Genomic DNA, 69748 nt, shown 5'->3' on the forward strand with positions numbered 1-69748 from the left:
TGCTTGAGGAGGTGCATGGAAATTTCTAGAAATCGAGCACCTCTGAGTTCTTATCTTTCACCTGTGTGCGCACTGTCAGCCAGAAGCACATAGTATTTCCGAATAGGCTGTCGAGTTCACTCCCTCTCTTGGTGCCCCCGCCCACCGACCTCCCCGACCTCCATCTCTGCAAATCCTCCCTAGATCACTGACACAGTGACAACGCTGGAGGGAGAGAGAGGGAGATTGAGGGAACACGTCCAATGGAGGTAGGAAGGCCAACACCCCTCCTCCTGCTCCGTACTGGTGTACAGCTCCAGGGGTAAACTCCGGGCACCCTTTTCCGAGCAGGCTCGGTGATTCGCTGGGACCAGCCAGCCACAGGAGGCATCACACCGCTCCCTGTCCTATCTTAACCCCCAGCAGCGCACATGATCCAGCTTCACTCTGTGACAAACACTGACCTGGGAGTGTTTGATGGGGACAGTGTAGAGGGAGCTTTACTCTGTATCTAACCCCGTGCTGTACCTTCCTGGGAGTGTTTGATGGGGACAGTGTAGAGGGAGCTTTACTCTGTATCTAACTCCGTGCTGTACCTTCCTGGGAGTGTTTGATGGGGACAGTGTAGAGGGAGCTTTACTCTGTATCTAACCCCGTGTTGTACCTGTCCTGGGAGTGTTTGATGGGGGCAGTGTAGAGGGAGCTTCACTCCGTATCTAACCCCATGCTGTACCTGTCCTGGGAGTGTTTGATGGGGACAGTGTAGAGGGGGCTTTACTCTGTATCTAACCCCGTGCTGTACCTGTCCTGGGAGTGTTTGGTGGGGACAGTGTAGAAGTCGTTTTTTCCTTGGAGCATTAGATCTTAGGAAGAGGAGGAGGCCATTCAGCCCCTCGAGCCTGTTCCTCCTTTCAGTAAAATCCTGGCTGATCTGTGACCTAACTCCACACACCCTTCTTTGCCCCATATCAATTAATCTCTTTGGATAACAAAAGTCTATCAATCTCTCAGATATAAAATTAACAATTGATCTATTGCCATTTGGGGAAGAGAATTCCAAACTTCCCCCACCCTTTGTGTGTAGAAATGTTTCCTCATTTCACTCCTGAAATGTCGGCCTCTCATTTTTAGACTCTGCCCCCAAATCCCAGACTCCCCCCAACCAGCAGAAATAGTTTCTCTCTATCGACCCCTTAATATCTTCAAAACTTTGATCAAATCCCCCCTTAACCCTCTAAATTCCGAGTTTGTGTAACCTCTCCTTTTAACCTAAGACCTCAAGCCAAGTGCTGTGATATGGGGCTGTGTGGTACCACCGGTGTGCACTCTAAGGTCCACAGTGGAACCAGCCATGTCAGACGCAGCCTGTGAGAGGCCCCATGCTGGGAGGGGTGCTGCCATTGATGGGCCATGCGTGTGTCATGCGTGTGCCAGAGCATTAGAAGGGTGCTTTAAAGGGCCAGGCACCAACTTGAGTCGAGGTGATTTTGTTCCCGTTGAGGCAAAGGGAGGTGCGGTGGTTTTAGTGCTTGCAAGTATTTTGGGGATTTGCTGTAAATATTCGGGGAGACAACACCATCTGGGGACCCACTAACTCTGGACACGGCATGCGGGACTGCCTCTGGGTCTGCAACAAGACAGAGGATCCGAGCAAAAGCGTCAAGGGGGAATCCAACCATCGCCCCTTGATGCTCAATGGCCTCACCATCGCTGAATCCCCCACTATCAACATCCTGGGGCGCATACCATTGACCAGAAACTGAACTGGACTAGCCATATAAATGCTGTGGCTACAAGAGCAGGTCAGAGACTGGGAATCCAATGGCTGGTAACTCACCTCCTGATTCCCCAAAACATGTCCATAGTCTACGAGGCACACGTCAGGAGTGTGATGGAATACTCTCCACTTGCCCTGGATGAGTGCATCTCCCACAACATTCAAGAAGCTCAACACCATCCAGGACAAAGCAGCCCCTCTTGATTGGCACCACATCCACAAACATTCACTCCCTCCACCACCAAAGCACAGTAGCTGCAGCGTGTGTACCATCTACAAGATGCACTGAAGCAACTCACCAAGGCTCCTTCTACAGCACCTTCCAAACCCACGACCTCTACTGCTAGAAGGACAAGGGCAACAGACAGATGGGAAGACCACCTCCTGGAAGTTCCCCTCCAAGCCACTCACCATCCTGACTTGGAAACATATTAGCCGTTCCTTCACTGTCGCTGGGTCATAATCCTGGATCCCTCCCTAACAGCACTGTGGGTGTACCTACACCACATGGACTGCAGAGGTTCAAGAAGGCAGCTCACCACTACCTTCTCAAGGGCTTGGTTAACAAATGCAGGCCTTGCCAATGGTGCCCACATCCTTTGAAAGAATCTTAAAAAACTGTTTGCTTGAGGGCAGAGTGTGTCAACAACTGGAAGCCACAACAGGGTAGTCACATGTGATCTGCACTTACATTCTCTTCCTCTTTGTACCAGGAAGAAGAGATAAGGTTTTGAGACACTGTTTCAGATCCATGACTTTTCTCTGTATGCAGTTTCTCACAGCAATGTGGGCCTTTGACCATCTCCATTCAACCAAAAACCAACGCTAGTTCAACACAAAACTCCAACATGAATTGCTGTTGTGATCTGGAAGGCGCTGCCTGAAAGGGGGCAGGAAGCAGATTCAACAAGAGCTTCCAAAAGGGGGAGTTGGATAAATACTGGAAGGGGGAAAATTTGCAGGGCTGTGGGGGAAAGAGCAGTGGGGGAGAGAGTGGGGGCTAGTTGGATAGATCCTTCGAAGAGCCAGCACAGGCCCGATGGGCCGAATGGCTGACTCCGAGCCAGCAGGTGTCTAAGAAAAACCATAAAGGTGGGGCTCCTGTGGTTTAATCAGGCATCAAAACACTTAAAATGCCCATGTGATTATCATATAATCTGAGCCCAATCGTCTGTCTATTTTAAATGATGTTGTTTGAGGGATAACTTTTGGCCCCAGGACACCAGAGCAGAACTCACCCCTGCTCTTCTTCCAAATAGTGGCCGTGGGATTGTTTACATGGACCTGAAAGGGCAGGTAGAGGCCTATTCAATCTATTGCCTGAAAAGCAGCACTTCGAATGGTGCAGCACTCCCTCAGCACTGACCCTCTGACGGTGCAGCACTCCCTCAGTACTGACCCTCTGTCAGTGCAGCACTCCCTCAGCAGTGACCCTCTGTCAGCGCAGCACTCCCTCAGCAGTGACCCTCTGTCAGCGCAGCACTCCCTCAGCAGTGACCCTCTGTCAGCGCAGCACTCCCTCAGCAGTGACCCTCTGTCAGCGCAGCACTCCCTCAGCAGTGACCCTCTGTCAGCGCAGCACTCCCTCAGCAGTGACCATCTGTCAGTGCAGCACTCCCTCAGTACTGGCACTGCAAGTATCAATCTGGATTATGGAGCTCTTGTCTCTGGAGTGGGACTTGAACACATGACTTCCTGAATCATAGGCTTGAGGCACCCACAGAGCCACAGTGAACACACAGCGGTGGTTCTATAGGTCAAATAGATCACTGAACGGAGGCACTAGCTGCTGCTATATCTACCTAGAGAGCAGAGAAAGACACACAGCCTGAGTTTGTGCGCATCTGTGCAGACTGGACAGAATCCAGACCCAACGAAACTAATTTTATCATTTTAAAAGTGAGATAAAGCCACAGATTGTTCAGATACGTACTCATCACAGTCACACACTTTCAAACACATTTGGTTATTTCTGAACAAGATTTTCAGGTATATATATCTAATTGCGCAGGTTTTAGAGTTTGTGAGAGTTGGGGCATGTGTACGTATGTGTATATGAGTGCATACATCAGAGAGTGTGTGTGTAAAGACGTGTCTGAGGGTGAGTGTGTGTGTGTAAAGACATGTGTTTGAGGGTGAGTGTGTGAAGAGTGTGTGTGTGTAAAGGCATGTGTTTGAGGGTGTGTGTGTGTAAAGGCATGTGTTTGAGGGTGAGTGTGTGGATACTGAGTGTGTAAAGGCATGTGTTTGAGGGTGAGTGTGTGAGTGTGTAAAGGCATGTGTTTGAGGGTGAGTGTGTGAAGAGTGTGTGTGTGTAAAGGCATGTGTTTGAGGGTGTGTGTGTGTAAAGGCATGTGTTTGAGGGTGAGTGTGTGGATAGTGAGTGTGTAAAGGCATGTGTTTGAGGGTGAGTGTGTGTGTGTAAAGGCATGTGTTTGAGGGTGAGTGTGAGTGTGTAAAGGCATGTGTTTGAGGGTGAGTGTGTGAAGAGTGTGTGTGTGTAAAGGCATGTGTTTGAGGGTGAGTGTGTGGAGAGTGTGTGTGTAAAGGCATGTGTTTGAGGGTGAGTGTGTGGAGAGTGTGTGTGTAAAGGCATGTGTTTGAGGGTGAGTGTGTGGAGAGTGTGTGTGTAAAGGCATGTGTTTGAGGGTGAGTGTGTGTGTGTAAAGGCATGTGTTTGACGGTGAGTGTGTGGAGAGTGTGTGTGTGTAAAGGCATGTGTTTGACGGTGAGTGTGTGGAGAGTGTGTGTGTGTAAAGGCATGTGTTTGAGGGTGAGTGTGTGTGTGTAAAGGCATGTGTTTGAGGGTGAGTGTGTGTGTAAAGTCATGTGTTTGAGGGTGAGTGTGTGGAGAGTGTGTGTGTAAAGGCATGTGTTTGAGGGTGAGTGTGTGGAGAGTGTGTGTGTAAAGGCATGTGTTTGAGGGTGAGTGTGTGTGTGTAAAGGCATGTGTTTGACGGTGAGTGTGTGGAGAGTGTGTGTGTGTAAAGGCATGTGTTTGACGGTGAGTGTGTGTGTGTGTAAAGGCATGTGTTTGAGGGTGAGTGTGTGTGTAAAGGCATGTGTTTGAGGGTGAGTGTGTGGAGAGTGTGTGTTTAAAGGCATGTGTTTGAGGGTGAGTGTGTGGAGAGTGTGTGTGTAAAGGCATGTGTTTGAGGGTGAGTGTGTGGAGAGTGTGTGTGTAAAGGCATGTGTTTGAGGGTGAGTGTGTGGAGAGTGTGTGTTTAAAGGCATGTGTTTGAGGGTGAGTGTGTGGAGAGTGTGTGTGTAAAGGCATGTGTTTGAGGGTGAGTGTGTGGAGAGTGTGTGTGTAAAGGCATGTGTTTGAAGGTGAGTGTATGTGTGTAAAGGCATGTGTTTGAGGGTGAGTGTGTGGAGAGTGAGTGTGTAAAGGCATGTGTTTGAGGGTGAGTGTGTGGAGAGTGTGTGTGTAAAGGCAAGTGTTTGAGGGTGAGTGTGTGGAGAGTGTGTGTAAAGGCATGTGTTTGAGGGTGATTGTGTGTGACTTGTCTTCATTTGATCATGGGATGTGGGCATTACTGGCCAAGCCAGCATTTATTGCTAGTCTTTAATCGCCGCTGAATCTTCTTGAAATGCTGAAGTTCATGTGGTGTAGGCACACTCACTGTCCTGTTAGGATGGGAGTGCCACTCTGTGCGTGTGAGAGTGTCTGTGTGCGTGTGAGAGTGTGTGAATATGAGCCAGTGTGAGAGTGCGTCAGTGTTTGCGAAAGAGTGTGTGTTGGTATGTGTGTGAGAGTGTGAGGGTGTGTGTGGGAGTGATTTGACAGTATGTATGTCAATCTGTGTGTGTGAGAGTGTGTGCGTGTGAGTCAATCAGTGTGAGAGTCCATGTGTGAGTGTTTGTGAGGGATTCTGTCAATGTTACCATTATAAAACCCTACTTAAATAACAGGAACAGCTGATGCAATTTTTCACCCTGTAGTTCCATCCTACTTCCACTAGTGGGAGCGTTTGACAGTAGTGTAGAGGGAGCTTTACTCTGTATCTAACCCCGTGCTGTACCTGTCCTGGGAGTGTTTGATGGCGACAGTGTAGATTGAGCTTTACTCTGTATCTAACCCCGTGCTGTATGTGTCCTGGGAGTGTTTGATGGGGACAGTGTAGAAGGAGCTTTACTCTGTATCTACCCCTGTTCTGTACCTTTCCTGGGAGTGTTTGATGGGGACAGTGTAGAAGGAGCTTTACTCTGTATCTAACGCTGTGCTGTACCTGTCCTGGGAGTGTTTGAATGGGACAGTGTAGAGGGGTCTTTACTCTGTATCTACCCCTGTTCTGTACCTTTCCTGGGAGTGTTTGATGGGGACAGTGTAGAGGGATCTTTACTCTGTATCTAACCACGTGCCTTACATGTCCTGGGAATGTTTGATGGGGACAGTGTAGAGGGGTCTTTACTCTGTATCTAACCCCGTGCTGCACCTGTCCTGGGAGTGTTTGATGGGGACAGTGTAGATTGAGCTTTACTCTGTATCTAAGCCCATGCTGTACCTGTCCTGGGAGTGTTTGAATGGGACCGAGTAGAGGGGTCTTTACTCTGTATCTAACCCTGTGCTGTACCTGTCCTGGGAGTGTTTGATGGGGACAGTGTAGAGGGAGCTTTACTCTGTATCTAACCCCGTGCTGTACCTGTCCTGGGAGTGTTTGATGGGGACAGTGTAGAGGGAGCTTTACTCTGTATCTAACCCCGTGCTGTACCTGTCCTGAGTGTGTTTGATGGGGACAGTGTAGAGGGGCCATTACTCCGAATCTAACCCCGTGCTGTACCTGTCCTGGGAGTGTTTGATGGGGACAGTGTAGAGGGAGCATTACTTTGTATCTAACCCCGTGCTGTACCTGCCCTGGGATGGTTTGATGGGGACAGTGTAGAGGGAGCATTACTTTGTATCTAACCCCGTGCTGTACCTGCCCTGGGATGGTTTGACGGGGACAGTGTAGAGGGAGCATTACTTTGTATCTAACCCCGTGCTGTACCTGCCCTGGGATGGTTTGATCGTGACAGTGTAGAGGGAGCTTTACTCTGTATCTAACCCTGTGCTGTACCTGCCCTGGGAGTGTTTGATGGTGACAGTGTAGAGGGAGCTTTACTCTGTATCTAACCCCTGGTCCTGGGAGTACTTGCCCTGGAAGTTTCTAATGGAAACTTGGAAATATATCGGCTGTTCCTTCACTGTCACTGGGTCAAAATCCTGTAACTCCCTCCCTAACAGTACTGTGGGCGTACCTACACCACATGGACTGCAGCAGTTCAAGGAGGCAGCTCACCAGCATCTTCTCAAGGGGCAATTAGGGATGGGCAATAAATGCTGGCCCAGCCAGTGAAGCTCACATCCTATGAATGAGTAAAAAAAAACATTACATTACTCTGGGTTTCATGTCACATGTCGACAGAATTCCTTCTCTCATGGGCAATGGTCAGGGGTTTCGGCATTACTAGTCCAGTCGACATTCCCACTCTGCCACCTTCCTGTGGCAACCAGTCATTTCATCTACCGCAGAATGACTACAGAACAGAAGGAGGCCATTTGGCCCATCATGTCCATGCTGGCTCTCCGGGTGAGCAATTCACCTTGTGTCACTCCCTGCCACCCCCCCTCCCCAACATAACCCTGTCCATTCTTCCTTTTCAGATAATAACTGAAATCGCTCTTGACTGCCTCAAATGAATCTGCCCCCATCACACCCTCAGGCAGTGCATTCCACACTTGCTGCATAAATCCTTTTTCTCATGTCACCATTGCCTCTTTTGCGAATTAATTTAATTAGTTAATCGAACCAATTTAATTGCCATAAACCCAAGCCCTCTTGTTCTTGACCGTTCTACCAATGGGAACTGTTTCTCCCTACCCACGCTCATGATTATTAACACCTCTATCAAATCTCTTCTCAATCTTGTCCTCTCCACGGAGAACAGTTCTACCTTCTCCAATGTATCCACATAGCTGAAGTTCCTCATCCCTGGAACCGTTCTCGTGAATCTTTTCTGCCTCCTCTGTAATGCCTTCACATCCTTCCTAAAGTGTGGTGCCCAGAGCTGGACACAGTGCTCTGGTTGAGGACGAATGTGTGTTGTATACAAGTTTAACATAACCTCCCCGCTGTTGTACTCTCTGCACCTGTCGAGGTTCATCCTGAGCAGTTCTGTGACACAGGACTCTGTGCTCTACGGGCTGTTCCCAGGGACACACACCGAGACAAACATCAACTGCAGCTGGAGGATCATCAACTCGGTGAAAGACGCTCTTTGGTCTGCCCGAAACTTGTTGGTTTTCCAGCGCGAAGAGTTGTCCCCGACCGAGTGTTGCAGACTGGCACATTCCAAGGTCCAGGACTACGTGCTGAGGGACACAGTTAAGCTTGGGGCAGCTGCCACAAAGGCGCAATGGGGAAGGGTCGCTGCCTAAGACCTTTCTGACACAGTGCACTGGGGGGCTGGGAACTGTAAAGAGCCCCTCAAGCTGTACAGATTAAAATGAATGTCTGCCAATTATTGAAATATTCATTGCTTGTTCTGATACACCTTGTGATTCATGTTGTAAAAGTTGAACCTGACTGTATTTTTGTAATGGTGATTTGAAATGGTTCGAAATGTTTTTGAAGATTTATGAATAAAGTATATTTTTGCAAAAAAAAAGTACTCTCTGCACCTATTAATAAAGAACCAGAATATTGTATCCTTTATTAACCTTTCTCTCACCCCATCCTGCCACCCATTTCCTCTCCCCCCCCACCCACGATAGGGAGGACGGGGGCCGGAAGGGGAGGACGTGGGGTGGGAGGACGTGGGAGGGAGGGGGAGGACGTTGGGGGGAGGACGAGGACGTTGGGGGGAGGACGTGGGGGGGGAGGACGTGGGGGGAGGGGAAGGGGGAGGACGTTGGGGGGGAGGACGGAAGGGGGAGGACGTGGGGGGGAGGGGGAGGGGGAGGACGTTGGGGGGAGGACGTTGGGGGGAGGGGGTGGGGGGGGAGGACGTGGGGGGAGGGGGAGGGGGAGGACGTGGGGGGGAGGACGTGGGGGGGAGGGGGAGGGGGAGGACGTTGGGGGAGGGGGAGGGGGAGGACGTGGGGGGGAGGACGTCGGTGGGAGGGGGAGGACGTTGGGGGAGGGGGTGGGGGGGAGGACGTGGGGGGAGGGGGGAGGGGGAGGACGTGGGGGGGAGGACGTGGGGGGAGGGGGAGGGGGAGGACGTTGGGGGAGGGGGTGGGGGGGGAGGACGTGGGGGGAGGGGGAGGGGGAGGACGTGGGGGGGAGGACGTGGGGGGGAGGACGTCGGTGGGAGGGGGAGGACGTGAGGGGGGAGGGGGAGGACATTGGGGGGAGGGGGGTGGGGGGAGGGGGAGGGGGAGGACGTTTGGGGGAGGACGTGGGGGGAGGGGGAGGGGGAGGACGTTTGGGGGAGGACGTGGGGGGAGGGGGAGGGGGAGGACGTTGGGGGGAGGACGTGGGGGGAGGGGGAGGGGGAGGACGTTGGGGGGAGGACGTGGGGGGAGGGGGAGGGGGAGGACGTTGGGGGGAGGACGTGGGGGGAGGGGGAGGGGGAGGACGTTGGGGGGAGGGGGTGCGGGGAGGGGGAGGGGGAGGACATTGGGGGGAGGGGGTGGGGGGAGGGGGAGGGGGAGGACGTTGGGGGGAGGACGTGGGGGGAGGGGGAGGGGGAGGACGTTGGGGGGAGGACGTGGGGGGAGGGGGAGGGGGAGGACGTTGGGGGGAGGACGTGGGGGGAGGGGGTGGGGGAGGACGTTTGGGGGAGGACGTTTGGGGGAGGACGTTGGGGGAGGACGTTGGGGGGAGGGGGAGGGGGAGGACGTTGGGGGGAGGACGTGGGGGGAGGGGGAGGGGGAGGACATTGGGGGGAGGGGGTGGGGGGAGGGGGAGGGGGAGGACGTTGGGGGGAGGACGTGGGGGGAGGGGGTGGGGGAGGGGGAGGACGTTGGGGGAGGACGTGAGGGGGGAGGGGGAGGACGTTGGGGGGAGGGGGTGGGGGGAGGGGGAGGGGGAGGACGTTGGGGGGGGAGGACGTCGGTGGGAGGGGGGAGGACGTGAGGGGGGAGGGGGAGGACGTGAGGGGGGAGGGGGAGGACGTGGGTGAGAGGACGTCGGTGGGAGGGGGAGGACATGGGGGGGGTGGATGTGGGGGGGAGAGGGAGGACGTTGGGGGAGGACGTGAGGGGGGAGGGGGAGGACGTTGGGGGGAGGGGGTGGGGGGAGGGGGAGGGGGAGGACGTTGGGGGGGGGAGGACGTCGGTGGGAGGGGGGAGGACGTGAGGGGGGAGGGGGAGGACGTTGGGGGGAGGGGGAGGACGTGGGTGAGAGGACGTCGGTGGGAGGGGGAGGACATGGGGGGGGTGGATGTGGGGGGGAGAGGGAGGACGTTGGGGGGAGGACGGGGAGAGGGATCGGCCCCGGGGGGGGGGGGGGGCGGAGTCGGAGCGCGCAGGGGCGGGGTTAGCCCGGGGGGCGGGGGCGGGGCGCGGCGCGCGGGGGCGGGGTTAGAGCTCGCGGGGCTAAGATGGCGGCGCCCGGGCGGCGGTGAAGCGGCGGGTGAGATCCGGTCCAAACACAAAGAGGGAGAAAACCCGCCCGAGGTGGGGGGTGGGGGGGGGGACCCGCGGGTGAAGATCCTCAGCCTGGGCCTCGGGTGCGGACAGAACCGGAGGTAAATCCCGCCGGGGGAGGTGGGGGGGCGAATCAAGGCGCAGGTTCGGCCTCGGGAGACTAGGCCCCGGATCAGCCTCCATTTATTAAACTTACACCTGGTTCAGAAACAAAAATTACAATGAACAGTTACTGAAACTCTGACACCCACGATACTCTCTGTAAACATTCACCTGGGAGATTAAACCCCTCGGCCTGGCTCCTGGGTCAAAGATGTTACCTCTTTGGGCTGACATTTCTTGGGCCAACCCCCCCCACCCCCGCGTCCCTTCCAATCTCCCCCCAACCGTCCCCAGGGCTGGTGGATTCTCAGCTCAACACACGTGTCACTAGGCCAGAAATCCCCTGCTTCCAATGTTCTTTCACTCTGGGGTCCTGCATTTAAATCTCTCGCTCTCTCTCTTCCTCTTGGCTTGGCTATCTCAGAAGTTCAACTCATAATCAATATGGGGACTGGTTTTGTGGGGGGATGATGATCAGTGTGGGACTGGTTTTGGGGGATGGTGATAAGTGTGGAACTGGTATTGGGTGGGTGATGGTGATCAGTTTGGGACTGGTTTTGTGGTGGGATGGTGATCAGTGTGGGACAGGTTTTGGGGAGGTTGGTGATCAGTGTGGGACTGGTTTTGAGTGGGGGATTGGTGCTCAGTGTGGGACTGGTTTTGGGGGGTTGGTGATCAATATGGGACTGGTTTTGTGGTGGGATGGTGATCAGTGTGGGACTGGTTTTGGGGGATGGTGATCAGTGTGCGACTGGTTTTGGGGGATGGTGATCAGTGTGCGACTGGTTTTGGAGGATGGTGATCAGTGTGCGACTGGTTTTGGGGGATGGTGATCGGTGTGCGACTGGTTTTGGTGGGGGTGGGTTGGTGATCATTGTGGGACTGGTTTTGCAGGGGTTGGTGATCAGTGTGCGACTGGTTTTGGGGGATGGTGTTCAGTGTGGCACTGGTTTTGGGGGAGGGTTGGTGATCAGTGTGGGACTGGTTCCTGTTGTGGGGGATGATCATACTGGGCGCTGGGGTCACTGGTCACTCTGGGTCTGTGCGGTGAGGGGCACTAGCCCCTCTGGTACTGGTCCGGGGAATAGCGGTCACTCTGGGACTTCTTCCAAGGAGAGGGGGTGCAGTGGTCACTCTGGGACTGGGTCCTGAGGGTCACTGGTCACTCTGGGTCTCGGTGCTGGGCAGCACTGGTCACTCTGGGACTGGGTCCTGGGGGGGCACTGGTCACTCTGGGTGCTGAGGGGCATTGGTCACTCTGGGACTGGGTGCTGGGGGGCACTGGTCACTTTGGGTCTCGGTGCTGAAGGGCACTGATCACTATGGGCCTGGGTCCTGGGTGGCACTGGTCACTCTGAGACTGGGTGCTGGGTGGCACTGGTCACTCTGAGACTGGGTGCTGGGTGGCACTGGTCACTCTGAGACTGGGTGCTGGGCGGCACTGGTCACTCTGAGACTGGGTGCTGGGCGGCACTGGTCACTCTGGGACTGGGTGCTGGGGGGCACTGGTCACTCTGGGTGCTGGGGGGCACTGGTCACCCTGGGTCTCGGTGCTAGGGGGCACTGGTCACTCTGGGTCTTGATGCTGGGCGGCACTGGTCACTCTAGGTACTGGGGAGCACTGGTCACTCTGGGTGCTGGGCAGCACTGGTCACTCTGGGTGCTGGGGGGCACTGGTCACTCTGGGACTGGGTGCTGGGTGGGGGGCACTGGTCACTCTGGGTGCTGGGGGGCACTGGTCACTTTGGGTCTGGGTGCTGGGGGGTGCTGGGGGGCACTGGTCACTCTGGGTGCTGGGAGGCACTGGGTGCTGGGGGGCACTGGACACCCTGGGTCTCGGTGCTGAGGGGCACTGGTCACTCTGGGTCTCGGTGCTGGGCGGCTCTGGTCACTCTGGGTGCTGGGGGGCACTGGTCACTCTGGGACTGGGTGCTGGGTGGGGGGCACTGGTGACTCTGGGTGCTGGGGGGGCACTGGTGACTCTGGGTGCTGGGGGGGTCACTGGTCACTCTGGGTCTGGGTGCTGGGGGGGCACTGGTCACTCTGGGTCTGGGTCCTGGGGGGGCACTGGTCACTCTGGGTCTGGGTGCGCTGATTGCCTGAGCCTGCGATCGGGACACGCCTGCCCTCCTCTCCTGATGCTGTGATTGTTTGTTGACCTCTCTCCCCCCCACAACCCCTTCCCACAGAACCCCCAACCCCTTGGAAAGATGCGTCTCACCACTGCCCTGTGGATCAGCCATGGCAAGGTTGCCCGTCGGATGGGCCTCGGGCCCCAATCCCGCATCAATATGTTACGGAACCTCGTGACTGCGTTAGTCCGGCACGAGAGGATTGAAACCACACTGGCACGAGCTGACGAGATGAAACCCTACGCTGAGAAGGTAACAAATCCCTCCCCTTGTTCATCTCCAGATGCCCTGCGGTGTGCACAGACTTCAGCTGCTCTCCTCCCCTCCCAACAACGACACGGTATTCCTCTAGTACCTTGAATTAGTAAAACATCCCAAAAAGCTTCACCGGAGCGATTATCAAACAAAATTTAACCCCGAGTCACAGAAGGAGATATTAGGGACAGGTGACAAAAAAGCTCGGTCAAAGAGGGAGGCTTTTGAGGAACATCTTAAGGAGGAGGAAGAGAGAGAAATGGGGTGTTGCGACGATGGAGAGGTTTAGGGAGGGAATTCCAGAGCTCAGGGCCCCAGGCAGCTGAAGGCATGGCCGCCAAAGGTGGAGCGATGGGAATCGGGGGATGGTCAAGAGGCCGGAATTGGAGGAGAGCAGAGATCTCGGAGGGTTGTAGGGGCTGGGGGAGGTTACAGAGATAGGGAGGATTGTAGGGGCTGGAGGAGGTTACAGAGATGTGGAGGGTTGTAGGCACTGGAGGAGGTTACAGAGATAGGGAGGGTTGTAGGGGCTGGAAGAGGTTACAGAGATATGGAGGGTTGTAGGCACTGGAGGAGGTTACAGAGATAGGGAGGGTTGTAGGGGCTGGAAGAGGTTACAGAGATATGGAGGGTTGTAGGCACTGGAGGAGGTTACAGAGATAGGGAGGAGTGTAGGGGCTGGAGGAGATTACAGAGATAGGGAGGCTTGTAGGGGCTGGAGGAGGTTACAGAGATATGGAGGGTTGTAGGCACTGGAGGAGGTTACAGAGATAGGGAGGGTTGTAGGGGCTGGAGGAGGTTACAGAGATAGGGAGGGTTGTAGGGGCTGCAGGAAGTTACAGAGATAGGGAGGATTATAGAGGCTGGAGGAGGTTACAGAGATAGGGAGGGTTGTAGGGGCTGGAGGAAGTTACAGAGATAGGGAGGGTTATAGGGGCTGGAGGAGGTTACAGAGATAGGGAGTGTTGTAGAGGCTGGAGGAGGTTACTGAGATAGGGAGTGTTGTAGGGGCTGGAGGAGGTTACAGAGATCAGAGATAGGGAGGGTTGTAGGGGCTGGAAGGGGTTACAGAGATAGGGAGGGTTGTACGCACTGGAGGAGGTTACAGAGATAGGGAGGGCTGTAGGGGTTGGAGGAGGTTACAGATAGGGAGGGTTGTAGGGGCTGGAGGAGGTTACAGAAATAGGGTTGTGGGGGCTGGAGGAGGTAACAGAGATAGGGATGTAGGGGCTGGAGGAGGTTATAGAGATAGGGAGGGTTGTACGCACTGGAGGAGGTTACAGAGATGAGGGTTGTAGAGGCTGGAGGAGGTTACAGAGATAGGGAGAGTTGTAGGCACTGGAGGAGGTTACAGAGATAGGGAGGGTTGTAGGTATGCAGGAGGTTACAGAGATAGGGAAGGTTGTAGAGGCTGGAGGAGGTACAGAGATAGGGAGAGTTGTAAGGGCTGGAGGAGGTTATAGAGATAGGGAGGGTTGTAGGGGCTGGAGGAGGTTACAGAGATAGGGAGGGTTGTAGGGGCTGGAGGAGCTTACAGAGATAGGGAGGGTTGTCAGGGCTGGAGGAGGTTACAGAAATAGGGAGGGCTGTAGGGGCTGCAGGAGGTTACAGAGAACTCAGGCGTGTAGCATTATGAGTGTCTTATTTAAAGTAGGGTAAATAAAGGTTTCCAGTGGCAGGAGGGTCGGTAACCAGAGGGACTCAGATTGAAGAGAATCGGGAAAAGAACCAGAGAGGGAGATGAGCAGAATTTTATTTTGACACAGCGAGTTGTTGTGATCTGGAAGGCGCTGCCTGAAAGGGCGGTGGAAGCAGATTCAATAGGAACTTTCAAAAGTGGGTATTGGAGAAATACTCCAAGGGGAAATATTTCCAGGGATATGGGGAGAGCGCAGGAGTGGGTGGCGCCGTGAGACTAATTAGCGACCTCTTTCAGAGCCAATAGAGGCACGATGGGCTGAATGGCCTCCTCCTGTGCTGAGTGAGTTAATGACTTTAATAAATCACCCCCTCAACCTTCCCTGTTCAAAGGAGAACAGTCCCCGATTCTCCAGTCTCTCCACGTGAACTGAAGGTGCTTCGAGGCGATTGAAGTCGAGGCCATTGCGCCTGAGAGCGGAGGAAATTAGTCAAGCGCTTCGAAATGGGGGGAGTGCAAGAGAGCGGGATCAGTTCTGGGATTGCTGTGGGGCAGAGCGAGGGTGGGGCTGATGGGCTGAGTGGCCTCTTTCTGCGAGGGAGAGAGAGAGAGGGAGTTTGCGAATGTCAACTGACCTCCCGTTTTGCTTTCTAGCTGGTGGACTATGCGAAGCGGGGTGACACGGATGACAGAGCCATGAAGATGGCTGACTTCTGGCTGACGGTCAGTATCGCCCTCGCGCGGGAGCTTCCTGCGCGCAAAATGGCTGCCGTGCTTTCCTCGATGGTGACGGTGACGAGCCTTCACCGAAACGCAGCCGCCAGGGTGGATTATCCCTGCCGGCTCCGTTCGAGAGGCCGTGAGGGGGTGTGACGCCGCACCTGGAGGGTCAGCCGCACGCCACTCCATTTACCCAGGCAGAGCGCGTTCCGAAGGCTGGGTTGTGACGGGTTTCAGCCGGAGGACGCTCTCTCTCCACCCTGTCCCACAGCCACGTGCAGGAGCACGGGGCAGCCCCAGGCTGCTGACCACCCGGGGTAAGTTCCACGCACCGTGGGAAATTCGAAAGCCCCGTGCGTGTCAGTGGCTGGGCCGTCCCCGCTCTTGATTCAGACTTGGATTGAAGCAAGCGGGACTTTGAGCGGAGTCAGGATTCCCTGAAGCAGCCTCACAAGTCGACGAAGGATTTTTCCGTGGTCACTGGGGCTGACAGTTTGTGCACAGCAAGCTCCCGCAAACAGCAATGGGACCATAAAGCCCGATTGTCTGTTTTCTTATTTAGTGAGATGGTGATAGGTGTGGGACACTGGGTGGATGGGGCGTTGGGGGTGGGGGGGGGGGGGGGGGGGTGGGATCTTGCTCTGCTGCTCTTCCAAATACTGCCTGTGGGATTGTTTATTTCCACTGAGGCAGCAGCTTGGGACTTAGTTTAAGGCCACATATTGAAGACTGGCCCTCTCGACAGCGCAGTGCCCCCACCCCCACCCCGGTCTTGCCCTCCGACAGCGCAGTGCCCCCACCCCCACCCCGGTCTTGCCCTCCGACAGCGCAGTGCCCCCACCCCCACCCCGGTCTTGCCCTCCGACAGCGCAGTGCCCCCAGCCCCACCCCAGTCTTACCCTCTCGACAGCACAGTGCCCCCACCCCCACCCCGGTTTTACCCTCTCGACAGCGCAGTGCCCCCACCCCCACCCCGGTCTTGCCCTCCGACAGCGCAGTGCCCCCAGCCCCACCCCAGTCTTACCCTCTCGACAGCACAGTGCCCCCACCCCCACCCCCACCCCCACCCCCACCCCGGTTTTACCCTCTCGACAGCGCAGTGCCCCCACCCCCACCCCGGTCTTGCCCTCCGACAGCGCAGTGCCCCCAGCCCCACCCCCACCCCGGTCTTACCCTCCGACAGCACAGTGCCCCCACCCCCACCCCGGTCTTGCCCTCCGACAGCGCAGTGTCCCCACCCCCACCCCGGTCTTACCCTCTCGACAGCGCAGTGCCCCAGCCCCACCCCCCACCCCGGTCTTACCCTCCGACAGCACAGTGCCCCCACCCCCACCCCGGTCTTGCCCTCCGACAGCACAGTGTCCCCACCCCCACCCCAGTCTTACCCTCCGACAGCGCAGTGCCCCCAGCCCCACCCCCACCCCGGTCTTACCCTCCGACAGCGCAGTGCCCCCAGCCCCACCCCCACCCTGGTCTTACCCTCCGACAGCGCAGTGCCCCCAGCCCCACCCCCACCCCGGTCTTACCCTCCGACAGCACAGTGCCCCCACCCCCACCCCGGTCTTGCCCTCCGACAGCGCAGTGTCCCCACCCCCACCCCGGTCTTACCCTCTCGACAGCGCAGTGTCCCCAGCCCCACCCCCACCCCGGTCTTACCCTCCGACAGCACAGTGCCCCCACCCCACCCCGGTCTTGCCCTCCGACAGCACAGTGTCCCCACCCCCACCCCAGTCTTACCCTCCGACAGCGCAGTGCCCCCAGCCCCACCCCCACCCTGGTCTTACCCTCCGACAGCACAGTGCCCCCACCCCCACCCCAGTCTTACCCTTTCGACAGTGTGGCCCCTCCCCCGGCTCTTGCCCTCCGGCAGTGCGCCCCCCCCCCCCCGGGCTCTTGCCCTCCGACAGTGTGGCATTCACTGCATCGTCTCGGTTTGCAGGACTCGAGTCTCGAGCGGGATTTGAAACCACGACTTTCTGACTCCGGTGCGAGAGCAAGAGAGAGAGGGAGAGCGAGTCAGAGAGCGAGCATTGAACACACTGAACCATGACTGACACTGCGAAGGAAGTCTTTATTTTAGGCCAGTGTGTGGGGTGAGGTGTGTGCTGAGTGGCGTGTTCCTGGGAATAAACCTGTCTCTATCCTCCCGTCAGGAAAAAGATCTCATCCCGAAGCTGTTCCAGGTCCTGGCTCCGCGATTCCAGGACCACCAGGGGAGTTACGTTCGGATGGTGCAGATCCCGACCCGTGAGAAGGACAGCGCCAAAATGGCGGCCATCGAGTACAGACGCAACCCTCTGCCGCCCCTCATCGCCGGGCGCCCGGGAGCCAACGAGAAGACCCTGGTCAATCAGCTGCTGAAGGGCTACAGGGAGGAGGTGGCGCGGAAGGGGACCTCGGGCACAGGCGAATCCCAGGCCTCCAGTGCGGCCTAGCTGGGACAGAAGGCAAGGCAATGGATTGCAGTCGCTTCCCTGCACCCAGCCCTTCCCCTCCCGGGGACCATCAACCATTTCAGGCTGCCCGGGGACATATCTGGGATTGCATTCCCATTGCACTTGATCTTCTGGGTATCGCTGACAACCTCGGGCATGAACCTGGGCACGACTCTTGGTCACTCAGAGATCTGGCTCACTTATAAAAACTGTATAATATTAAACCCGCAATGTGTGATTCTCTCTCTCTCGTGTCTCCTGGGATCCTTCGGTCTGATCTTGCCCTCCTGTAATTGTCGCACTTTATCCGGTCAGACACTCTGGCAGCCTTAACCCCCTTCACATTTAAAATTAGCCCTGTAATTTATTTGAATTTTCCTGGATATATTTGTCGGCCCATACTGAGCTAGCCATCCTTACCATGTTTTTCATTCTTTCACAGAATGTGGGCATCACTGGCTGGGCCAGCATTTATTGCCCATCCCTAATTGTCCCCTTGAGGAGGTGGTGGTGAGCTGCCTCCTTGAACCGCTGCAGTCCCTGTGGTGTAGGTACATCCACAGTGCTGTTAGGGAGGGAGTTCCAGGATTTTGACCCAATGACAGTGAAGGAATGGCCGATATATTTCCAAGTCAGGATGGTGAGTGACTTGGAGGGGAACTTCCAGGTGGTGGTCTTCCCATCCGTCTGCTGCCCTTGTCCTTCTAGGTGGGAGAGATCGTAGTTTGGAAGGTGCTGTTGAAGGAGTCTTGATGAGTTGCTGCAGTGCTCCTTGTGGATGGTACACACACTGCTGCTACTGTGCGTCAGTGGGGGAGGAAGTGAATGTTGATGGGGTGCCAATTAAGCGGGGCTGCTTTGACGGTGTCGAGCTTCTTGAGTGTTGTAGGCGCTGCACTCATCCAGGCAAGTGGGGAGTATTCCATCACACTCCTGACTTGTGCCTTGTAGATGGTGGACAGGCTTTGGGAAGTTAGGAGTTGAGTTAATCGCCACAGGATTCCCAGCCTCTGACCTGCTCTTGTAGCCACAGTATTGAAATAGCTGGTCTTCTTCAGTTTCTGGTCAATGGTAGCCCCCAGGATGCTGATAGTGGGAGATTCAATGATGGTAATGCCATTGAATGTCAAGGAGGGATGATCAGATTCTCTCTTGTTGAAGATGGCACTTGTGTGGTGTAAATGTTACTTGCCACTTGTCAGCCCAAGCCTGGATATTGTCCAGGTCTTGCTGCATTTATACATGGACTACTTCAGTATCTGAGGAGTCACGAATGGTGCTGAACATTGCACAATCATAGCCAACATCCCCACTTCTGACCTTATGATGGAAGGAAGGTCATTGATGGAGCAGCTAAAGATGGTTGGGTCGAGGACACTACCCTGGGGAACTCCTGTGGTGATGTCCTGGAGCTGAGGTGACTGACCTCCAACAACCACAACCACCTTCCTTTGTGCTAGGCATGAATCCAACCAGCGGAGAGTTTTCCCCCTGATTCCCATCGACTCCAGTTTTGCTAGGGCCTTCCTGAGTCAAATGCTGCCTTGATGTCAAGGTCAGTCACTCTCCCACCTCACCACCAGTTCGAGAAGCATTGCAAATCACACAGGGCAGAAGAGGTCCTTCGGCTCGAGTCTGCACCAACACGTGACAAACACCTGACCTACCTACCTAATCCCATTTACCAGCACTTGGCCCATAGCCTTGAATATTATAATGTGCCAAGTGTTCATCTAAGTACTTTTTAAAAGATGTGATGTAACCCACCTCCACTACCCTCCCAGTGAATTCCAGTCCGTCACCACCCTCTGGGTAAAAAGGTTTTTCCTCACATCCCCCCTAAACCTCCTGCCCCTCACCTTGAACTTATGCCCCCTTGTGACTGACCCTTCAACTAAGGGGAACAGCTGCACCCTATCCATCCTGTCCATGCCCCTCACAATCTTGTACACCTCGATCAGGTCGCCCTTCAGTCTTCTCTGCTCCAACGAAAACAACCCAAGTCTATCCAACTTCTCATCATAACTTAAAATGTTTCATAACAAAAACTGAATTACCTGGAAAAACTCAGCAGGTCTGGCAGCATCAGTGGAGAAGAAAAGAGTTGACGTTTTGAGTCCTCATGACCCTTCAACAAAACTGAGTGAATCTTAGGAAAGGGGTGAAATATAAGCTGGTTTAAGGTTGGGGGGGAGAGAAGTGGGGGGGTGGTGTGGTTGTAGGGACAAGCAAGCAGTGATAGGAGCAGATAATCAAAAGATGTCACAGACAAAAGAACACAGGTGTTGAAGGTAGTGATATTATCTAAACAAATGTGCTAATGAAGAATGGATGGTAGGGCACTCAAGGTACAGCTCTAGTGGGGGTGGGGTGGAAAGGCTAGCAGGGCATAAAACATTTAAAAATAATGGAAATAGGTGGGAAAAGAAAAATCTACATTAATTATTGGAAAAAACAAAAGGTAGGGGGAAGAAACAGAAAGGGGTTGGGGATGGAGGAGGGAGGTCAAGATCTAAAGTTGTTGAATTCAATATTCAGTCTGGAAGGCTGTAAAGTGCCTAGTCGGAAGATGAGGTGCTGTTCCTCCAGTTTGTGTTGGGCTTCACTGGAACAATGCAGCAAGCCAAGGACAGACATGTGGGCAAGAGAGCAGGGTGGAGTGTTAAAATGGCAAGCAACAGGGAGGTTTGGGTCATTCTTGTGGACAGACCGCAGGTGTTCTGCAAAGCGGTCGTCCAGTCTGCGTTTGGCCTCTCCAATGTAGAGGAGACCACATTGGGAGCAACGAATACAGTAGACAAAGTTGGGGGAAATGCAAGTGATATGCTGCTTCCCTTGAATGGAATATTTGGGCCCTTGGATGGTGAGGAGAGAGGAAGTGAAGGGGCAGGTGTTGCGTCTTTTGCGTGGGCATGGAGAGGTGCCATAGGTGGGGGTTGAGGAGTAGGGGTTAATGGAGGAGTTGGCCAGGGTGTCCCGGAGGGAACGATCCCTACGAAATGCCGCCGGGGGAGTGAAGGGAAGATGTGTTTGGTGGTGGCATCATGCTGGAGTTGGCGGAAATGGCGGAGGATGATCCTTTGAATGCGGAGGCTGGTGGGGTGATAAGTGAGGACAAGGGGGACCCTATCATGTTTCTGGGAAGGAGGAGAAGGCGTGAGGGTGGATGCGCGGGAGATGGGCCGGACACGGTTGAGGGCCCTGTCAACAACCGTGGGTGGAAAACCTGGGTTAAGAAAGAAGGAGGACGTGTCAGAGGAACTGATTTTGAAGGTAGCATCATCAGAACAGATGCGACGGAGGCAAAGAAGCTGAGAGAATGGGATGGAGTCCTTACAGGAAGCGGGGTGTGAGGAGCTGTAGTCGAGGTAGCTGTGGGAGTCGGTAGGCTTGTAATGGATATTGGTGGACAGTCTATCACCAGAGATTGAGACAGAGAGGTCAAGGAAGGGAAGGGAAGTGTCAGAGATGGACGGGAAAATGATGGAGGGGTGGAGATTGGAAGCAAAATTAATACATTTTTCCAAGTCCCGACGAGAGCATGAAGCAGCACCGAAGTAATCATCGATGTACCGGAGAAAGTGTTGTGGAAGGGGGCCGGAGTAGGACTGGAACAAGGAATGTTCCACATACCCCATAAAGAGACAGACATAGCTGGGGCCCATGTGGGTACCCATAGCCACACCTTTTATTTGGAGGAAGTGAGAGGAGTTGAAGGAGAAATTGTTCAGCGTGAGAACAAGTTCAGCCAGATGGAGGAGAGTAGTGGTGGATGGGGATTGTTTGGGCCTCTGTTCGAGGAAGAAACTAAGGGCCCTCAGACCATCCTGGTGGGGGATGGAGGTGTAGAGGGATTGGATGTCCATGGTGAAGAGGAAGCGGTTGGGGCCAGGGAACTGGAAATTGTTGATGTGACGTAAGGTGTTAGAGGAATGAATGTAGGTGGGAAGGGACTGGACAAGGGGAGAGAGAAGGGAGTCAAGATAAAAAATGAGTTCCGTGGGGCAGGAGCAAGCTGATACGATCGGTCTACCGGGACAGTTCTGTTTGTGGATTTTGGGTAGGAGGTAGAAGCGGGCTGTCCGAGGTTGGGCGACTGTCAGGTTGGAAGCTGTGGGAGGAAGATCCCCAGAGGAGATGAGGTCAGTGACATTCCTGGAAACAATGGCTTGATGTTCAGTGGTGGGTCAACTCTTCTTCTCCGCCGATGCTGCTAGACCTGCTGAGTTTTTCCAGGTAATTCTGTTTTTGTTTTGGATTTCCAGCATCCACAGTTTTTTGTTTTTATATTGAAATGTTTCATCCCAGGCAACATCCTGGTGAATCTCCTCTGCACCCCCTGCAGCGCAATCACATCCTTCCTATAATATGGCGACCAGAACTGCACACAGTACTCCAGCTGTGGCCTCACTAAGGTTCTATACAACTCCAACATGACCTCCCTACTTCTGTCATCTATGCCTCGATTGATAAAGGCAAGTGTCCCATATGCCTTTTTCACCACCCCACTAACATGCCCCTCTGCCTTCAGAGATCTATGGACACACACGCCAAGTTCCCTTTGTTCCTCAGAACTTCCTAGTGCCATGCCGTTCATTGAATACTTCCTTGTCAAATTACTCCTTCCAGAGTGTATCACCTCACACTTTTCAGGGTTAAATTCCATCTGCCACTTATCTGCCCATTTGACTATCCCGTTGCTATAGCTCAGCTTGGGAGAGATTAATTTCCCCAAGATTGGTTCAGCCCATAGAATCCAGAGTCAGGAGGTCATGACCTGACATCTGGCTTGAGAACTTTAAAACAATAATAAAGTTCATATGGGGATCGTTGGCAAGGCCGACGTTTTAATGTCCAGCCTTAGCGGCCCCGGAGAAAGTGGTGGTGAGCTGCCTTCTTGAACTGCTGGTGGTGGTTTAATCCGTCTCAGGACTCCACATCAGAGGGCAGTTAAGAGGCGACCATGTTGGTGTCGGACAAGTCAAATATGCTGTGGGATCTTGCTGTGTGCAAAGTGGCTGTCACTGAATAATTGCATGCAGCTTTGCTGCAGGTTTCAGAGAGGGGTTGTAGATGCGTACATGTGGCTCATTCTCATCCTGCTCCCTCCCCACCCCCGGAGCCATCGCCGCATTGTCCACGTTTGGCGGCAACGAGACTGTTGGCTCAGGACAGGATGGCTCTCAGTCGCGAGGCCTACTGCAGTTCAATTGCCACCCTGCACAGTCTACCCACCTGGTAAAGGAAGCGGGAACAATGGGAGTTTTGTAGGAGCCTGTCTGAAGCAGGGACGCTTAGACCAGGGGAGAGAGCCATGGCGATGGTCTTTGTGACACTGATCCCACTGCCTCCCCACACCCACCCCCAACCGTCTGACCTCTCCTCTTATCCCTGTGTCTTCCTCGAATTCAAGTATTGAGCCAGCTTTCTCTCAAGGATGCAGTAAACCCTGCCTCAGGCAAAGCGTGCAGAATTCCTCTGAGGCTTGCTCTTAATATACCAGCTCTCGCTGCGACCATTTCAAAATCGGTCACAGTTCAGCTGATAGCATCCCTGAGGAAGCAGGGGAGGAGGCTATTCGGCCCCTCACCTGCTGTTCAATCAGATCTCGGCTGATCTACACCTCAGCTCGGTTCCAACTGAACCCTTCAACATCCCCAGCCCCTTTTTCTTTGTGCAGTGGGGTGGGGGGGGGGGGGGGGGGGGGGGGTTGCGGTGAGGGGTGGGGGGGTGTGGGGTGTGGGGTGGGGGGGGGGGGTGGGTGGAAGAGAGTTCCAGATTTCCACTCCCCGTTGTGTGAAGGAGTGCTTCGTGATATCACCCCCTGAACAGTCTGGCTCGAATTTTAACGTTCTGCCCCCTTGTTCTGGACTCGTTCCACCCCCACCAGAGGAGATAGTTTCTCTCTATCGACCCTATCGAATCCTTTGATCATCTTCAACCGCTCGGTTAGTAAACTCAAGCGAACAGGAGCCAAGTTGATGCGATCAAGGGGAGGGGAGAACATTGAAGGTGGGAGTTCCTCAGACTGGAAAAGACAAAGTGTGGTGTATTTTTGCAATTTATTTTATTGATTCATAACATGAGCTGGTACAGAAAGGTCAGGCCTTGGACGCGGAGCAGAGAATTATTCAGCACCATATTAACTCGGAGGGCTCTCCCATGCCAAGTGATGACCTCAGTTTGCAGCGATGGTGTCCTGGATCCAGGACACGTAATTGCAGACCTTGGTGTAGACTCCGGGGTAGCCTCTGTCCGCACAGCCGTACCCCCAGGACACGATGCCCTGGAGCACTCCATTACACACGACGGGACCACCGGAGTCTCCCTGTGGAAGAACAGCACATCAAATCCATCAGCAGCTCCGCATGGTGAGGTCAGCGCTTAAAGACAGTTCGAAACCCGCGTACTTACCGCAAACATTCAACCACGCCGAATATTGGCCAACCTCACATGGCACAGCTTCCCCCGGTTCACTTTGCTTTTGTATAGAGCCTGTATCATAGTAAAACATCCCCAAGAAGCTTCACAGCTACGTTAATCAGACAACATTTGACATGGAGACCCGAAAGGAAATATCAGGGATGGGTGATCAAAAGCTCGGTCAAAAAGGCTGGAGCGTATTAAAGAAGGAGAGAGAGAGAGAGAGAGAGAGCACGTGAACAAGAGAGAGACAGAGAGAGGTGGAGAGGTTCAGGGAGGGAATTCTACACCTTAGGGCCCCAGGCAGCTGAAGGCAGGGCCACCAATGGTGGAGCGATGGGAATCGGGGAATGGTGAAGAGGCCGGAATTGGAGGAGCGCAGAGATCTCGGAGGGTTATAGGGGCTGGAGGAGGTTACAGAGATAGGGAGGGTTGTAGGGACTGGAGGAGGTTACAGCGACAGGGAGGGTTGTAGAGGCCAGAGGATGTTGCAGAGATAGGGAGGCTTGTAGAGGCCAGAAGAGGTTGCAGAGATAGGGAGGGTTGTAGGGGCCAGAGGAGGTTACAGAGATAGGGAGGGTTGTAGAGGCCAGAAGAGGTTGCAGAGATAGGGAGGGTTGTAGAGGCCAGAGGAGGTTGCAGAGAAAGGAAACGTTGTAGGGGCTGGAGGAGGTTACAGAGATAGAGAGGGTTGTAGAGGCCAGAAGAGGTTGCAGAGATAGGGAGGGTTGTAGAGGCCAGAGGAGGTTGCAGAGATAGGAAAAGTTGTAGGGGCTGGAGGAGGTTACAGAGATAGGGAGGGTTGTAGGGGCTGGAGGAGGTTACAGAGATAGGGAGGGTTGTAGGGGCTGGAGGAGGTTACAGAGATAGGGGGTGTTGTAGGGGATGGAGGAGGTTACAGAGATAGGGAGGGTTGTAGGGGCTGGAGGAGGGTACAGAGATAGGGAGGGTTGTAGGGGCTGGAGGAGGGTACAGAGATAGGGAGGGAGTAGCACAAAGTTACTGTCTGGCACTGGAATGCAGACATGGATACCTGTAGGGGTAGCATATCCAATTAGCACAGTTGTGCTGTTGGATGGAGTAACAAGACCCTCGATCAGCTCATCCAAGTTTCACTCAACGTACCACCAAGTGTTGTGAATGGTTTTGGGGTGGGGTGGGGGTGGGGGGGGGAGGGGTGGGGGGGAAAGAGAGTGGGTGTTGGTTTGGAATTCAATCTGCTCATTGCACTGACCAACATCCCGAGACATCGCCACCTATTGAGAGCACCAGGCAGCTGGCCACCTGCCCCTCCTGGGGCCAGAGGGTGAGTCCGGGGTTACGTCCCGCCTGTAATCACAGACAGGGCTGGTACAAGAGTATTCGGTGCCCTCGGTGAACCTTCAGCCTTGCACACACCCCCACCTCAGCACCTCACCACGCCCCCACCCAAACCCACATCGACAGTTACCTATCCAAAATGAATTCTGTGCAATAAAAATTCCTCACTTATAATTCTCGATTTGTGACCTGAAAAGGGAGATTATTATGACGTTGACTTTCATTGTTTTAATGTTCATCATTTCACCTGATGCAGACATTGACAGACATTCATCCCCGCTCCCCCCCCCCATCCTTAATTGCCCCCTTTAACTGAGTGTCTCGCTCGCCCATTTCAGAGGGGCAGTTAAGAGACAACCACATGGCTGTGGGCCTGGATTCACATGTAGGCCAGACTGGGTAAGGAGGGCAGAGTTTACCTGTCCCGCACACCACCCCCCCCGCCCCCCCCACACACACAGAGGGCATTATTGAGCCAGGGTGGGTTTCTACGACAATTGATGAGTGGGCTCAACTAAACTATGTTCTTTCATGTTATTTACTGCTCCGCAGTTCTGGAATGGTCAGGCTGGTGTGGAAGCCTGTAAACACTTCGCAGAATTGAAGGATACAATTGGAAATTTTGGGACAGCCGGATGTGTAAATACATGGAAACCTACATCGATGTCAGTGTGTCTGTCGATCTAAACCATTCGTTCAAACGGCTAAAGCCTGTTTGTTTACTTATGTAGCTTCACTGATGTTCATTCAGTTGTTTGCCACCCCTCCACACCCCATCCCCCCCCGCTCCACACCCCATCCCCCGCCCTCCCCTCACCCCACAAGACAATAAGACATTGGAGCAGAAATTAGGCCATTCGGCCCATCGAGTCTGCTCCGCTATTCAGTCATGGCTGATAAGTGTCTCAACTCCATTGTCCCGCCTTCTCCCCGTAACCTTTGATCCCCTTACCAATCAAGAACCTATCTATCTCAGTCTTAAATACAATCATGACCCGGCCTCCACAGCCCTAGTGTCCAAAAATCTCTCGAGCTCAAGTGTTGAATAGACTCAACGACTGAGCACCCACCGCTCTCTGGTGGGGAGGAGAGAATTCCAAAGTTCTCAAACCCTCCAATTGAAGAAATTTCTCCTCATTTCAGTCCACTTCTCCGGAGACTGTGCCCACTCCCGAATTTGAGATTCTCCGGCCGGGGGTGTGGTTTGAGGGAACTGGGGTGGGGGTGTGTGCGGAGGGCAAACAGCCTCTCAGCATCGACCCTGCCTCACCCCCTGAAAATTTTCTGTGTATCAATGAGCTCAGATCTCATTCTCCTAAACCCAAGGCAGTATAGGCCCATACAACACTGGCATGAACCCTTAAGACCATAAGACATAGGAGCAGAAATTAGGCCATTCAGCCCATCGAGTCTGCTCCGCCATTCAATCATGGCTGATAAGTTTCTCAACCCCCTTCTCCCGCTTTCTCCCTGTAACCTTTGATATGCTTACCTATCAAGACCCTATCTATCTCGGTCTTAAATACACTCGATGACCTGGCCTCCACAGCCTTCTATAGCAACGATTTCCATAGATTCACCACTCTCAGGCTAAAGAAATTTCTCCTCATCTCTGTTCTAAAAGGTCTTCCCTTTACTCTTGAGGCTGTGCCCTCGGGTCCTAGTCTCTCCTACTAATGGAAACATCTTCCCCACATCCACTCTATCCAGGCCTTTCAGTATTCTGTAAGTTTCAATCAGATCCCCCCTCATCCTTTTAAACTCCATTGAGTATAGACCCAGAGATCTCAAACGTTCCTCATATGTTAAGCCTTTCATTCCTGGGATCGTTCTCGTGAACCACCTCTGGACCCTCTCCAGGGCCAGCACATCCTTCCTGCCCTCCCCCCAACATAAAATGTTGCCACTCTGGGTGACCCCAGACTTGGCTCTGTGGCTGACCGGGCCCTGAATGCGCAGCACGTGGTTCAGGAGGGAGGGCCATTCGGTCCATCCTGTGCATGCTGGCTCTCCCAGCGAGCAATCCAGTTGAGCCCCGCTCTTACCGCCTTTACCACCCTCCCCCCCATGATAGGGAGCGGGGGTTCCCCTGGGCTGTCCTGTATTGTCCAAGGGCCCGTACCTGGCAAGAATCCTTCCCGCCATCCAGATAACCGATGCATATCATGTTGTTGGTGATCATCCCCGTGTAGGAACGTTCACAAGCGGCATTGCTGAGAACTGGCGCATCCAGGCACTGCAGCTGGTCCCCGCTGACCACTAAATCAGAATGAAAGGTCAGAGGTTAGAGGGCGTGCGAACTGATCCACCACCCATGTGGGGGGTCAAAACATTCGACGCTGCCCATTCTCACTTCCAACGTCCGATCGCGCGTTTCCATAACAACCTCGCTGGACCAACGTTAGCACACCCCACCCCCACCTCACCACCCCATCCCGACCGAGAGCAGATGAACGTCAGAGCTTTTGTGGGATCTTTCTGTGCACAGCCAAGCAGCTGCGGCATTTAGCTGGAGGTCGACATGCGCTGGGTGTCAGGGTAATGGGTCGGGTGAAGGCACGAGGCGCTCGAGAGAGACGGGAGTTTGCGCTACATCAACAGGAAGAGACGCCGGCCGCATTCAAGGTGAGGAACGTTCTTTGCTGATAAATGTCGGCCTGTTTACTGAAGACCCTCTGGGATTATTGCTCTCGGTACAGCTCAGTGTAAGAGCTTCATCTTCCGGCACATTGCTAAACCCTGACCTCCCTCCCACACACCCCCAGCGAGCACTCGCAGAGACTCGGATCAAGTCATCTCCCTCTCTGCCCCTTACCGTGGGACTCAGTGTATCCCCAGCCGGATACCAGGCAATATTCCCCGGTAGAGGCACAGCTTCTCGGCAGGGCGATGGTCCCCACGTTGCTGTTGAGTGTGGCAGGTTTGGACAGTTTGATCAGCATGATGTCGTTGTCCAGGGTGCGGTAGTTAAACCCGGGGTGTCTGATGACTCTGGCGGCTCTAATGAATTGCTCGGTGCCCTCTCTGGCCGTGATGTCGTGCTCCCCCAGACGCACCTGGATACCACTAGGAATAAGATAGAGAACCAGCTTAGAGCGTGACTGTGCTTGACCGGTGGCCATCTTGCTTCAGCCCATTGGCGGGCAGCGCTAACTCGGCTGTTTCCTGTCAGCTTCCTGGGCTTGGAATGACAGTAAAGGGAATGCTAGTCTGTTTTCCACAGGGCAATGAGAAGGGCTCGTGACCACTTGGGAAGACAGGAAGAGAGGCCTCTTGGGCCCATCCTCCATTTTTGTTGCCAATGGTAAATGTTAAGTCCCAGTTCACAGCCCTTTCTGAATATCCCTCAGTCCCTTAACTCCCAATTAAGTGTCAATACATCAAACAGTTTATCATCTGAAGGTCTTCGGGGTGGAGGGGTATTTGTGTGTGGGTCTCATAATTCCACCCCACTACTGTTTAGAGGAAAAGTTATTTTCTTTCCCCCTGTATTCCTGAATCCCACACAGGAGCCAGCAAAATCTGAGGTTGCTTGAGAGGCCACAAATGGAGCAGGTTACAGGGATAGGGAGGGTTGTAGGGGCTGGAGGAGGTTACAGAGATAGGGAGGGTTGTAGGGGCTGGAGGAGGTTACAGAGATAGGGAGGGTTGTAGGGGCTGGAGGATGTTAAAGAGATAGGGAGGGTTGTAGGGATGGACGAGGTTAACGGAGATAGGGAGGGTTGTAGGGGCTGGAGGAGGTTACAGAGATAGGGTTGTAGGGGGTTACAGAGATAGGGAGGGTTGTAGGGGCTGGAGGTGTTTACAGAGAAAGGGAAGGGTGTAGGAGCTGGAGGAGATTACAGATATAGGGAGGATTGTTGGGCTTGATGAGATTACAGAACTAGGGAAGGTTGTAGGGGCTGGAGGAGGTAACAGAGAAGGGGGGTTTTGGGAATGGAGGAGGTTACAGAGATAGGGAGGGTTGTAGGGGCTGGAAGAGGTTACAGAGATAGGGAGTGTTGTAGGGGTTGGAGGAGGTTACAGAGATAGGGAGGGTCTTTGGGGCTGGAGGAGGTTACAGAGATAGGGAGGGTTGTAGGGTATGGAGAGGGGTACGTACGGAGCGGGCAAGTGATCATGTATTGGTTTGAAAGCAAGGATGAGAATTTTAGAGTTAATGAGTTGCAGACTGGGAGCCAACGTTAGTCAGCGAGCAACAGAGGCTGATGAGGGAACAGGAGTTGCTGTGAGTTTGGGTATGGGGCAGTGAGGTTTTGGAGACCAGAACTAGGCGCTGTGTTATGGATACAGTCTCCCCAAAGCCTTGTACAATTGCAGCAAGACCTGTTTATTCCTGTACTTCAATCCCCTTGCAATAAAGGACAACATGTTGTTTGCTTTCTTTGTGCTCCTTGAACAGTGGGATCTTGCCTCTTTCAACATCAACATTTCTATGTTTCAAGATATTCGACTTTTCTGAATTCACTTATCAAAATGAAGAACCTCATACATCCCCACATTATCTTTCAGCTATTGTTATTCAGTTTAACCTCTTTTCACGCAGAGCCCTCAGTACTTGCCTCTGATAGCAATGACCGGCGGAGACCACCCATTCGGGGTGGATCAGAGATCCCCCACACATGTGCCATCCCACGTTGAGAGAGACAATCCAGGGCACTGAGTGCTTCACACACTCATATCCACCAACAATCTTGTCGTCATCGCGAGGGGCCGCAGCTGTGGTACCAATAGATGAGAGACCACCATTAAACACCGGAGTTAATGGAGGGACAAGCAGCAGAGACAGAGGGAGAGACAGACAGAGAGAGAGACACAGAGAGACAGTGAGTAAGAGAGACACAGAGACAAAGAGTGAGAGAGACAGAGAGGGAAAGATAGAGAGGGAGAGACAGAGAGTGAGAGAGACATAGAGAAAGACAGAGACAGACAGAGAGAGAGAGACAGCGAGTGAGAGAGACAGAGAGAGAGGGAGAGACAGAGAGAAAGAGAGACAGTGAGAGACACAGAGAGAGACAGTTAGTGAGATAGAGGGAGAGACAGAGAGACAGTGAGTGAGAGAGACAGAGAGAGGGGGAGACAGTGAGTGCGAGACAGAGAGAGACAGAGTGAGAGTGAGACAGAGAGTGAAAGACAGAGAGAAATGGTGAGTGAGACAGACAGAGCGAGAGGGAGAGAGACAGCGTGAAAGAGACTGAGAGAGACAGTGAGTGAAAGAGAGGGAGAGACAGAGAGAGAGAGACAGCGAGCAAAAGAGACAGAGAGAGAGGGGGAGACAGCAAGTGAGAGACAGAGTGAGAGACAGAGAGAGACAGTGAATGAGAGAGACGAAGAGACAGAGAGAGGGGGACACAGACAGAGAGAGAGGGAGAGACAGAGAGAGAGAGAGACAGAGAGAGAGAGAGAGAGAGAGAGAGAGAGAGAGAGAGAGAGAGAGACAGTGAGAGAGAGAGAGAGACAGTGAGAGAGAGAGAGAGAGACAGTGAGAGAGAGAGAGAGAGAGAGACAGCGAGTGAGAGAGTTGGACAGAGATAGAGAGAGACAGAGAGGGGGAGACAACGAATGAGAGACAGAGAGTGAGAGTGAGACAGAGAGAGACAGTGATTGAGATAAACAGAGAGAGGAGCGACAGAGTGTGAGATAGACAGAGAGACAGTGAGTGAGAGGGAGGGAGAGACAGAGAGAGACAGACAGCAAGCAAGAGAGAGGGGGGAGACAGAGAGTGAGAGAGACAGAGAGTGAGAGTGAGACAGAGAGTGAGAGACAGAGAGAGACAGTAAGTGGGAGAGGCAGAGAGAGAGAGAGACAGAGTGAGAGGGAGAGACAGAGAGAGAGAGAGACAGAGTGAGAGGGAGAGACAGAGTGAGAGAGAGACAGTGAGTGAGAGAGACAGAGAGAGACCGTGAGTGAGAGAGAGAGACAGCGAGTGAGAGAGAGGGAGAGACAGAGAGAGAGACAGCGAGTGAGAGAGACTGAGAGTAAGAGAGACAGAGACAGAGAGTGAGAGACAGAGTGAGAGGGAGAGGGAGAGAGAGAGAGAGAGAGACAGCGAGTGAGAAAGACAGAGAGAGACTGTGAGTGAGAGAGAGAGCGAGTGAGAGAGAGGGAGAGACAGAGAGAGAGAGAGACACCGAGTGAGAGAGAGGGAGAGACAGAGAGAGAGACAGCTAGTGAGAGACAGAGGGTGAGAGAGACTGAGAGTGAGACAGAGAGAGAAGGAGAGACAGCGAGTAGGAGAGACAGGCTGGGAAAGACTTTGAGAGGAGGAGCAGAAAGAGTGAGAGGAAACTCGAGAGAGCCAAGGGAAAGAAAGGAAGTGGGACACGTTTACCAGCGAAGCCCAGTGACACGGCGAGCAGAAGAATCTTCATCGTTGCTTCAGGTTTCACTATGGCTGACTGCAGACAGCAGGGCTGTTTTATAGGCTGTAGGAGCTCTGCTATCAGAGAATAACATGAACACAAGGTTCATTAATAATCACAAGTGGGGGACACATCCTTGGGAACATGAGGAGCAGGTGTGTGTTTCTCAGTTACTTTTCCTGGGTTGTGTATCACACTTTAGCCTGGCCCAGCTCAGGTGAGCTAATCTGTCAGTCGGTTAAGTTAGGGTACAAGATGTTCGGCAAATTGTGCAGAATTCCGTTACCTGGGGCTGTTTTCTCTGGGTGAGGGAGAGCCGAAAGGTGCTCATATACCTTAATTTAAAAGTAGAGTCCGTGACCAATTTGGGGTCAATGATACAAAATGGTGGTGTCGTGTGACATCACTCAGGGAATCCGAGCTGCTAGGGCAATGCACTTTTACACACATGTTGCAACCTGGAGCTATGGATAGTAATGCAAGAGGCACCAATTTCTTTCTTTCACATGGCTGGAATCTCTCCCACTCTTACTGTCTGCCATTGCCGTGTGTTGGAAAGGTTTACAACTTGATACTCAACCTGTTTGGCTGCAGTATAAACGCACCCTTCTTGGCCATCAACTCCTGGAGTGGGACTCAAACCCGGAGCTTCTGGCTCAGAGGTTACCCACTGTTCCACAAGACCGCTCCCAATATGAGACAGTCACGAATAAATCCAACGGGGAATTCAGGAGAAACTTCTTGACCCAGAGAGTTGGGGAGAATGTGGATCTCACTCCCACAGGGAGTGGTGGAGGTGAATAGTATTGATGTATTTAAGGGGGAAGCAGGATAAATACATGAGGGAGAGAGGAATAGAAGGATAGGGTGATGGGGTGAGATGAAGAGGGGGTGGGAGGAGGCGCGTGTGGAGCAGAAACACCAGCACAGAACAGATGGGCCAAATGGCCTGTTGCTATGCTGTGAATTCTGTGGAATTCAGTGAAAGAATTCTCTAAATTTAGAGTGTAAAATAAACCTTAACAATTGAATAAGAATGGACGGGGATATAATGTGGGAAGTGTGTGATTCTTCACTTTGGTAAGTGAATTTAGAAATGCAAAATATTTTTTTAAAAGGTGTGAAACTTTGAGATGTTGATGTTCAGAGGGACTTGGGTGTACTCATACAAGGAAGACAAAGTTCACACACAACTAGCAATTAGAGAGGCAAATAGTGTGCTGGCCTTTATTGCAATGGGACTGGAGTACTAGAATAAAAAAGTCTTGCGATGGTTGTACAGGGTTTTGGTGAGACCACACCTGGAGTACTGTGTGCAGTTTTGGTATCCATATTTAAGAAGGGAAGGATGAGTTCCAAAGAAGAGTCATATTGGACGAATGAGTTAGATATAGTTCTTGGGGTGAAAGGGATCAAAGGGTATGGGGAGAAAGCGGGAGCAGGCTATTGAGTTGGATGATCAGCCATGATCATAATGAATGGCAGAGAAGGCTCGAAGGGCCGAATGGCCTTCTCCTGCTCCTAGTTTCAATGGACTCGAAACGTTAATGTGTTTCTCTCCACAGATGCTGCTGGATCTGCTGAGTATTTCCAGCACTTACTGTTTTCATTTCAGATTGCCAAAACTGCACACACTACTCCAGCTGTGGTCTCACCAAAACCCTGTACAACTATAGCAAGAATTTTTTATTCTAGTACTCCAGACCCATTGCAACAAAGGCCAGCACACCATTTGCCTTTCTAATTGCTAGTTGTGTGTGAACTTTCTGTGTTGCTTGCATGAGTACACCCAAGTCCCTCTGAATAGTTTCACGCCTTTTTGCTTTTCCTTAAGGAAGTCTATAGATGCACTGGAGGTGGTACAGCAAAGGTTCACTAGGGTGTTCACTGGGGTGAGGGGGTTTGTCCTAGGATGAGCAGCTGAGTAAATTGGGTCCATATTCTCTGGAGGTTAGAAGAACGAGAGATGATCTCATTGTAACCTACAAGATTCTGAGGGGGTTTGACAGTTTGGACGCTGAGAGATTGTCTCCGCTGGTCAGAGAATCTAAAACTCAGGAGCACAGTCTCAGGATAAGGGGCCGATCATTTAGGGCTGAGATGAGGACAAACGACTTCACTCAGAGGGTTGTGAATCTTTGGAATTCTCTACCCCAGGGGGTTGTGGATGCTCCATCGGTGAACACATTTCAGACTGGGAGAGGCAGATTCTTGGTCTCTCAGGGAATCAATGGACATGGAGGAGCTGGCGGGAAAATGGAGTTGAAGTCCAAGGTCGGTCACGATTGCAGTGAATGCTGGAGCAGGTTCGACGGGCCGAATGGACTACTCCTGCTCCTGGTTCTTATGCTCCTGGGGGTCCACTTGTTGAAGGTGTCGGGAGTGGTTCACTGGGTGACACTCTCACCTCTGATGGAGGGTTCAATTCTCACTCCAGAGGCTGGAGCGCAGAGCCTGGGCTGATGCTCCAGGCCAGTGCTGAGGGAGTGCTGTGTTGCACACTCAGTAGGTCTCATGAAGAGGTTCTGAGCCTTGCAGGGTTAAACGTTAAGTATTTACTGATAATGCATAGCTATGTACATTTATACAGGGTATGGTCCAAGCTAGGCGCTAAATCAATGCTGGCTTCTACACTAGTCTCTGTTCAGCACACAACACTCACCAGACTCTGATCATGTGACTCCTTACTTCACACTGTGGGCAGGACTGTTCCCAGTCCCACATTAACCCTTGCTGTAGCAGATACCCTTGTACTACATGCTGCCCTGTCAGGGGGGCAGTTACTTGGGTATTAAAGCATTTTCCCTCTCAAGTGGACGTACAAATTCCAATGAGTATTTTGAATCAGAGCAGGGGAGCTCTCCCTTGTATCCTGGACCCTCTCCTCCATACTCTCAGTTTTGAAACTTTCAACTGACCCCTCCCAGCCTCAATGCTTTTTTGTGGGAATGGGGTGGGTGGGGAGAGTTCCAGATTCCCACCCGCCTTTGTGTGAAGAATGTGCTTCCTGACATCACCCCCTGAACAGCCTGGCTCCAATTTTAAGATTCTGCCCCCTTGTTCTGGACTCCCCCCTCCCCCAACACCAACCTGAGGAAATAGCTTCTCTCTATCGAGAATTCTTTCATATCAGTGAAAAAGTCCTGAACCTGATCACCCCCCTAACCATCATAACTCAAAAGGAGACCAGAAAACAATTCTTATAATTTAACTCTTTGTGTCCCAGTATAATTTTGCTGCATCAACAGAGTCACACAGTGCATGGAAGGATCTCATTCTTATTGTTAAAGTCTCTCGTTTAGCAGTCCGGGAAAGGAAAATTATTTAACCCAACTGTAGTTCTAAACCTACCTAAATTGTAAACCATCTCACACCCTAAGATTTACACTCATGAACTGTACTGATTGACCTCTGAAACAACCCAGGGAACAGAACTGAGAAACACACACCTGCTCCTCATCTTCCCAAGGACGTATCCCCCACTTGTGATCATTAATGAATCTTGTATTCATGTTATTCTCTGATAGCAGAGCTCCTACAGCCTCTAAAACAGCCCTGCTGTCTGCAGTCAGCCATCGTGAAACCTGAAGCAACAATGAAGATCCTTCTGCTCGCGTGTCACTGGGCTTTGCAGGTAAACGTGTCCCACTTCCTTTCTTTCCCATGGCTCTCTCGAGTTTCCTCTCACTCTTTCTGCTCCTCCTCTCGAAGTCTTTCCCAGCCTGTCTCTCCTACTCACTGTCTCTTGTCTCTCTCTCTGTCTCTCTCACTCTTTGTCTCTGTGTTTCTCTCACTTGCTGTCTCTCTCTGTCCCTCTCTGTCTCTAGTCTCTTTCACTCTTTGTCTCTGTGTCTCTCTCACTCGCTGTCTCTCTCTCTGTCTCTCCCTCTTTCTCTCTCTCTGTCTCTATGTCTCTCTCTCTCTGTGTCTCTGTGTCTCCCTCTCCCTCTGTCCCTCTCCCTCTGTCCCTCTCCCTCTGTCCCTCTCCCTCTGTCCCTCTCCCTCTGTCCCTCTCCCTCTGTCTCCATGTCTCTCTCACGCTTTGTCTGTGTCGCTCTCACTCGCTGTCTCTCTCTCTCTGTCTCTATGTCTCTCACTCTTTGTCTGTGTCTCTCTCTCTGTCTATCTCTCTGTCTCTCTCTCCCTTGGTGTCTGCTGCTTACTCCGGTGTTTAACGGTGATCTCTCTTACCACAGCTGCTGCCCCTCGCAATGATGACAAGATTGTTGGTGGTTACGAGTGTGCGAGGCACTCAGTGCCCTGGATTGTCTCTCTCAACGTGGGAAGGCACATGTGTGGGGGATCTCTGATCTACCCCGAATGGGTGGTCTCCGCTGCTCGCTGCAATCGGGGGCAAGTACCGAGGGCTCTGCGTGAAAAGAGGTTTAAAGGTCAAAGTGAGAGTTTAGTTTCGAACCGAGAGCTTGGTTCTCGAGTTTTGCAGGCTTCTAGATGAGCATCCCAAGATTGTGTTTGCATCGTGTGGGGAAGGTTGGGACGACTGAAGCCATTGCCTTCGGTCCCCGTGACCAAGTCCGTTCCACAGTCATTGATACCGCCCCCTTCCCCTCCCTGGTCACTATCTGACCAGACCATTCTCACCCTCATTGTCCAGTTAACCCTGAGCGGAGCATCCATCCCCCTATCATCTCCATCACCAAGACAGCCCATTTCAACCTCCGTAACATAACCCCACTCCGCCCTTGCCTCAGCTTATCGACTGCTGAAACCCTCATCCACCTCAAGCTCGACTACTCCAGCACGCTGTAGGCCAGCCTCCGTGATCTTGAAGGATGTGTTTCTGGGATGAGGGTGAATGAGAGGCTCGAGTGGATCATAATGAATGACAGAGCAGGCTCGAAGGGCCGAATGGCCTTCTCTTGCTCCTAGTTTCAATGGACTCGAAACGTTAATGTGTTTCTCTCCACAGATGCTGCTGGATCTGCTGAATATTTCCAGCACTTACTGTTTTCATTTCAGATTGCCAAAACTGCACACACTACTCCAGGTGTGGTCTCAACAAAACCCTGTACAACTAGAGCAAGAATTCTAAACTCACAGGAGAGGACAGGACTCCTGGTCAGTATCACACCTAAACTCACAGAGAGGACAGGACTCCTGGTCAGTATCCCACCTAAACTCACAGAGAGGACAGGACTCCTGGTCAGTATTCCACCTAAACTCACAGAGAGGACAGGACTCCTGGTCAGTATTCCACCTAAACTCACAGAGAGGACAGGACTCCTGGTCAGTATTCCACCTAAACTCACAGAGAGGACAGGACTCCTGGTCAGTATTCCACCTAAACTTACAGAGAGGACAGGGCTCCTGTTCAGTATCCCACCTAAACTCACAGAGAGGACAGGACTCCTGGTCAGTATCCCACCTAAACTCACAGAAAGGACAGCTTGTCTGCTCAGTAAACTCACTGGCTGTTTGAGGCATCGTACTCTCTGCCAAACTAACAACTTTGATTGTCCACATCCCGACAGTGACCACACACCAAAAAATGATTCACTGTCTGTGAAGCACATTTGGGTTGCCTGGAGGATGTGGATGTTGCTATACAAATGCAAACTCTTGCTTCACATATCTGCTGCAAACATTGTAAACCATTCGATGCAGGGCAAATACTGCAGTCAACAGTGAGGTAAATGATTCAGTAAAGATTTTATGTCGCCTTTGGCTGGTGCAAGTTGGAAGAGCAATATTAGCTTTGGACACCGGGAGTAAAGCCCAACTCTGCTTCATGCCTGTGATTTGACAGAGTACAGTGTGTGTGTGCGTGATTTGGCGGATTGCAATGTGTGTGACGTGACAGAGTGCAGTATGTGTGTGATTTGACGGAGTGCAGTGTGTGTGTGTGTGATTTGATGGATTGCAATGTGTGTGACATGACAGATTGTGGTTTGTGTGTGTGTGTATGACTTGACAGATTGCAGTGTGTGTGTGAGATTTGACAGATTGCAGTATGTGTGTGATTTGACAGATTGCGGTATGTGTGTGATTTGACAGATTGCGGTATGTGTGTGATTTGACAGATTGCGGTGTGTGTGATTTGACAGATTGCGATATGTGTGTGATTTGACAGATTGCGGTATGTGTGTGATTTGACAGATTGCGGTATGTGTGTGATTTGACAGATTGCGGTATGTGTGTGATTTGACAGATTGTGGTATGTGTGTGATTTGACAGATTGCGGTATGTGTGTGATTTGACAGATTGCGGTATGTGTGTGATTTGACAGATTGCGGTATGTGTGTGATTTGACAGATTGCGGTATGTGTGTGATTTGACAGATTGCGGTATGTGTGTGATTTGACAGATTGCGGTATGTGTGTGATTTGACAGATTGCGGTATGTGTGTGATTTGACAGATTGCGGTATGTGTGTGATTTGACAGATTGCGGTATGTGTGTGATTTGACAGATTGCGGTATGTGTGTGATTTGACAGATTGCGGTGTGCGTCTGTGTTTTGACAGATTTCAATGTGTGTGTGATTTGACAGATTTCAATGTGTGTGTGATTTGACAGATTGCGGTGTGCGTGTGATTTGACAGGGTGCAGTGTATGTCTGTGATTTGTTGGATTGTATTGCTGTGATTTCTCTATTTGGAACCATTGTGGCATCATACCTCTTGGCAGTTTTTAGGAATACAATCGGCAACTATTCCAGATTCCGTATTTCTCCAGTTTATTAATGGGAGACATTTTCCCTGATCCCCCACTCTGTACCTTCCCACAGTCAGTTGTGACTTATACAGCTACCCCACATGTGACTTCATATCCCTGGCTTTGTAGCCAATCCCAGATTGAATAAACTTTGTGAAATGTGTTCCTTTCTCAGTTCTGTACCCTGCTGATCTCCAGTGCCTCGATGTCCCTGTGCTGCCTCCGAGCACCTACCAGAAGGCTTATCCTGGCAGCATCACGAGTAGCATGTTTTGTGCTGGATTCATGGAGGGTGGGAAGGATAGCTGTCAGGTAAGGATGCAACGTGCTGGTAAACACAGGACAGCGAGAGATTTTGCTCTCCATTCTGTTCAATCTCCCCAAATCTGTCACCTCCCCAGTTTCACTGAATTCAGAAAGATTCAGATGGAGACATAATCCTAATTCTTCCAGAGCAGTAACTGGATTCCCCCTGACTCACGGTCCAAATTGAACACCCCAAGGGTGAGACCCCTGTGTATGTATTTCCCCCAACACTGTTACCATGGTAATGGAACTCCCTCCCTAACAGCACTGTGGGTGTACCTACACGTCATGCACTGCAGCGGTTCAAAGAGGCAGCTCACCACCACTATCTGAGGGGCAATTAGAGATGGGCAATAAATGCTGGCCCAGCCAGAGATGCCCGCATCCTGTGAATGAATAAAAAATGCATTAATAAATGCGGCCTTATCCTCTGAGCTCCACGGTGCCATATTTGGGAGGGGTACCCCCTCTCCTAGAGGAGAACTTAAGAAATAGGAGCAAGAGGTGACTATTTAGTCCCTCAAACCTGCTCAACCATTCAGTGAGGTTGAATGACCTGACTGTGGCCTTGATTCCAGGTTCTTGCCAATTGTCCGTAATACTTGAATCCCTCTCATCAATCAGAATCGATCTCAGCATTGAAAATATTCAAAGACCCAGCTTCCTCTGTTCTCTGGGGTAGAGAATTCCAAACAATTATGACCCTCAGAGAGAAACAATGTATCTGCACCGTAAGCAGAAGATCCATTCGATTGAGGCTGTGCCCCTTAGATTTGTCCAAGAGGAAACATCATCTCAGTGTCCGCCCTGTCCACAACCCTCAGAATCATTTATGTTTCAATAAAGTCACCACTCATCCCTCTAAACATCAATGGGTATAGGTCCAACCTCCTCCAGCCCCTACAATCCTCCTTATCTCTGTAATCTGCTCCAGCCCCTACAAACCACCCTATCTCTGTAACATCCTCCAGCCCCTACAACCCTCTGTATCTCTGTAACCTCATCCAGCCCCTACAACCCTCCCTAACTCTGTAACCTACTCCAGCCCCTACAACCCTCTGTATCTCTGTAACCTCCTCCAGCCCCTACAACCCTCCGTATTTCTGTAACCTCCTCCAGCCTCTACAACACAATGCCTATAACCTCCTCCAGCCCCTACATCCCTCCCTATCTCTGTAACCTCCTCCAGCCCCTACACTCCTCCCTATCTCTATATCCTTCTCCAGCGCCGACAACTCTCGCTATCTCTGTAACCTCCTCAAGCCCCTACAACCCTCCCTATCTCTGTAACCTCCTCCAGCCCCTACAACCCTCCCTATGTCCGTAACCTCCTCCAGCCCCGACAACACAATGCCTATAACCTCTTCCAGCCCCTACATCCCTCCCTATCTCTGGAACCTCCTCCAGCCCCTACACTCCTCCCTATCTCTATATCCTCCTCCAGCGCCGACAACTCTCGCTATCTCTGTATCCTCCTCCTGCCCCTACAACCCTCCCTATCTCTGTAACCTCTCCCAGCCCCTAAACTCCTCCCTATCTCTTTAACCTCCCCCAGCCCCTACACTCCTCCCTATTTCTGTAACCTCCTCCAGCATTTTCAACCGTCCCTATCTCTGTAACCTCCTCCAACCCCTACAAACGTGCCTCTGTGTAAACTACTCCAGCCCAAACAACCCTCCCTATTTCTATAATCTCCTCCAGCGCCAACAACCCTCCCCATCTCTGTATCCTCCTCCAGCCCCTAAAACCCTCTGAGATCTCTGCACTCCAACAATTCTGGCCTCTTGACCATCCCCCGATTCCCATCGCTCCACCATTGACTGCCGTGCCTTCAGCTGCCTGGGGCCCTAAGCTGTTGAATTCCCTCCCTAAACCTCTCCACCTCTCTGTCTCTCCATCTGTTTCTTGTTTTAAGACGCTCCTTAAAACCTCTCTCTATAACCAAGCGTTTGGTCACCAGTCTCTAATATCTCTTTTATGTGACTCGGGGTCACAATTTCTTTGATAACTGCTGCTGCGCAGTAGCTTGGGCTGTTCTATGATGATAATGGTGCTCTATAAATGCAAGTTGCTATTATTGTGTTCTGACCTGATGCTGTTCTCCTCACATAAAGGGGGATTCAGGGGGTTCCCTGGTTCGCAATGGTAAGTTGGAAGGAATTGTCTCTTGGGGAATAGGCTGTGCAGAGAGAAATTACACTGGAGTCTACACGAAAGTCTGCAACTATATCTCCTGGATTAGGGAAACAATGGAGAACAACTAGATACCTGCACACCGCATTGGTTCCTAACTGTGTGAACCCAATGATCAATTAAATAAAATGATAAAATAAACACCGATGAAGCAATTCTTATTTTTCTGTTCGCAATATTTTGATAATTTGCACTCATTTCATTATACTACATCTCCCAGGTGTATCTGAAAGCACGACAAACTCATCTTCAATTCAATCAATACAACCCTCCCAATCTCTCTAATACTGTCACTATAAGAGCAGGTCAGAGGCTGAGAATCCTGTGGTGAATAACTCACCTCCTGACTCCCCAAAGCCAGTCCACCATCTAGAAGGCACAAGTCAGGAGTGTTATAGTATACTCCCCACTTGCCTGGATTAGTGCAGCTCCCACAACACTCAAGAAGCTCGACACCATCCAGGACAAAGCAGCCCTCCTTGATTGGCACCACATCCACAAACATTCTCTCTCTCTACCACCGCACAGTAGCTGCAGTGTGTACCATCTACAAGTTGCACTGCAGGAACTCACCAAAGCTCCTTCAACAGCACCTTCCAAACCCACGACTACCACTATCTAGAAGGACAAGGGTAGCAGACACATGGGAACACCACCAGCTGGAAGTTCCCCTCCAAGCCACTCACCATCCTAACTTGGAAATATATCGGCCGTTCCATCACTGTCACTGGGTCAAATCCCTGAACTCCCTCCTTAACAGCACTGTGGGTGTATGTACATAACAGGGACTGCAGTGGTTCAAGAAAGCAGCTCAACACCACCTTCTCCAGGGGCAATTAAGGATGGGCAATAAACGCTCGTCTAACCAGTGACACCCACATCTGGTAAATGAATGAAAAATAACCAAAGTGACAGCAGAGAAAGAGGCCATTCAGTCCATTGTGCATGATTCTCTCTTTGAATGGGCAGATCCATTGAGTCCTAAATTCTGCTTATTGTCCGCAGTCCTGTAACTTCCGTATCCTCAAGTGTCTGTCCAACTCCCTTTCCAAATTTTTTATCAAATCAGCTTGCACCACTTTTTCAACTCCATGCTCCCTGTTGAACCTGTCTCCAGAGGGCGAACAATACTTTATTAACGCCCCTGATCATCTCGGCAAAACACAGTTAGCATCATATATTAGCCTTCTTTCTCCTCTGGAGAGGTGGTGGCCTAGAAGTAGGGTTACTAGACCAATAAGAGGCCCAAGCTAGTCCCCTGGGGATACAAGTTCTAATGACACTAAATCAATTGGTAGAATGTAAGTCCTATTAATGAGCCAGTAGTTATAATGCCAGTCTAAGCAATGGGGACCATGAACAGATCATCAATGATCATAAAAGTCCAACTGCTACACAAACGCCCCTTAGGGAGGGAAATCCGCCCTCCTTAACCGGTCTGGCCAAACGTGACTCCAGGCCCACAGCAATGGGGTTGACTCTTAACTACCTCCTGAAATGGCTGAGCAAAGCTGCACACTGCTACACCAAAAAGGTGGACCACCCGGTGTCGGCTTATGGTGTACCTACACCACATGTGGCCTGCAGCGGTTTAGAAGATTCATATTCCAGGCAGAGTTTGATAGGTTTTCCACAGACAAGGGAGTCAACATTTATGGCAGAGGGCAAAGGTGGGGGGGGGGGGGGGGGGGGGGGGGGGGGGGGGGCGGTGGGGGGAGAGTGGTGTTTCGTGGTGGGGGGGGGCGTTGGGGGGGTTGGTGGCGGTAGACAGGAAAGTAGCATAGAGTCCACAAGCTGATCAGCCATGATCCTATTGAAGAGTGAAGCAGACTCAAAGGGCTGAATGGCCTCCTTCTACTCTCCGTTTCCTATGGCAACTCACCATCATTTTCTCAAGGGCAATTGGGAATTGGTAACAAATGCTGGCCTAGCCAATGATGACAACATCCATGAAATGACTCTCCAGTACAAACACCTCCAGGTGCCTCTAGCCCAAGCACCTCCAGGTGCCTCTAGCCCAAACACCTCCAGGTGCCTCTAGCCCAAACACCTCCAGGTGCCTCTAGCCCAAACACCTCCAGGTGCCTCTAGCCCAAACACCTCCAGGTGCCTCTAGCCCAAGCACCTCCAGGTGCCTCTAGCCCAAGCACCTCCAGGTGCCTCTAGCCCAAGCACCTCCACTTCCCTCTAGCCCAAGCACCTCCACTTCCCATCTAGTCCAAACCCCTCCACTTCCCATCTAGTCCAAACCCCTCCAGTCCTCCCTGGTCCAAACCCCTCCAGTCCTCCCTGGTCCAAACCCCGCCAGGTCTCCCTGGTCCAAACCCCGCCAGGTCTCCCTGGTCCAAACCCCTCCAGGTCTCCCTGGTCCAAACCCCTCCAGGTCTCCCTGGTCCAAACCCCTCCAGGTCTCCCTGGTCCAAACCCCTCCAGGTCTCCCTGGTCCAAACCGCTCCAGGTCTCCCTGGTCCAAACCGCTCCAGGTCTCCCTGGTCCAAACCGCTCCAGGTCTCCCTGGTCCAAACCGCTCCAGGTCTCCCTGGTCCAAACCGCTCCAGGTCTCCCTGGTCCAAACCCCTCCAGGTCTCCCTGGTCCAAACCCCTCCAGGTCTCCCTGGTCCAAACCCCTCCAGGTCTCCCTGGTCCAAACCCCTCCAGGTCTCCCTGGTCCAAACCCCTCCAGGTCTCCCTGGTCCAAACCCCTCCAGGTCTCCCTGGTCCAAACCCCTCCAGGTCTCCCTGGTCCAAACCGCTCCAGGTCTCCCTGGTCCAAACCGCTCCAGGTCTCCCTGGTCCAAACCGCTCCAGGTCTCCCTGGTCCAAACCGCTCCAGGTCTCCCTGGTCCAAACCGCTCCAGGTCTCCCTGGTCCAAACCGCTCCAGGTCTCCCTGGTCCAAACCGCTCCAGGTCTCCCTGGTCCAAACCGCTCCAGGTCTCCCTGGTCCAAACCGCTCCAGGTCTCCCTGGTCCAAACCGCTCCAGGTCTCCCTGGTCCAAACCGCTCCAGGTCTCCCTGGTCCAAACCGCTCCAGGTCTCCCTGGTCCAAACCGCTCCAGGTCTCCCTGGTCCAAACCGCTCCAGGTCTCCCTGGTCCAAACCGCTCCAGGTCTCCCTGGTCCAAACCGCTCCAGGTCTCCCTGGTCCAAACCGCTCCAGGTCTCCCTGGTCCAAACCGCTCCAGGTCTCCCTGGTCCAAACCGCTCCAGGTCTCCCTGGTCCAAACCGCTCCAGGTCTCCCTGGTCCAAACCGCTCCAGGTCTCCCTGGTCCAAACCGCTCCAGGTCTCCCTGGTCCAAACCGCTCCAGGTCTCCCTGGTCCAAACCGCTCCAGGTCTCCCTGGTCCAAACCGCTCCAGGTCTCCCTGGTCCAAACCGCTCCAGGTCTCCCTGGTCCAAACCGCTCCAGGTCTCCCTGGTCCAAACCGCTCCAGGTCTCCCTGGTCCAAACCGCTCCAGGTCTCCCTGGTCCAAACCGCTCCAGGTCTCCCTGGTCCAAACCGCTCCAGGTCTCCCTGGTCCAAACCGCTCCAGGTCTCCCTGGTCCAAACCGCTCCAGGTCTCCCTGGTCCAAACCGCTCCAGGTCTCCCTGGTCCAAACCGCTCCAGGTCTCCCTGGTCCAAACCGCTCCAGGTCTCCCTGGTCCAAACCGCTCCAGGTCTCCCTGGTCCAAACCGCTCCAGGTCTCCCTGGTCCAAACCGCTCCAGGTCTCCCTGGTCCAAACCGCTCCAGGTCTCCCTGGTCCAAACCGCTCCAGGTCTCCCTGGTCCAAACCGCTCCAGGTCTCCCTGGTCCAAACCGCTCCAGGTCTCCCTGGTCCAAACCGCTCCAGGTCTCCCTGGTCCAAACCGCTCCAGGTCTCCCTGGTCCAAACCACTCCAGGTCTCCCTGGTCCAAACCACTCCAGGTCTCTCTGGTCCAAACCACTCCAGGTCTCTCTAGTCCAAACACCTCCAATTCTCTCTAGCCCAAACTCCGCCAGGTCTCTCTAGTCCAAACACATCCAGTTCTCTCTAGTCCAGATACCTCCAGTAATCTCTAGTCCAAACTCCTCCAGTTCTCTCTCGCCCAGACACCTCCAGGTCTCTCTAGTCAACCTGCACAGTAACTCGCGTCCTATATCCATGTAAGATAATGACGTACAGTGTCTATGTTTAAAACCAGTGCCATTGAGTGAATGTCTTTTTGCTGCTGGAGCACCTGCTGCTTTCTAAAGTGTCTTTTTTTTTGGAAGCCTCCACTAAAATCCACAAATTTTCAGTCAGTGATGCTGCAGGTGATGCACGGAAGAGGAAGTTTGTTTGACGCTGAAAATCTTGCAAAATACAAAGCGGAGACTAACATTGACGCTTTCTGCCACCTCCCCTTGCATGTAGCTATGGGGGTGAGCCACTTAGTGACATAGATTCCTCTCAACAAACAATCGTCTTTTTTATTTCAACACAAAAGCAAAACACTTGCAGATGCTGGAAACCTGAAATAAAAACAGAAAATGCCGGAAATACTCACCACTTCTGCCTCCTTCTTGCCTGATGAGTTTATTTTCCTCTTTTTTTTAAGTTTCACTGTGCCTCCTCCTGCCCACGAAACAGGACCACGCCAGATGGCCGCCAATGCCCATCTGCCCATGCACGCTGGTCCGCGAATGTGCAGAAAACCAGGAGCAGCTTAGAAATTTTGGGGTTGAGCTGCTTCTGATAAGAAATAGTTGGTCAGACAGCAATGACCATTGGCAAAACCCGGACACAGCGTGTGCTGATGAGTAACCGTTGGATTGTGTAGGACTGAGCTGTCAATCCCAGCCACGATTTACTCCTGAGTCACCGACTGCCTATTGGATCTGTACTTCATTATTACAAGAGGGAAAGTGGAAATCGGAGATGTCTCTGTGCAGCACACAAAGTGCCTCGAATGCTATTAATCCTTCCTTCTCCTGGAAACGTATTCTGGTTAAAAAATCTCAGTAATTTCCCACAATAAAAAATATGCCTTCTGTCTCACTTCAAGGTCCATGTATTAGTCCTGTTGATCCTGATTGTGTAATTGTATTCGTGTGTATCGACAAAATGCTGTCTTTTGGCTATGTGGCTGACATACGATAAAGCCTTAGTCAACGAACACACTCCACTGCCAAAGAATCAACCCCCGCTGTACTTCAACTCAGACACGCGGCTCGAATTAAGGCAATATCCATCCGTATCAACCAATCTCAACTCACAATCATATCAAATCAAGCCTCAGGCCTCGCTCTCTTATCGCGCCTGGTGTCCGACCTCTTTAATGCGAGTCTGAAATCAGACTTGCTCCTAATGTGACATGAGGTGGTATAGGAGGTGCGCTCCTGCAGCACTACACCCCTGGTTAAGGAAGAATTTAAACGCTGGCCAGTGCAACAACGGGTTCCCTTCATCACCGCCGACGCCAGGAGATGAGAGAAGGAATATTGAACCAGGAATTCCATAAAGCGGGAGAAACAGGGAAGTTTAGCTCTAATGTTTCACAAAGATCTTCATCACTGGAGGAGTTTCTCCCCCACCTCACGTGTGGATTTGCTGTGGTCTAATCAATAGAGACTGATCACTCTGATTAGTCAATAACTTCATTATTATAGGATCAGGTGGCTACTAGTGTCGGCGAAGCTGAACCCTGGGTTATCGAACATCCAGGAATTCCTGTCTCGTCATATAAATGCAGGAAAGTCTTCCTGTAACTGGTTTTGGTCTTGTAATAGGGCTAAGACCGCACACTCTATAATTTTATAAAACATATATATGATATGTGTAATTACTTCCTAAACTTTTAAAACTGGACAATGACATTTTCAAACGACTGAAGCTATGTCGGGCTGTGACCCTTGACCAATAGAAGCTGTCTGGCAGCACTTTGCATCTCGTTATCTCGGAAGAGACACTAATGACCCCTGTGGCCTGTAGAGACCAAATTAAAAGGGAATTATATAAAGACCAGAGTCTGCTAGGACAAAGAGACCTCTAACCTTCTTTTCAAATTCTTAATGGTTGAAACTTTGACAAAGAAATATACACCCTTGGTCAAAGCCAAATTGGAGAGGTGGGAGTCATGTCGTATAACGCCCCCTAGCTGGGAGAACTGGTTTTACCGTCTTGCTGCACAGGGTAGCTTGATTTAAAGATTTCAAGGTGCCGAGCGACTTTTCGACCAGTGGGGAAGTGGTGAGTAATGTGTTCTCCATAAGATATACCCTCGTAAATAATTTCAAGAGTGAGTCTGACAGGCATTTGTGGAACTTTCAAGGTTATGCATAAAAAGCAGTGATAAGAGGGTGGTGGTGTGCCGCCTTCTTGAACTGCTGCGGTCCTTGTGGTGCAGGTACACCCACAGTGCTGTTAGGGAGAGACTTCCAGGATTTTGACCCAGCGACAGTGAAGGGGCAGCTGATAAAGTTCCAATTCAGGATGGTGAGTGGCTTGGAAAGGGACTTGCAGGTGGTGGCATTCCCATGCATCTGCTGCCCTTATCCTTCCAGATGGTAGAGGTTGTGGGTTTGGGGGGTGATTAAGGAACGTGGGACCAATGCAGCAAGGCAGGTTTTTTGACCCCTTTAGAGGAAATTTAAAGGGATGTAGCGACCTAAAGGTCTGAGGTTGCACGTGTTTTCAAAGAGGTAGAAAAGCAAAGCACACAGGTCAGGACCCGCAGTTACTGGAGTGTGACCCCCAAGGATGCATATTCAGGGAGTTTGAATCCCATTATCCAGGACAGAGTTACCCTACTTCATTTTCCTCAACATAACTTTTCCTGGATGCATATTCAGCTTCCCCACTCACGTCCAACTGATACAACATTGGCCCATCACCTGAATCACTTTATCCCTTTCTCTCCCAATGCTGTTTTATGGCTCTGCTTTTGGAAGCTGAGATAGAGCTTATAAAAGGTCACTGATAATAGAATTTGATTATTAATCTTCCTCCCTACTCCAAATGCTTAACTGGCTTTAAAAATCCCTTAATCTATCCAGGTAGATATTGGTGGAATATTATAACCTTGGACTGAGATTACCACATAATGAATCATCAGGAATACAGGAACAGCAGGAGGCCATTCAGCCCCTCAAGCTGGTTCTGCCATTCAAAGTGATCATGGCCAACCTGTATCCTAACTCAATATGTCCATCTTTTCCACCTTGAGCCACATAATGAGACTTTAGGGACAGGTGATCAAAAGCTTGGTAGAAGTGTTCATTTTTTGAGGAGCGTCTTAAAGGAGGGGAGAGACAGAGAGAGTGAGAGGAGGAGAGGTTTAGGGAGGGAGATACAGAGTTTAGTGCCCAGGCAGACGAAGGCATGGCTGCCAATGGTGGAGTGATGGGAATTGGGGGATGTTCAAGAGGATGGAATTGGAGGAGAGCAGAGACCTTGGAGGGTTATAGGGGCTGGATGAGGTTTCAGAGATAGGGAGGTTGAAAAGGATGGAGGAGGTTACAGAGAGCAGGAGGATTGTGGGAATGGAGGAGGTTACAGAGACAGGGAGAGTTGTAGGGGCTGGAAGAGGTTACTGATTTAGGGAGGTTTGTAGGGGCTGGAGGGTGTTACAGAGACAGGGAGGGTTGTAGGGACTGGAAGAGTTTACAGATTTAGGGAGGGTTGTATGGGCTGGAGGAGTTTACAGAGAAAGTGAGGGTTGTAGGGGCTGGAGAGTGTTACAGAGATAGGGAGTATTGTAGTGGCTGGAAGAGGTTACAGAGATTGGGAGGGTTGTAGGGGGTGGAGGGGGTTAAAGAGATAGGGAGGGATGTAGGGGCTGGAGGAGGTTACAGAGATAGGGAACTGTTGTAGGGGCTGGAGGGGGTTACCGAGATAGGGAGTGTTGTAGGGGCTGGAAGAGGTTACAGATTTAGAGAGGGTTGTAGGGGCTGGACGGGGGTTTCAGAGACAGGGAGGGTTGTAGGAGCTGGAAGCGGTAACAGAGATGAGGAGAGTTGTAGGGGTTGGAGGTGGTTACAGAGAGGGAGAGGGTTGTAGGAGGTTAGAGAGATAGGGAGGGTTTTAGGGGCTGGTGGAGCTTACATTGATATTGAGGGTTTTAGAGGCTGGAGGAAGTTACAGATATAGGCAGGGTTTTAGGGGCTGGAGAGATTAGAGAAAGGGAGGATTGTAGGTGCTGGAGGAGGTTACAGAGATAGGCAGAGTTGTAGGGGCTGGGGGAGGTTACAGAGATAAGAAGGGTTGTAGGGGCTCTAGGAGTTTGCACCGTGAGGTAGGTTTACAGTGGAACTTGGTGTCCCTTAGGACACGGGATCCAACAGAGTTTTGTTTCCCCGGACATTGATGGAGGATGGAATTTGGGAGGCCGGTCCAGTGGCGCTTACAAATAGTCAAATCTGCAACTTGAGTTTTCAGGTTGAAGGATGTGTGTTTGTAGGATTGTCCCTCTCAACCTTCTGTCTGGGCATCAGGTTTAGCCTCAGTAGGAAGGGATCAGCAAATTGTGAGTGCCCAAGATAATGGTCTGGATAGCAGTGGACTACAGAATATAAATATTAACTGTATTAACAGTTATAACCAGCATTTTAACCAAAACTCATAGGGGCTGCAAGAAAGAGGGAAGGACTTTTATGTCACCTTTCTTGACTTCAGCATCTCGCAAAGTGCTTTGCAACAGGAGAGGCCATTCAGCCCCTCAAGCCTCCTTCCCCATTCAGTCAGATCAGGGCTGATCTTCTCCCTCAGTTCCCCTTTCCCACCCTCTCCCCTAGTGTCCAAAATACTATCGACCTCAAGTGTTGAATAGACTCAACAACTGAGCATCCACAGCTCTCTGGGGCGGTTGGGGTGTTGGGGGGGGTGGGGTGGGTTGGGGTGGGGGGGGGTTGGTGGTGGTGGTGGAGGGGAGAGAATTCCAAAAATTCACAACCCTCCAATTGAAGAAATTTCTCCTCATCTCAGTCCACGATTCCTGAGACTGTGCCCGCTCCCGAATTTGAGATTCTCCGGCCGGTGGTTTGGTTTGAGGGAACTGCGGTGGGGGAGGTGCAGTGAAGAAACAACCTCTCAGCAGCGACCCTGCTTAACCCCCTGAGAATTTTTTGTGTATCAATGAGCTCAAATCACATTCTCCTAAGCCCTTGGCAGTATAGGCCCATACAACACTGGCATCGACCTGGCTATGTGAAAAAATGCCCTGGTATGTTCTATACTCTAAAATCAGGACAAATCCCAAACAGCTCTTACCTGCTCACTGATGCTCAGTTTGGGTTCCGCCAGGGTTACTCAACCTCTGAACTCATAATAGCCTTGGTTCAAACACGGACTAAAGAACTGATATCCTGAGGTGAGGCGAGAGTGACTGGCCTTGACATCAAGGCAGCATTTGACTGAGTGTGGTATCAAGGAGCCCTCGCAAAACTGGAGTCAGTTGGGAATACAGGGGAAAACTCTCCACTGTTTGGAATCATACCGAGCACAAAGGAAGATGGATGTGGTTGTTGGAGGTCAGTCTCTCGGATCCAGGACATCACTGCAGGAGCTCCTCAGGGTAGTGTCCATGGCCCTACCATCTTCAGCTGCTTCATCAATGACCTTCCTTCCATCATAAGTTCAGAAGTGGGGATGTTCACTGATGAGTGCACAATGTTCAGCAGCATTCGTGACCCCTCAGATACTGAAGCAGTCCATGTCCAAATGCAGCAAGACCTGGACAATATCCAGGCTTGAGCTGACAAGTGGCAAGTAACATACCCGCCACACAAGTGTTAGGCAATGCCCATCTCCAATAGACAGAATCCAACTATTTCCCCTAGCTGTTCAATGGCTTTACCATTGCTGGCACCCAGCACCCACAGGCCTTTTGAGCAGGGCAGGAGAAATGGGGTTTTGGGGGACGGGGGTGGGAAGAGAGAATTCCAGATTTTTGTGTAAAGAAGTGACATCACCCCCTGAACCATCTGGCTTGAATTTTAACATTCTGCCCCCTTGTTCTGGACTCTTTCCCCCCCACCAGAGGAAATAGTTCCTCTCTATCGACCCTATCGAATCCTTTGATCATCTTCAACTGATCGGTTGGTAAACTCAAGTGAACAGAGCCAAGTTGATGCGATAAAGGTAGTGGAGAACATTGAGGGTGGGAGTACCTCAGACTAGAAAAGACAAAGTGTGGTGTATTTTTGCAATTTTTTTTATTGATTCTTTCCATGTGCTGGTACAGAAATGTCAGGCCTAGGATGCGGAGAGAGAATTATTCAGCACCATATTAACTGGGAGGGCTCTCCCCCACCAAGTGATGACCTCAGTTTGCGGCGATGGTGTCCTGGATCCAGGACACGTAATTGCAGACCTTGGTGTAGACTGCGGGGTAGCCTCTGACCGCACAGCCGTACCCCCAGGACACGATGCCCTGGAGCACTCCATTACACACGGCGGGACCACCGGAGTCTCCCTGTGAAAGAACAACACATCAAATCCATCAGCAGCTCCGCACGGTGAGGTCAGCGCTAAAGGAGTGTTCGAAACCCGCGTGCTCACCGCAGACATTCAACCACACCGAATATTGGCCAAGCTGAAATGGCACAGCTTCCCCCGGTTCACCTTGCATTTATACAGTGCCTCTATAGGCTGGGTTGTAGGAGCTGGAGGAGGTTACGGAGATAGGGAGAGTTGTCGGGGCTAGAAGAGGTTACAGAGATAGGGAGGGTTGTAGGGGCTGGAGGAGGTTACAGAGTTAGGCAGGGTTGTAGGGGCTGGAGGAGTTTACAGAGATAGGGAGGCTTGTAGGGGCTGGAGGATGTTACAGAGATAGGGATCGTTGTAGGGGCTGGAGGAGGTTACAGAGATAGGGAGTGTTGTAGGGGCTGGAGGAGGTTACAGTACGCGGTTGAGGAGCGAGGGCCATTTGGTCCATCCTGTGAATGCTGTCTCTACCAGGGAGCAATCCAGTTGAGCCCTGCTCTTACCATCGTTACCCACCCCACACCCCCCCCGCCACCCCGCACCCCCCCTCTCCGCCGTGAAAGGGAGTGGGGATCCCTCTGGGCTGTCCCATATTGTCCAAGGGCCCGTACCCAGCAAGAACCCTTCCCGAAATCCAGATAACCGATGCACATCATGTTGTTGGTGATCATCCCCGGGTATGAACCTTCACAAGCGGCATTGCTGAGAACCGGGTCATCCAGGCACTGCAGCCGGTCCCCGCTGACCACTAAATCAAAACAAAGGTTAGAGGTTAGAGGGCGCACTAGCTTATCCACACCTACGTGGGGGTCCAAATATTTGATGCTGCACATTCTCACTTCCAATATACGATCGAGCATTTCCATAACAACCTCAGCCCATCTCACAACACCTCACAGCCAGTGACGCACTTTGTAAATTCTTATCTCAGGGTCAGAATGTCACAGCTTCCAACCCTCAATGCATCGTAATCTCTGCTCACATTTCAGGGTGATGAGGGGGCTTGTGTGTGGGGGGAGGGTGCAGGAGGCTTGGGGGGCTGGGTGTGTGGGGGGAGCGTGCAGGGGGCGGGGGGTGGGCGGAGGGGGCACCGTACTATGACTGGTTGGCACCTTCCACAAGGCGGTAAACCGAGACCCGTGGCCATGATCTCGGCTGGATGTGGAAGGACCTGTGGGATGGTTGGGGGAGAGCAGGGTGCCCTCGCTGGACCATCATTAGCACCCCTTCCCCCACCCCACCTCACCCCACACCCACCCCACCACCCCACCCCACACCCACCCCACCCCACCACCCCAACCCGACTGAGAGCAGGTCGACCAGCCGTGAACCTCAGAGCTATTTGTAGGATCATTCTGTGCACAGTGATGCAGCTTGCGGCATTTGGCTCGAGGTCAACACGCACTGCCACCATCTTCCGGCCCATTGCTAAACCCTGACCTCCCTCCCACACACCCCCAGCAAGCACTCGCAGAGACTCGGGTCGAGTCAGCTCCCTCTCTGCCCCTTACCGTTGGACTCGGTGTCTCCCCAGCCGGATACCAGGCAATATTCCCCGGCAGAGGCACAGCTGCTTGGCAGGTCGATGGTCCCCACGTTATCGTTGAGTGTGGCAGGTTTGGACAGTTTGATCAGCATGATGTCGTTGTCCACAGTGTTGGGGTTAAACCCGGGGTGTCTGATGACTCTGGCAGATTGAATGAATTGCTCAGTGCCCTCTTTGGCCGTGATGTTGTGCTCCCCCAGACGCACCTGCATATGACTAGGAATAAGATAGAGAACCAGCTTAGCGCATGACTGTGCTTGACCGGTGGCCATCTTGCTTCAGCCCATTGGTGTGCAGCGCTAGCTCGGCTGTTCCCTGTCAGCTTCCTGGGCTTGGAATGACAGTAAAGGGAATGCTAGTCTGTTTTCCACAGGGCAATGAGAAGGGCTCGTGACCACTTGGGAAGACAGGAAGAGAGGCCTCTTGGGCCCATCCTCCATTTTTGTTGCCAATGGCAAATGTTAAGTCCCAGTTCACAGCCCTTTCTGAATATCCCTCAGTCACTTAACTCCCAATTAAGTGTCAATACATCAAACAGTTTATCATCTGAAGGTCTTCGGGGTGGAGGGGTATGTGTGTGTGGGTCTCATAATTCCTCCCCACTACTCTTTGGAGGAAAAGTTATTTTCTTTCCCCCTGTATTCCTGAATCCCACACAGGAGCCAGCAAAATCTGAGGTTGCTCGAGAGGCCACAAATGGAGGAGTGTACAGAGGCAGGGAGGGTTGTAGGGGCTGGAGGAGGTTACAGGGATATTGAGGGTTATAGGGGCTGCAGGAGGTTACAGAAATAAGGAGGGTTGTAGAGGCTGGAGGTGCTTACAGAGATAGGAAGGGGTGTAGGGGCTCGAGGAGGTTGTAGAAACAGGGAGGGTTGTAGGGGCTGGAGGGTATCACAGAGATAGGGAAGGTTGTAGAGGCTGTTGGAGGTTACATAGATAGGGAGGGATGTAGAGGCTGGAGGAGGTTACAGAGATAGGGAGTGTTATAGGCACTGGAGGAGGTTACAGAGATAGGGAAGGTTGTAGGGGCTGGAGGGGTTACAGAGATAGGGAGATTTATAGGCACTGGATCAGGTTACAGATAGAGGGAGGGTTGAAGGCACTGGAGGAGGTTACTGAGAGAGGGAGGGGTGTATGGATTGGAGGAGGTTACAGAGATAGGGAAGGTTGTAGGGGCTGGAGGAGGTTACAGAGATAGGGAGGGTTGTAGGGGCTGGAGGAGGTTACAGAGGTAGGGATGGTTATAGGTTATGGAGAGGGGTATGTAGGGAGCGGGCAAGTGATCATGCATTGGTTTGAAAGCAAGGATGAGAATTTTAGAGTTAATGAGTTGTAGACTGGGAGCCAACGTTAGTCAGAGAGTGATAGAGGCTCATGAGGGAACAGGAGTTGCTGTGAGTTTGGATATGGGGCAGTGAGGTTTTGGGGACCAGAACTAGGCGCTGTGTTATGGATACAGTTTCCGCAAAGCCTTGTACAATTGCAGCAAGTCCTGTTTATTCCTATACTCCAATCCCCTTGCAATAAAGGACAACATGTTGTTTGCTTTCTTTGTGCTCCTTGAACAGTGGGATCTTACCTCTTTCAACATCAACATTTCTACATTTCAAGATATTCGACTTTTCTAAATTTGCTTATCAAAGTGAAGAACCTCACACTTCCTCACATTATATTTCAGCTATTGTTATTCCGTTGTGCAGTGTGTCTTTTCGAGAATGCTTTCATTGAATCAGAATTTACCACAGAAAATGGTCATTTGGCCCAACTGTTTTGTGCCACTGTTTTCCACTCCACTCAAGCCTCTCGTACACTCATCCCACTAACAGCCTTCAAGATCACGGAGGCTGGACTACAGCATGCTGGAGTAGTCGAGCTTGAGGTGGATGAGGGTTTCAACAGTAGATAAGCTGAGGCAGGGACGGAGTGGGGTGATGTTACGGAGGTGGAAATGGGCTGTCTTGGTGATGGAGATGATAGGGGGATGGATGCTCAGCTCAGGGTTAACTGGACAATGAGGGTGAGAATGGTCTGGTCAGATAGTGACCAGGGAGGGGAAGGGGGCGGTATCAATGACTGGGGAACGGAGTTGGTCACGGGGACTGAAGGCAATGGCTTCAGTGGTCCCAAGCTTCCCCACACGATGCAAACACAATCTTGGGACCCTCATCGAGAAGCCTGCAAAACTCGAGAAGCAAGCTCTTGGTTCTAAGCATAAACTCTCCCTTTGACCTTTTAACCTCTTTTCACGCAGAGCCCTCAGTACTTGCCTCAAATAGCAGTGAGCGGCGGAGACCACCCATTCGGGGTGGATCAGAGATCCCCCACAATTGTGCCATCCCACATTGAGAGAGACAATCCAGGGCACTGAGTGTTTCACACACTCGTAACCACCAACAATCTTGTCATCATTGCGAGGGGCAGCAGCTGTGGTACCAAGAGAAGAGAGATCACTGTTAAACACTGGAGTAAACGGAGGGACAAGCTGCAGAGAGAGACAGAGAGAGAGCGAGAGACAGAAAGAGAGATGGCGAGTAGGAGAGACAGGCTGGGAAAGACTTCAAGAGGAGGAGCAGAAAGAGTGAGAGGAAACTCGAGAGAGGCATGGGAAAGGAAGGAAGTGGGACACGTTTACCAGCAAAGCCCAGTGACACGGTGAGCAGAAGGATCTCCATCGTTGCTTCAGGTTTCACGATGGCTGACTGCAGACAGCAGGGCTGTTTTATAGGCTGTAGGAGCTCTGCTCTCAGAGAATAACACGAACACAAGATTCATTAATGATCACAAGTGGGGGATACGTCCTTGGGAACATGAGGGGCAGGTGTGTGTTTCTCAGTTCTGTTCCCTGGGTTGTTTCAGAGTTCAATAAGTACAATTCATGAGTGTAAATCTTAGGGCAAGAGACGGTTTACAATTTAGGTAGATTTAGAACTACAGTTGGGTAAAAACTATTCCTTTTCTGGACTGCGAAACGAGAGACTTTACCAATAAGAATGGGATCCTTCCATGCACTGTGTGACACTGCTAATTCAGCAAAATTATACTGGGACACAAAGAGTTTAATTATAAGCATTGTTTTCTGGTCTCCTTTTGAGTTATGATGGTTAAGGGGGTGATCGGATTCAGGACTTTTTCACTGATATGAAAGAATTCTCGATGGAGAGAAGCTATTTCCTCAGGATGGTATTTGGGGGAGGTGATGTTAGGAAGGGGGGATTCCAGAACAAGGGGGCAGAATCTTCAAATTGGAGCCAGGCTGTTCAGGGGGTGATGTCGGGAAGCACATTCTTCACACAATTTGGGATGGAAATCTGTAACTCTCCCCTCCCAACCTACTCCATCAAAAAAGCACTGAGGCTGGGAGGGGTCAATTGAAAGTTTCAAAACTGAGAGTATGGAGGAGAGGGTCCAGGATACAAGGGAGAGCTCCCCTGCTCTGCTTCAAAATACTCATTGGAATTTGTACGTCCACTTGAGAGGGAAAATGCTTTAATACCCAAGTGACTGCACCCCTGATAGGGCAGCATGTAGTGCAAGGGTATCTGCTACAGCAAGGGTTAATGTGGGACTGGGAATAGTCCTGCCCACAGTGTAAGGAAAGGAGTCACAGGTCCGAGTCTGGTGAGTGTTGTGTGCTGGACAGAGCCTAGTGTAGAAGCCAGCATTGATTTAGCGCCTAGCTTGGACTATACCCTGTATAAATGTACATAGCTATGCATTATCAGTAAACGCCTCAGCGTCTCAATGCTTTTTTGTGGGAGTGGGGTGGGTGGGGAGAGTTCCAGATTTCCACCCCCTTTGTGTGAAGAATGTACTTCCTGACATCACCCCCTGAACAGCCTGTCTCCAATTTTACGATTCTGTCCCCTTGCTCTGGGCTCCCTCCTCCCCCAACACCAACCTGAGGAAATAGCTTCTCTCTATCGAGAATTCTTTCATATCAGTGAAAATTTCCTGAATCCGATCACCCCGTTAACCAGCATAACTCAAAAGGAGACCAGAAATCAATTCTTATAATTTAACTCTTTGTGTCCCAGTATAATTTTGCTGAATCAGTGTCACACAGTGCATGGAAGGATCCCATTCTTATTGTTAAAGTCTCTCGTTTCACGGTCTGGGAAAGGAAAATTATTTAACCCAACTGTAGTTCTAAACCTACCTAAATTGTAAACCGTCTCGCACCCAAAGATTTACACTCATGAACTGTCCTGATTGAACTCTGAAACAACCCAGGGAACAGAACTGAGAAACACACACCTGCCCCTCATGTTCCCAAGGACGTATCCCCCACTTGTGATCATTAATGAATCTTGTGTTCATGTTATTCTCTGATAGCAGAGCTCCTACAGCCTCTAAAATAGCCCTGCTGTCTGCAGTCAGCCATCGTGAAACCTGAAGCAACAATGAAGATCCTTCTGCTCGCCGTGTCACTGGGCTTTGCTGGTAAACGTGTCCCACTTCCTTTCTTTCCCATTGCTTTTTCGAGTTTCCTCTCACCCTTTCTGCTCCTCCTTTCGAAGTCTTTCCCAGCCTGTCTCTTCTACTCGCAGTCTCTCTCTTTTTTTGTCTCTCTCACTCTTGTGTCTGTGCCTCTCTCACTCGCTGGTTCCCTGCCTCTGTCTCTTTAACTCGCTGTCTCTCTCTCTCTCTCTGTCTCTGTCTCTCTCTCTCTCTCTCCCTCTGTCTCTCTCTCTGTCATGTCTCTCTGTTTCTGCTGCTTGTCCCTCCGTTTACTCCAGTGTTTAACAGTGATATCTCTTCTCTTGGTACCCCAGCTGCTGCCCCTCGCGATGATGACAAGATTGTTGGTGGTTACGAGTGTGTGAAGCACTCAGTGCCCTGGATTGTCTCTCTCAACGTGGGAAAGCACATGTGTGCGGGATCTCTGATCCACCCCGAATGGGTGGTCTCCGCCGCTCACTGCTATCAGGAGCAAGTACCGAGGGCTCTGTGTGAAAAGAGGTTAAAAGGTCAAAGGGAGAGTTTAGTTTCGAACAGAGAGCTTGGTTCTCGAGATTTGCAGGCTTCTCGATGAGCGTCCCAAGATTGTGTTTGCATCGTGTGGGGAAGCTTGGGACGACTGAAGCCATTGCCTTTGGTCCCCGAGACCAACTCCGTTCCCCAGTCATTGATACCGCCCCCTTCCCCTCCCTGGTCACTATCTGACCAGACCATCCTCATCCTCATTGTCCAGTTAACCCTGAGCTGAGCATCCATCCCCCTATCATCTCCATCACCAAGACAGCCCATTTCCACCTCCGTAACATAACCCCACTCTGACCCTGCGTCAGCTTATCGACTGCTGAAACTCTCATCCACCTCAAGCTCGACTACTCCAGCACGCTGTAGTCCAGCCTCCGTGATCTTGAAGGATGTGTTTGTGGGATGAGGGTGTGCGAGAGGCTCGAGTGGATCATAATGAATGGCAGAGCAGCCTGGAAGGGCCGAATGGCCTTCTCCTGCTCCTGGTTTCTATGGACTCGAAACGTTAATGTATTTCTCTCCACAGATTCTGCTGGATCTGCTGAGTATTTCCAGCACTTACTGTTTTCATTTCAGATTGCCAAAACTACACATACTAGTCCAGGTGTGGTCTCACCAAAACCCTGTACAACTAGAGCAAGAATTCTAAACTCACAGAGAGGACAGGACGCCAGGTCAGTATCTCACCTAAACTCACAGAGAAGACAGGACTCCTGGTCAGTATCCCACCTAAACTCACAGAGAGGACAGGACTCCTGGTCAGTATCCCACCTAAACTCACAGTGAGGACAGCTTGTCTGCTCAATAAACTCACTGGCTGTTTGAGGCATCGTACTCTCTGCCAAACTGACAACTTTGATTGTCCACATCCCGACAGAGACCACACATTAAAAAATGGTTCACTATCTGTGATGCACATTTGGGTTGTCCGGTGGATGTGGATGTTGCTATACAAATGCAAACTCTTGCTTCACATATCTGCTGCAAACATCATACACCATTCGATGCAGGACAAGTACCGCAGTCAACAGTGAGGTAAATGACTCAGTAAAGATTTTATGTCGCCTTAGGCTGGTGCAAGTTGGAAGAGCAATGTTAGCTCGGGACACTGGGAGTAAACCCCAACTCTGCTTCATGCCTGTAATTTGACAGAGTGCAGTGTGTGTGTGCGTGATTTGGCGGATTGCAATGTGTGTGTGATTTGACAGAGTGCAGTGTGTGTGTCTGTGATTTGTTGGATTGTATTGCTGTAATTTCTCTATTTGGACCCATTGTGTCATCATCCCTCTTGGTAGTTTTTAGGAATACAATCGGCAACTATTCCAGATTCCGTATTTCTCCAGTTTATTAATGGGAGACAATCTCCCTGATCCCCCACTCTGTACATTCCCACAGTCAGTTGTGTCTTTTACAGTGACCCCACATGTGACTGCATATCCCTGGCTTAGTAGCCAATCCCAGATTGAGTAAACTTTGTGAAATGTGTTCCTTTCCCAGTTCTGTACCCTGCTGATCTCCAGTGCCTCGATGTCCCATGCTGCCTCCGAGCACCTGCCAGAAGGCTTATCCTGGTAGCATCACGAGGAGCATGTTCTGTGCTGGATTCATGGAGGGTGGGAAGGATAGCTGTCAGGTAAGGATGCAACATGCTGGTAAACACAGGACAGCGAGAGATTTTGCTCTCCATTCTGTTGAATCTCCCCAAATCTGTCACCTCCCCAGTTTCACTGAATGCAGAAAGATTCAGATGGAGACATCATCCTAATTCTTCCAGAGCAGTAACTGGATTCACCCTGACTCACGGTCCAAATTGAACACCCCAAGGGGTGAGACCCCCTGTGTATGTATTTCCCCCAACACTGTTACCAAGGTAAAGGAACTCCCTCCCTAACAGCACTGTGGCTGTACCTACACCTCATGCGCTGCAGCGGTTCAAGGAGGCAGCTCACCACCACTATCTGAGGGGCAATTAGAGATGGGCAATAAATGCCAGCGATACCCGCATCCCGTGAATGAATAAAAAATGCATTAATAAATGGGGCCTTATACTCTGAGCTCCAGGGTGTCGGATTGGGGAGGGGTACCCCCTCTCCTAGAGGAGAACTTAAGAAATAGGAGCAAGAGGTGACCACTCGGTTCCTCATACCTGCTCAACCATTCAGTGAGGTTGAATGTCCTGACTGTGGCCTTGATTCCAGGTTCTTGCCAATTGTCCGTAATCCTTGAATCCCTCTCATCAATCAGAATCGATCTCAGCATTGAAAATATTCAAAGACCCAGCTTCCTCTGCTCTCTGGGGTAGAGAATTCCAAACAATAATGACCCTCAGAGAGAAACAATGGATCTGCACCGTAAGCAGAAGATCCATTCGATTGAGTCTGTGCCCCTTAGATTTTTCCAAGAGGAAACATCATCTCAGTGTCCGCCCTTTCCAATACTCTCAGACTCATTTATGTTTCAATAAGATCACCACTCATTCCTCTAAACATCAATGGGTATAGGTCCAACCTCCTCCAGCCCCGACAACCCTCCCTATCTCCGTAACCTCCTCCAGCCCCTACAAACCTCCCTATCTCTGTACACTCCTCCAGCCCCTACAACCCTCCCTATCACTGTAACCTACTCCAGCCCTACAACTCTCCCTATCTCTGTAACATCCTCCAGCCCCTACAACCTTCCCTATCTCTGTAACCTCCACCAGACCCTTAAACCCTCACTATCTCTGTAACCTCCTCCAGCCCCTAAACCCTCGCTATCTCTGCAACTTCCTCCAGCTCCTATAACCCCTTCTTTGTAACCTGCTCCAGCCCCTAAATCACTCCCTATCTCTGTATTGTCCTCCAGCCCCTACACTCCTCACTATCTCTGTATCCTCCTCCAGCCCCGATAACTTTCCCTATCTCTGTAACCTCCTCCAGCCTCTACATCCCGCCCTATTCTGTAACCTCCTCCAAGCCCTACAACACAATGTCTATAACTTCCTCCAGCCCCTACATCCCTCCCTAAATCTGTAACGTCCTCCAGCCCCAACACTCCTCCCTATCTCTATAATCTCCTCCAGCCCCGACAATTCTCCCTATCTCTGCAACCTCCTCCAGCATCTACTACCCTCCCTATCTCTGTAACCTCCTCCAACCCCTACAAACCTCCCTCTCTCTGTAACCTCCTCCTGCCCCTACAACCCTCCCTATTTCTATAATCTCCTCCAGCGACAACAACCCTCCCCATCTCTGTATCCTCCTCCAGCCCCTAAAACCCTCTGAGATCTCTGCACTCCACCAATTCCAGCCTCTTGAGCATCCCCCGATTCCCATTGCTCCACCATTGACGGCCGTGCCTTCAGCTGCCTGGGGCCCTAAGCTGTTGAATTCCCTCCCTGAATCTCTCCACCTCTATCTCCCTCTGTTTCCTGTTTTAAGACGCTCCTTAAAACCTCCATCTATAACCAAGCTTTTGGTCACCAGTCCCTAATATCTCCTTTATTTGACTCGGGGTCACAAATTCTTTGATAACTGCTGCTGTGCAGTAGCTTGGGATGTTCTATGATGTTTCTGGTCCTATGTAAATGCAAGTTGCTATTATTGTGTTCTGACCTGATGCTGTACTCCTCACATAAAGGGCGATACAGGTGGTCCCCTGGTTTGCAATAGGAAGTTGGAAGGAATTGTCTCGTAGGGAATAGGCTGTGCAGAGAGAAATTACCCTGGAGTCTAAACAAAAGTCTGCAACTATATCTCCTGGATCAGGAAAACAATGGAGTACAACTAGATACTTGTACACCGCATTGGTTCCTAACTGTGTGAACCCAATGGTCCATTAAATAAAATGATTAAATAAACACTGATGAAGCAATTACTATTTTCCTGTTTTGCAATATTTTGATAATCTGCACTCATATCATTATACTACATCTCCCAGGTGCATCTGAAAGCACGACAAACTCCTCTTCATTTCAATCACTACAACCCTCCCGATTTCTCTAATACTGTGGCTACAAGAGCAGGTCAGAGGCTGAGAATCCTGCGGTGAGTAACTCACCTCCTGACTCCCCAAAGCCTGTCCACCATCTACAAGGCACAAGTTAGGAGTGTTATAGAATACTCCCCACTTGCCTGGATGAGTGCATCTCCCACAACACTCAAGAAGCTTGACACCATCCAGGACAAAGCAGCCCTGCTTGATTGGCACCACATCCACAAATATTCACTCCCTCCACCACCAGTGCACAGTAGCAGCAGTGTGTTTACCATCTACAAGATGCACTGCAGGAACTCACCAAGGCTCCTTCAACAGCACCTTCCAAAGACACGACCACCACCATCTGGAAGGACAAGTGTAGCAGACACATGGGAACATCACCGCCTGGAAGTTCCCCTCCAAGCTACTCACAATCCTGACTTGGAAATATATCCATCACTGTTGCTGGATGAAAATCCTGGACATCCCTCCTTAACAGCAATGTGGGTGTACCTACATAACAGGGACTGCAGTGGTTCAAGAAGGCAGCTCACCACCACCTTCTCCAGGGGCAATTAGGATGGACATTAAATGCCGGTCTAACCAGTGACACCCACATCCTGTAAATGAATGAAAAATAACCAAACAAAGTGACAGCACAGAAAGAGGCCATTCAGTCCATCGTGCACAATTCTCTCTTTGAAGGAGCAGTTCCATTGAGTCCTAAATTCTGCTTATTGTCCGCAGTCCTGTAACTTCCATATCCTCAAGTGTCTGTCCAACTCCCATTCCAAATTATTTATCAAATCAGCTTGCGCCACTTTTTCAACTCCACGCTCCCTGTTGAACCAGTCTCCAGAGGGCGAACAACACTCTATCAACACCTCTGAACATCTCGGCAAAGCACAGTTAGGGTCACATGTTAGCCTTCTTTCTCCTCTGGAGAGTTGGTGGCCTAGAGGTAGGGTTACTAGACCAATAAGAGGCCCAAGCTAGTCCCCTGGGGACACAAGTTCTAATGACCCTAAATCAATTGGTAGAATGTAAATCCTATTAATGAGCCAGTAGTTATAAAGCCAGTCTAAGCAATGGGGACCATGAAACGATCATCAATGGTCATCAAAGTCCAAATGCTTCACAAACACCCCTTCTGGGGGGAAATACGCCCTCCTTGCCCAGTGTGGCCAAATGTGACTCCAGGCCCACAGCAATGGGGTTGACTCTTAACTACCCCCTGAAATGGCTGAGCAAAGCTGCACACTGCTACACCAAAAAGGTGGACCACCTGGCGTCAGCTTAGGATGTACCTACACAACATTTGGCCTGCAGCGGTTCAGAAGATTCATATTCCAGGCAGAGTTAGATAGCTTTTCCAAAGACAAGGGAGTCAACGGTTATGGTACAGGGCAAAAGGGGGAGGGGGAGGGTGGTGTTTGGTGGGGAGGGGTGTTGGTTGGCGTGGTAGACATGAAAGTGGTGTAGAGTCCACAAGCTGATCAGCCATGATCCTATTGAAGCAGACTCAAAGGGCTGATTGGCCTCCTTCTACTCTCCTGTTCCGATGGCAACTCACCATCATTTTCTCAAGGGCAATTAGGAATGGGTAACAAATGCTGGCCTAGCCAGCGACAACAACATCAGTGAAATAACTCTCCAGCACAAACAGCTCCAATTCTCTCTAGCTCAAGCGCTTCCAGGTGCCTCTAGCCCAAGCACCTCCAGGTGCCTCCAGCCAAAGCACCTCCAAGTGCCATTAGAACTTGTGTCCCCAGGGGACTAGCTTGGGCCTCTTATTGCCTCTAGCCCAAGCACCTCCAGTTCTCTCTAGCCAAAACACCTCCAGTTCTCTCTAGCCAAAGCACCTCCAGTTCCCTCTAGCCAAAGCACCTCCAGTTCCCTCTAGCCAAAGCACCTCCAGTTCTCACTAGCCAAAGCACCTCCAGGTCTCTCTAGACAAAGCACCTCCAGGTCTCTCTAGCCCAAACACCTCCAGTTCTCTCTAGCACAAACACCTCCAGGTCTCTCCAGCCCAAATACCTCCAGGTCTCTCTAGTCAACCTGCACAGCATCTCGCGCCCTATATCCATGTAAGATAATGACGTTCAGTGTCTACGTTTAAAACCAGTGCCATTGAGTAAATGTCTTTTTACTGCTGGAGCACCTGCTTCTTTCTAAAGTGTCTTTTTTTGTGGAAGCCTCCACCAAAATTCACAAATTTTCAGTCAGTGTTGCTGCAGGTGTTGCACGGAAGAGGAAGTTTGTTTGACGCTGAAAATCTTGCAAAATACAAAGCTGAGACTCACATTGACGCTTTCTGCCACCTCCCCTTGCATGTAGCTATGGGGGTGAGCCAATTAGTGACATAGATTCCTCCCAACAAACAATCGTCTTTTTTATTTCAACACAAAAGCAAAACACTTGCAGTTGCTGGAAACCTGAAATAAAAACAGAAAATGCCGGAAATACTCAGCACTTCTGCCTCCTTCTTGCCTGATGAGTTTATTTTCCTCTTTTTTTAAAGTTTCACTCCTGCCCACGCAACAGGACCACGCCAGATGGCCGCCAATGCCTATCTGTCCATGCACGCTGGTCCGCGAATGTGCAGAAATCCAGGAGCAGCTTAGAAAATTAGGGGTTGAGCAGCTTCTGATAAGAAATAGCTGTCTCAGACAGCGATGACCATTGGCAAAACCTGGTCACTGCGTTTGCTGATGAGTAACCGTTGGATTGTGTAGGACTGAGCTGCCAATTCCAGCCACGATTTACTACTCTGAGTCACCGATGGCCTATTGGATCTGTACATCATTATTACAAGAGGGAAAGTGGAAATCGGAGATGTCTCTGTGCAGCACACAAAGTGCCTCGAATGTTTTTAATCCTTCCTTCTCCCGGAAACGTACTCTGGTTAAAAAATCTCACTAAGTTCCCACAATAAAAAATATGCCTTCTGTCTTGCTTCAAGGCCCACGTGTTACTCCTGTTCATCCTTATTGTGTAATTGTATTCCTGTGTATTGGAAAAATGCTGTCTTTTGGCTCTGTGGCTGCCATACGGTAAAGCCTTAGGTAAACAAACACACTCCACTGCCAAAGAATCAACCCCCGCTGTACTTCAACTCAGACACGCGGCTCGAATTAAGGCAATATCCATCCGTATCAACCAATCTCAACTCACAATCCTGTCAAATCAAGCCTCAGGCCTCGCTCTCTTAATGCGCCTGGTTGCCGACCTCTTTAATGCGAGTCTGAAGTCAGACTTGCTCCTACTGTGACATGAGGTGGTGTAGGGGGTGCGCTCCTGCAGCTCTACTCCCCTGGTTAAGGAAGAATTTAAACGCTGTCCAGTGCAACAACGGGTTCCCATCATCAGCGCCGACGTCAGGAGATGAGGGAAGGAATATTGAACCAGGAATTCCATAAAGCGGGAGAAATAGGGAAGTTTAGCTCTAATGTTTCACAAAGCTCTTCATCACTGGAGGAGTTTCTCCCCCACCTCGCGTGTGGATTTGCTGTGGTGTCATCAATAGAGACTGATCACTCTGATTAGTCAATAACTTCATTATTATAGGATCAGGTGGCTACAAGTGTGGTCGAAGGTGGACCCTGGGTTATCGAACATCCAGGAATTCCTGTCTCGACAGGTGGAATAAAAAAGCAGGAAAGTCTTCCTGTAACTGGTTTCGGTCTTGTAATAGGGCTAAGACCGCACACTCTATAATTTTATAAAACATATATATGTTATGTGTAATTACTTCCTAAAATTTTAAAACTGGACAATGACCTTTTCAAATGACTGAAGCTATGTTGGGCTGTGACCCTTGACCAATAGAAGCTGTCTGGCAGCACTTTGCATCTCTTTATCTCTGAAGAGACACTAATGACCCCTATGGGCTGTAGAGATCAAATTAAAAGGGAATTATATAAAGGCCATCTACATTTCATAAGACAGGCCCCTCCCACTGCAGTCTGCTAGGACAAAGGGTCCTCCAACCTTCTTTTCAAATTCTTAATGGTTGGAACTTTGACAAAGAAATATACACCCTTGGTCAAAGCCAAATCGGAGAGGTGGCAGTCATGTCATATAACGCCCCCTAGATGGGAGAACTACTTGTATCGTCTTGCTGCACAGGGCAGCTTGATTTAAAGATGCAAAGGTGCCGAGTGACTTTTCAACCAGTGGGGAAGTGGTGAGTAATATGTTCTCCATAAGATATACCCTTGTAAGTAATTTCAAGAGTGAGTCTGACAGGTATTTGAGGAACTTTCAAGGTTATGCATAAAAAGCGGTGATAAGAGGGTGGTGGTGAGCCGCCTTCTTGAGCCGCTGTGGTCCTTGTGTTGAATGTACACCCACAGTGCTGTTAAGGAGAGAGTTCCAGGATTTTGACCTAGCGACAGTGAATGGGCAGCCAATAAAGTTCCAAGTCTGGATGGTGAGTGGCTTGGAAAGGGACTTGCAGGTGGTGGCATTCCCATGCATCTGCTGCCCTTGTCCTTCTAGATGGTAGAGGTTGCGGGTTTGGGGGGTGATTAAGGAAAGTGGGACCAATGCATTAAGGCAGGTTTTTTGATCCCTTTAGAGGAAATTTAAAGGGATGCAGCCACCTAAAGGTCTGAGGCTGCATGTGGAGGGAACCAGAGGTGTGACAATCGTCTTCCTCTTCAAAGTGGCTGGAGATAGTTTTAAAGTGTTGTCAAAGAGGTAGAAAGCCCACAGGCCAGGACCTGCAGATACAGGAGTGTGACCCCGAGGATGCATATTCAGGGAATTTGAGTCCCATTATCCAGGACAGAGTTATCCTACTTCATTTTCCTCAACATAATTTTTCCTGGATGCAAATTCAGCTTCCCCACTCACGTCCAATTGATACAACATTGGCCCATCACCTGAATCCCTTTCTCCCTTTCTCTCCCAATGCTGTTTTATGGCTCTGCTTTTGGAAGCTGAGATAGAGCTTATAAAAGGTCACAGATAATAGAATTTGATTATTAATCTTCCTACCTACTCCAAATGCTTAACTGGCTTTCCAAATCCCATAATCTATCCAGTGAGATATTGGTGGAATATTATAACCTTGGACTGAGATTCGCACATAATAAATCATCAGGAATACAGGAACAGCACGAGGCCAATCAGCCCCTCAAGCTGGTTCCGCCATTCAAAGAGATCGTGTCCAACCTGTATCCTAACTCAATATGTTTGTCTTTCCCCCTGGAGCCACATAAAAGACTTTAGGGACAGGTGATCAAAAGCTTGGTCAAAGAATTCTGTTTTTAAGGAGGCTCTCTAGAGCAGGGGAGAGAAAAAGAGAGAGTGAGAGGAGGAGAGGTTCAGGGAGGGAGTTCCAGAGTTGACGTCCAAGGCAGGTGAAGGCACAGCTGTCAATGTTGGAGTGATGGGAATCAGGGGATGTTCAAGAGGATGGAATTGGAGGAGAGCAGAGACCTTGGAGGGTTATAGGGGATGGAGGAGGTTACAGAGATAGGGAGGGGTGAAAAGGATGTAGGAGGTTACAGAGAGAGGGCGGGTTGTAGGGATTGGAGGGGGTTACAGAGACAGGGAGGGTTTTAGGAGCTGGAAGAGGTTACAGATTTAGGGAGGATTGTAGGGGCTGGAGGGGGTTACAGAGACAGGGAGGGTTGTAGGGGCTGGAGGAAGTTACAGAGATAGGGCGGGTTTTAGGGGCTGGTGGAGGTTACATAGTTAGTGATGATTTTAGAGGCTGGAGGCAGTTGCAGAGATAAGGAGGGTTATAGGGGCTGGAGGAGTTTGCACAGTGAGGTAGGGTTATGGGGGACTTGGTGTCCCTTAGGACACGCGATCCAACAGAGTTTTGTTTCCCCGTACATTGAGGGAGGATGGAATTAGGGAGGCCAGTCCATGGGGGCTTATAAATAGTCAAATCTGCAACTTGAGTTTTGAGGTTGAAACACATGTGTTTGTAGGATTGTCCATCTCAACCTTTTGTCTGGGCATCAGGTTTAGCCTCAGTAAGAAGGGATCAGTCGATTGTGAGTGCCCCAGATAATGGTCTGGACAGCAGTGGACTACTGAATATGAATACAAACTGCATGTAAACAGTTATAACCAGCATTTTAACCAAAACGCATAGGGGCTGCAAGAAAGATGAAAGGACTTTTATGTCACCTTTCTTGACCTCAGCATCTCCCAAAGTGCTTTGCAAAGGGAAAGGCCATTCAGCCCCTCAAGACTGGGTTCCCATTCAGTCAGATCAGGGCTGATCTTCTCCCTCAGTTCCCCTTTCCCACCCTCTACCCTGGTTTCCAAAATACTATCGACCTCAAGTGTTGAATAGACTCAATGACTGAGCACGCACAGCTTTCTGAGGGGGGGGGGGGGGGGGGGGGGGGTGGGAGGTGGTGGGGGGGGGGGGGGGAGTGGGAGAATTTCAAAGCTTCACAACCCTCCAATTGAAGAAATTTCTCCTCATCTCAGTCCACTTATGCTGAGACTGTGCCTGCTCGCAAATTTGAGATTCTTCGGCTGGTGGTGTGGTTTGAGGGAACTGGGGTGGTGGATGGGTTGGGGGAGGTGCAGAGGAGAAACAGCCTCTCAGCATCGACCCTGCTTAACCACCTTTTGAATTTTGTGTGTATCAAAGAGCTCAGATCTCATTCTCCTAAATCCAAGGCAGTATAGGCCCATACAACACTGGCATCTACCTGGCTATGTGAAAAATTGCCCTGGTATGTCCTATACTCTAAAAGCAGGACAAACCCCAACCAGCTATTACCTGCTCACTGATGCTCAGCTTGGGTCCGCCAGGGTTACTCAACCTCTGACCTCATAAGAGCCTTGGTCCAAACACGGACAAAAGAGCTGAACTCCTGAAGTGAAGCAAGAGTGACTGCCCTTAACATCAAGGCAGCATTTGAATGAGTGTGGCATCAAGGAGCCCCAGCAAAACTGGAGTCAGTTGGGAATAAAGGGGAAAACTATCCACTGGTTGGAGTCATAACGAGCACAAAGGAAGATGGATGTGGTCGTTGAAGGTCAGTCATCTCAGTTGCAGAACATCACTGCAGGAGCTCCCAAGGGTAATGTCCTCGGCCCAACCATCTTCTGCTGCTTCATCAATGATCTTCCTTCCTCATATGGTCAGAAGTGGGGCTGTTCGCTGATGATTGCACAATGTTCAGCACCATTCACGACTCCTCAGATACTGATGCAGTCCATGTCCAAATGCAGCAAGACCTAGACAATATCCAGCCTTGGGCTGACAAGTGGGAAGTAACATTTACAACACACGAGTTCCAGGCAATGACCATCTCCAATAGATGGAATCCAACTATTTCCCCTCGCCGTTCAATGGCTTTACCATTGCTGGCACCCAGTACCCAAAGGCCCTTGGAGCAGGGCGGGAGGAATGGGATTTTGGGGGACAGGGTCGGGGAGCGAGAGTTCCAGATTTTTGTGTGAAGAAGTGATATCACCCCCTGAACAGTCTGGAACTAATTTTAACGTTCTGCCCCCTTGTTCTGGACTCTTTCCCCCCTCCCACCACCACCGCCCCCAACACCCTCCGCACCCCCCACCAGAGGAAATCGTTTCTCTCTATCGATCCTTTGATCATCTTCAACCGCTCGGTTAGTAAACTCAAGCGAACAGGAGCCAAGTTGATGCGATCAAGGGGAGGGGAGAACATTGAGGGTGGGAGTTCCTCAGACTGGAAAAGACAAAGTGTGGTGTATTTTTGCAATGTTTTTTATTGATTCTTTCCATGAGCTGGTACAGAAAGGTCAGGCCTAGGACGCGGAGCAGAGAATTATTCAGCACCATATTAGATCGGAGGGCCCACCCCCGCCAAGTGATGACCTCAGTTTGCGGCGATGGTGTCCTGGATCCAGGACATGTAATTGCAGACCTTGGTGTAGACTCCACGGTAGCCTCTGTCCGCACAACCGTACCACCAGGACACGATGCCCTGG

General features: G+C 51.3%; 3 protein-coding genes across 6 annotated transcripts; 1 reads left to right on the top strand and 2 right to left on the bottom strand.

The window, feature by feature from the left end:
• The first annotated feature begins 10257 nt into the window (after positions 1-10257).
• mrpl17 (mitochondrial ribosomal protein L17) lies at positions 10258-17857 on the top strand. 2 transcript variants are annotated; one of them, XM_041176658.1, is made up of 4 exons: positions 10258-10317; positions 12623-12817; positions 15114-15182; positions 17333-17857. In XM_041176658.1, the coding sequence occupies exons 2-4, from the start codon at positions 12644-12646 to the stop codon at positions 17612-17614; spliced, it is 525 nt and encodes a 174-aa protein (XP_041032592.1). In that variant the 5' UTR covers positions 10258-10317; positions 12623-12643; the 3' UTR covers positions 17615-17857. The 2 variants fall into 2 exon arrangements, with proteins under 2 accessions (XP_041032592.1, XP_041032590.1); XM_041176656.1 differs by having other exon boundaries at positions 10286-10432.
• Positions 17858-23792: 5935 nt separating this feature from the next.
• LOC121271041 (trypsin-like) lies at positions 23793-31728 on the bottom strand. Of its 2 annotated transcripts, none has more exons than XM_041176738.1 (5): positions 31689-31728; positions 29920-30076; positions 28173-28423; positions 27480-27616; positions 23793-23942 (listed from the first exon to the last, which is right to left on the bottom strand). In XM_041176738.1, exons 1-5 carry the CDS (start codon positions 31726-31728, stop codon positions 23793-23795), a joined length of 735 nt encoding a protein of 244 aa, XP_041032672.1. The 2 variants fall into 2 exon arrangements, with proteins under 2 accessions (XP_041032672.1, XP_041032673.1); XM_041176739.1 differs by having other exon boundaries at positions 27480-27609; positions 28166-28423.
• A 19427-nt stretch (positions 31729-51155) lies between these two features.
• LOC121270976 (trypsin-like) lies at positions 51156-55534 on the bottom strand. Of its 2 annotated transcripts, XM_041176654.1 has the most exons (6): positions 55495-55534; positions 55130-55286; positions 52828-53078; positions 52419-52428; positions 51928-52057; positions 51156-51305 (listed from the first exon to the last, which is right to left on the bottom strand). In XM_041176654.1, the coding sequence occupies exons 1-6, from the start codon at positions 55532-55534 to the stop codon at positions 51156-51158; spliced, it is 738 nt and encodes a 245-aa protein (XP_041032588.1). The 2 variants fall into 2 exon arrangements, with proteins under 2 accessions (XP_041032588.1, XP_041032587.1); XM_041176653.1 differs by lacking the exon at positions 52419-52428 and having other exon boundaries at positions 51928-52064.
• Between the last annotated feature and the right edge of the window lie 14214 nt (positions 55535-69748).

This window comes from Carcharodon carcharias, chromosome 29, assembly GCF_017639515.1.
Source record: "Carcharodon carcharias isolate sCarCar2 chromosome 29, sCarCar2.pri, whole genome shotgun sequence".
Lineage (NCBI taxonomy): Eukaryota > Metazoa > Chordata > Chondrichthyes > Lamniformes > Lamnidae > Carcharodon > Carcharodon carcharias.

Bases quoted from the DNA above. Each gene is read 5' to 3' on its own strand.
- mrpl17 (XM_041176658.1), top strand. From the start codon at position 12,644: ATGCGTCTCACCACTGCCCTGTGGATCAGCCATGGCAAGGTTGCCCGT. The intron at 12,818-15,113 runs GTAACAAATCCC...TTTGCTTTCTAG, and splicing joins TGAAACCCTACGCTGAGAAG to CTGGTGGACTATGCGAAGCG. The intron at 15,183-17,332 runs GTCAGTATCGCC...TCCTCCCGTCAG, and splicing joins TGGCTGACTTCTGGCTGACG to GAAAAAGATCTCATCCCGAA.
- LOC121271041 (XM_041176738.1), bottom strand. From the start codon at position 31,728: ATGAAGATTCTTCTGCTCGCCGTGTCACTGGGCTTCGCTG. The intron at 27,617-28,172 runs GTAAGGGGCAGA...ATTCTGATTTAG, and splicing joins GGGATACACTGAGTCCCACG to TGGTCAGCGGGGACCAGCTG. The intron at 23,943-27,479 runs GTACGGGCCCTT...GTTCTTCCACAG, and splicing joins GCGGGAAGGATTCTTGCCAG to GGAGACTCCGGTGGTCCCGT.
- LOC121270976 (XM_041176654.1), bottom strand. From the start codon at position 55,534: ATGGAGATCCTTCTGCTCACCGTGTCACTGGGCTTTGCTG. The intron at 55,287-55,494 runs GTAAACGTGTCC...TTGGTACCACAG, and splicing joins CGTGTCACTGGGCTTTGCTG to CTGCTGCCCCTCGCAATGAT. The intron at 53,079-55,129 runs GCAAGTACTGAG...TCTTATTCCTAG, and splicing joins GCCGCTCACTGCTATTTGAG to TCATATGCAGGTGCGTCTGG.